Here is a 72089-nt window from a genome sequence, read left to right on the forward strand (position 1 = left end):
TTCTTGTTATTATTTTCATATTTTATTTGTCAATTTCCATAGGATTTGCCCAAAGAAAAAACTAACATACAAGTCAGCTGAGCTGCACTTCATCGTATGCCTTTGTATTGGGAGTACATTTCTTGCATGCTTTTTAGTCAACTGGAAACAAGATTCAAATTTTCATGAGCCAGAATTGTAAAATTTATGAGCTAATCAAAGATTTTGCTTGCATCTCTCTAATTCTTCTATCCAAGTACCGTTGCCCCTGGCCATCCAGTTTTTATTTGTCGGCCCAAGCTGCATCAAAATCTCAGAGGCAAATGCCATAATCTATTGTGCGGTAAGTAAAATTAGCAAGTTGCTTGAGATGCTAATAAGTTGAGTGTTTGTAGATAATGATTACTGGGATTACCTCTAATGGGGTAGAAAACAGTCTTAACTATGATTATTACTAGAGAGACCTTTGGATTAGCATGAGCATATATTATTATCCCCATGCTTGTGTCTTACTGTTTGGTTTAAGTGTGTAACCATTAACTTCATATCTTATGTGTGAGTGTTTAATTCATATGAACCAACTTTTTTTCATGTGTTTCGTGATATAAGAAGAGAATAAATAAAATCATAGGACATCCTAAGATTACAATAGTTAAAATTTTGAATTTTTTGAAACCAATCCAAGAATGTTAAGTAGATTTGTTTCGGCCAACATGGTATATATGTTGTCCAGATACTTTTATGTATGGATAAGATGGTGGAGATAATTGAGTGCAAGTAACTTGAAATGTACTGGTATATTTATTAGAAGTGGTAACCCAAATCAGTAATTGTGTAACGGTACCAATTGTCATTGGTTGGTTGTAGGTTGGTATCCGGCTAATACGTTTCATGTTGACCTAACTATGGCTATTTCTAGTTGGGATGTCATTTTTTTTTACTTTGTTTTTTTTTTATCTCTGGTAGTATAAACACTTTGTAAATTCATCTTTATGTATGAAATTCTGTTTTTGCTCGATCTGATCAAATGCAAGATTTATCCAGTAGGACGATCTGGTTGATTCTTTGCGCCTAGTTCTGATGTAAAAGCTATATATGGATTTGTTCTTGTTCTTTTAAGATTTTATAGAAATGCAAGAAAATGGAAGAAAAAAAACAAACAAACAAAAAATGTAAAGAATTTTTTTTCATAGAAATGCAAAAAAATCAAATAAAAAGAGAGGTAAAGGAAAAAGAAATGGAGAAGTGGGGCATCGATCCCCATACCTCTCCCATGCTAAGCGAGCGCTCTACCATCTGAGCTACATCCCCATCATTGGATTATTTCTACATTTGCACAATTTTAACGCTTTTTCTGTCTGTCATATTTCTTCACTGAATTTATTTTATGGATTAAACAACAATTAAGTCACATATATGGCCAATCAAAAAATAAAATAATTAAATCACATATTAAAACATTGTGAGGGAAATAAACCCTAATTAACTAGAAATATATATATATATATATATATATATGGGGGAGTGACCGGTGAAATTAACACACTACAATGAACAAAAGTTTCATTCTACTACTGTCAAATGTCATGGGATGATGTCTCATGCTCAAGGAAACAACTTATTGGTTGTTCTCATGTTTCTCCTTAATTAGGAGAAATGTCTCCTGCACTTTCCTTTCCCTTTTAATTGATTCATCTGTTATTTAATTTAACAAGATTGTTCTGTGCGAGGAAAAAATATAATCAAAAGTCGACAGACTCAAAGACAAAGATAACAACCAAATAGCTGCCATCTTCTAGTTATTGACCTCCTAATTAAAGTAGAAAAAACCCTCCGTAACATGACAACTAAACATCTTATTTCAAACATACATAAAAATTAAGGCTAAGAGAGTTCAGATAATAACTGTCCTGATCTACTAAATGTATTCTCGATAGAGAAAACCTTGTTCATTTACCGCATTCTGAAGTCCCAAGCGTATCTGCCAGGGTACTCCATCTTCACCCAATAACCCAAGACTTCAGGAGGAATTTTGTCATGCCGATACTCTTCCTTTTTTCCGCACTTTGCGAGAAGGCCAGCAGCTCTATTAGAGGATTTATCAATTTTAGTGACTAGACTGTCAAAATAATAAGGAATACCCAAGTGTACGATATCCTTCATGATTTTCACCACCTGCACACGCTCCTCCGCAATAATATCAGGGAGACAACAAGTAATGCAAAAAGTATCGAAATTTGGGTGTTCAGAGGAACCCAAATCTTTGTAGATACAGTACCCTCGCTGACTTGATTGGATGCAATACTCGACATCAACCGCAATCGAGTCATTGTTACAAGCCATACAGATTTTGGTGATTCCATGCTTCCGAGCAAACTCCAAACCAGCTTTAATCCCCTCTAGGGTGTGATAATATTCAGAAATAGCTCCAACTTCAGAAACCTCACTTTTTGCAGCAATGGGTATACCGGTACGGTCAATGATAACAACTCCATAGCCTCCGTTTGGTGCACTTTTTCTATAATAACCATCAGTAAGGACTCCGTAGAACTGACTCTCTATAATTAAGGGTTTCCCAGGGTAGACGTTGGTGACCTGGCGAGTAGATACCTGAGGTGGCTGCGGATCTGAGTTGTCATGAGAATTATCTTCATCACCTATATCAGGGACGGTAGAATAATAAATCCCATCTAAACTGGGATCTGGAGAGGCCAGGAACGGATTTTCGTTACTTACAGGTGCTGGATTACCGCTTGAGGATCCTTTGGCCATGACTTGTCAAAAACCCTAACAGCTTCGATCCTGATCTTTTCTTTGCAAGCAGCGAACCCTATTGACGTCCAAAGAAGAAGAAAAACGTGCGCGAGAGAACTTGTGGTAATTGAAAAGAAATATGACTGGAGAGTATTTTATTTGGGCCTCTTATACTGGGGCAGGGTATGGTCCTTATTGTCTTCACAAAAAAATAAATGGCCTCATACTGCTAGCAACAGCATTACTTATGTTACTTGTGTAAGGCAGTTGAAGAAACTTTCATGTTTTATGTATGAATGTGTTACTGTTAATTTGTATGAGGATGCTTTTTTCATGTTCTGATAATATGAAAAGTTTGAAACAAAATCCAAAATTTCAATCCTACAACTGTTATGGGAAGAATTTAGAGCATCTAACTTCATAAAGCAACTTTCTAAAAGATACAAGCTTTCTGAAATCCTTATTAACTATTTTGTCGAATTCCATGAACCTTGAGATGGTGGAGACGACTGAATGTGAGTACATTGAAGATGTTCGCTGGTGGTAAGTTAGGTCCATCATTATGCTACCACATGACACACTATTTCAAAATTGGAAGTTAAGTAAAAGGAAGCAGATACTTTAGGAAATAGTCTAATTAATCTGGTTTTGTTTAAACTATAAACTTCTTTCTTTAGAATAATTTTTTTTATAGAATATGTTTTTTGGTTTTTCGAAGATTGACTTTAAGAAAAAACCAGAGCCTTATTAATTAATTCTATTTCGTTTGTTGTTGTTATGAATTTTTTTTAGAAAAAGTATATATCCTTAGTCGATATCAATGTAATCGATTTTAAATAAAAAGAAAATAATGTTTACTTTGTTTTTGGGGAAAGCAAAAATTAAGGTTATAACCATTGTGAGAATTTGTGAAGACAACTTACCATCGGTCCGCGGGTTATAACTCCAAAGGGGTTATAACCCATCTAACAAAAAACCCATCCAAACAAAAGTGATACAAAACCCCAAATATCATAAACTGTCTAAACTACCCTCCCCTAATTCAACCCAAAAGAAATTGAGAAAGAAAACGATCCACTAATTTATTACTTTACAACCTGCGTAACGGACAAAATTTCTTAAAACCTCCGCTCCTGTATTCGTTCAAAATCAATCTGTATTCGTTCAAAAATCAATCCGCTCCTGTATTCGTTCAAAATCAATCTGCTCATTCCTAAGCCAAAATCGTTCAAAATCAATCTGTATTCGTCATCATCTTCTCGATTTTACCTTCTTCTCTTATTCTATGGTTGCGTACTTCAACCACTGCTACAAAATCTGACCTAATTTTTCAACCACAAATGGCGAAGAAACAAAATCAACAGGCGGAAAAGAAAGATGAAAAGCTAAAGAAAATAGTGAAACCATCTCCTAAAGGTAAGAAATCGAATTTGCTTTCAAGTTGATTTCGAGTTTGAATTCAAAAGATTATTAGGTTTGATTTGATTTCTGGGTTGGTTTTCTATTTGCTTTTAGGTTTCATTTCTTAGGTTAGGTTCTATTTTCATTTGGTTACATCGTTTCTTTGGTTTAGGTTTAGGTTTCAGTTTGTTTGATGTAACCAAATGAAAACAGATTTCAATTGTTTGTATATTTGATGCAACCAGATATTTTTTTTTTCTATTTGATGAAACCATATTTCATTTGTTGTTTATTTGATGAAACCAAAGTATAATCTGTTTTTTTTTTATGAAACCATTCTGGGTTGAATCATTTTACAACCAATTGGTAAATTGGTTCCACCAATTGTTAATCTGTTACATCATAATAATATCGTCTTTTTGATGAAACCATTTTTGGTTTCATCACTTTTCATTTGTTAGGTTTAGGTCTGCAAGAATGATGTAACAGATTTGCGATGAAACCAGATATCATTTTATGTTTCTTAATGAAACCCAAAATTGGTTTCATGATTTTTAGTTATTGGTTTACTTCTAGAGTTGTTATTGGTTGTTGATTTGAATTCAAACTGTGGAGATTGGCGCTATGTTACGTAATCTTATGGTTTCATACAAGTTTTAATTATGCTTATGGTTTAATCACTTTGTTCGTGCTTATGGTTTCATCATTACAAGTGTATGTCTTTTGGTTTCATCATTATTATTTATTATTCTCTTATGGTTTAATTTTGGTTTCACAATAGGTAAAAAAAGAGATAAGGAACCATACAGGTGCTCATTGCATCATTTGTGCGAGCTAGCAGTGAAAATTAAGGCGTTCATAAAAAACAAGCAACTGCATTTGAAAGCTCTTAAATCATGTCCTTTCTGGCGTTTCTTTGAGCCGTTCTATGATGTCGTAATGAACAAAGATGAGCTCATCAAAAAGACAAAAACAGTAATAATGTTTTTAAATACAATTGAAAACAGACTTGATGGTAAGCTCCCGTATTGTTTCAAATTAGCAAGATCAAGGAAAATGACTTTGCGGACAATTCCAGAACATTTTGCTGTGACTTTTGGTTTCCAAATGGTGAATTATGTAGAAGCAGACGACATTGATGAAGATCTGGTTAAAAAGGTTAACGTCTTTGTGGCTAATTATTTTGCTGGAAATAAAAAGACGAAAAAAACCGATATTGAAAAGCGATGCTGGAAGCCGCAAATGATGAAACCAGAGCGGATGACTTTGTCAAGTTTTTCGTAATGTTTCTGTTGGTTTCATTATTTGTCCCTAACAAATGTGGGCAGACTCTCGCAGCAAAGTACTTGTATATGGTGTTTGATATGAACAAGGTGTGCTGGCCGGAAGTCTTCCATGACTATGTACTTGATTCGATAATGACAAACAGAACAGACGTAGAAAATGTTGTTGGTTGTGTAATATACACTCTGGTAAGTTAAGATTTGTTCTTTTTTTTCATAAGTTAAGTATTTTTTTTCAATATTGGTTGTTGAATAATAAGCGACTTGTTTTTGATGATTAATTTGAATATTGGTTGTTTTTTTTTTTTGCAGTATTGGTTGGCAGAGATGACAAAGATCGCACAAAGAAAGCATGGGCTAGACAAGTATCCGAGGTTTGCTAGATGGAACCTTAGCAACATCTGTCAACAAGTATTGTCTAACTTCGAGAATCTTGGAGAAAAAACAGAATTTTGGTCTAAGGTAAATATTTACTTAGAAGATTTACTTTTCTGATGGAACCAATTTTGGTTTCATCAAAAATTCTAGCTAAATTTTTGTTTCTTAGATAACTTCGAGGGTTTTATTTGATATTTTTGTTAGACAATATTCGAAATCTTCGAGGGTTTTATTAGATTATTGCTATGAGTTCTTACCATTACTTGTTACCATTAAAAATGCTTTGCTTGGTATGTCGTCTGTTTTATTTTAAACGAATTTTGGTAAATATTTTCTTGTTCAGATTTACTTTTTTGATGAAACCAGTTTTGGATTTATCAAATTTTTTAGCTGAAACCAATTTTTCTTGTGTACTGCAGGAGAATATTGATTATAAATTTTTCGTGGTTGTAGTAATGAGGTTCAAACTCTCGGACTTGTGAAGGTGAAGGATTTTTAGATTTATAAAAATTATATACACAAAAATATTAACAATGGTGCAAGAGGTACTGGGACTAGGATTCCGCCAATTTCATTTCTTAAGGTTCAAATAATAATTCTTTTATCAATAATAGCTCAAAAAATATATTAAATATATCGACTCTAATTTATTGCCAAGATTGATTCTCAAAACATTGATTGTAAGTCCTAAGCATGATGTATCAAAACACTTAAGCCAAGCATACATCATCAAATTAAATAACAACCAATTAATTCAAATCATATTTCAATTTTAAATTAATGCAAAAGTCATAAAAAGAATTAAATGAAATTACCCCAAGTATGAAGTTTGGCCTCCTCCGTCGTCCCAGTGTTGGGTTTTAGCTCATCATAGTAAAAATGCTCTCAAAATAATTATTTATTGCTCAAAAAGTTGTTTACAAATGATAAAAATGAGTAAAACAATTGAACAGAAAAATCGCAACAGAAATAACTGTTGCAAAGGCGCTGTTCAGCTGTTACAAAAAGAACGATAAATGGTAACTGCTGTTGTACGAAGAACTACGACCCACGCGTGTGCGTCTTATACACTGTTGATAAACGACTGCTTCTGCGAGTCCGTTCTTCGTGTTCTTCATCTTCATCAATGGCAGCAGCAGCAGCAGAGAGAAATCATGGTTCTCGATCTGCAGCGTTCCTTCTCTCCTCCCAACTCTCGACAGCCTCTCTAGTACTCCCAGGAAATATTATACCCTATAGCTCGTTGAATCTCCCTCAATTACTCCATATAATTCTCTTTAACTCGGCAGTAAAGAAAAATATTCTTGGGAATATTTTCTTTCCATTCTTGCTCTGGTACGCATAGATTTCCATCCTGGTCACTCTAGAAGTGCTTAAACACGACCCAAAACGTTTCTAGAGCCCTCATGCATGAGAAGAACACGCTCAAATCTTCTCCAATCCCGTGTCCAACCCGTGTTTCCCTGTTTTGCTTCCGTGAATTGTCCAGATAATTATGGCCAAATTTAATCGAACCAAAAGCCCAAAACGTGTTCCTTAACCTATATCACATCTTCCTACCAAGTTTGAGCCATTGAATCGCACCACAACACCTTCATTTTGTCGATTGAAATTCTGCCAGTTGATGAATCAATTTTCCCGCCAAAAAGTTTATTTGAATTTGAGAAGAAGGTGCCCCTTATCCAGAGTGCTGGGGTGCGAATAGTAATTTGGGTGGAAATAGTAATTTTTGGGGTGGAAATGATAATTTTTCTGGGATCCTCCGGTACATTTCTGGGACGTTTCCGGTGCATTTCTGGGGTGCCTTTCAGTGCATTTCTCCGGGGTGTAAAACATTACTTATTGAGTAACTCTTTCTACACAAGGGGTATTTCTCCAAAAACACCTAAACAAACATAAAAACACCACAATAAGCAAAAATGGGTACTAACAAAATACAAAAGAGATGAAAATAGACACATAAATGCGTCTATCAAATACCCCCAAACTTATTATTTGCTAGTCCTCGAGCAAAATTTATTCTTGAAAAGTGCCGAGTTAATCTCGGGTGGGTTTATCAGAGGTGTACCCACAAAAACCAATACTCCAGACCCTAGCTATCTACGCAGAACCTTGGAAAGCACTAAAGAACCTCCTTGGTTGGCATACAATTATTGACTTTAAGAGGAAGAACCCTGATGCGAAATTCCAATTGCTGTACACGAGTTTGCACTCAAGCATACTAAAATTCATATAAGTGACAGAGCTCTACTAAGATAGTTTCACGATGGACATCATACTCGGAGTCAGACTAATCACATGAAAAGATTAAGAAGATGGAAAAAGAAAAATGTAGATGGTTGAAAAGTGAACGGTGTTTCCCATATCTGTCTGAAGGCCTCTGCCAAGATGAACCTAACCTAAATGACTGAGATACCGGTCTGACTAATATTAACACACTGGCATATACAAGGGAACCAGCGGTCAATAACTTAAATCTAGATCAACAAACTGGCAAATACAAGGGTACCAGCAGTTGACTACACATAACAATAACCATTTTTTTTTTTTTAACTTAACGGCATGAATAAATCTTTTTGATCCAAGCGCATGCTTCTTGTCAGCAGATTACACGATAGTTCCCACGGGTCCTGCATTCCACGCTTGCTTAGGCGACGGAAACAGGGAGAACACACACATATTGCTATCCAAGTGTTAATACTTATTCCGATTGGTCTAACTGGTCCGGTCTTTTTTTTTTTTTTTTTTTTTTTTTTTTTGGAAAAGGTAACTCAGTCACTCTATTTCACCCTAGCAAAGGTAACAACTTGAATCGTGTGCCCCACCAAATCACTTGAAACAAAAGAAAACTAAAAATAGAAAGTGAAAAGGACTCGACAAGATATGGCGAAACTATCATGTTATTTCTAACACCTGAGCTCTGTGCTTTTATGAATAGACTCTATAGATGTTTCCATCTAGTCAGATTAGTTCCTCAACTCCTAAAACAAAAATGTTTCCATCCACTTAGATTGGTTAGTGCTATCCTAATACGCATAAATTCTAGGCTCTGGAGTTTATTTATTGCAACTAAAAAGTTTCTCCCATACCCCCAAACTTAAATCTAACATTGTCCTCAATGTTCTAAAGATGAAATTAAAAGCATGAACAAGGAGAGACTACTATTTGAAGCAAAAGAGTGAAGGAAGGATATTACCGGGTTGCATGAGATTGGGTTACCTCCCAAGGTGCTAAGTTTAAAGTCTTCAGCCAGACTTAGGAAAGGTTTAGTCAACTCGAACCATAAAGTAACAGTCGAAATAACTGTGGGTCTTCAAAACCAAATAGAGCTGACCAAAGGAAACTGCAGTGAACCAAGAAAATGGACAAGAATAGCATGCCCTTACCTAGTTTCCTGAAAACTATCGCTAATTGCGGTTCAGGTTCAGGTTCTATGAAAGGGTCTAAATAGAATATTTTCATTGGCTGTGTTTCTTCATAGATGGGATCCGAATCACTAGGTCTTAGAGTCTGTGAAAACTCAAATACGAACTTAGAATCACGAAGTAATAACCTAAATAATTGCGGATCATCTAAGTCAATCAGATATGACTTACATAGTTGACCACAGTGAGAGTAGTGGTCATTCTTAGGAAAATGTGTCGATTCCATTAACCTAAAGTACTTAGGCTTAGTCTCAGAACTTAATATTCGACTCATTTGAAACGTTCCCACAGTTGGAAGAAAACTATTTGGTGGGAAAACAAAGTCAATCTGGGTATCATAGCCTGGGAAAACCACAAACCAGAGGATGGGTTTCTAACGACTGAACTCCTTTTTGGACATCATTAGGTTCGGGAAAACGTGTATGAAGATAATCTTGTAAAATGGTCGAGGCAGAGATATCAAGTCCTAAGTGTGGGGACTTTCTGAGAGTTAAAGGTAAGGCACTAGGGAAGTGATAATCACCCCCAAACTTAGAGTTTTCAGTGTCTCTAGATAGACCTCTAATTATGTCTTGAATTTCCGTATCTTCAGAGTTCTTAAAATATTCAAGAGATTCTTCTAAGTTATTATCAGGTAGTGCATCTTTACTCATATCTACGGATCTATCTTCTTCTTCCAAGACTATTGTTTCTAAGTCGCTAGACTCTAAAACAGTATTTTCGAAATGAACCCGTTCCTCTAAACCACTATCGGCTTCGTAAACAGGAAATACTACGTCGTCTAAAACGGTGGTATCCCTAATCAAATCCTCGTCCTTTTGAATAGGTGAATAATCATAAAAATTATTTGGATTTGAACTAGAAATAATAATCATTATACAACTCAATTGGATTACTAGACTCCTGATCACTATGCCTACATATTCAGATTCTTCATCACTGCTATCCTCATCATCATAGTACGAAAATGATTGAACCTTATCTAAATAAGTAGTGTCTTTTATTCTAACCTCGTCCTCTAAATTAGGCAAATATTCACTATTTATATCAAGGGTAGATTGGAAACACTATTTTGGAAAATTAGATTATTTCGAGCAGCATTAGATAACTGTTCATTTTCTGCCTCTAAACGTGCTTGAATTTCACTGAGTGTAACACTTATACTTTCACAAGTCTCATTGAATATCTTAGACCGCTGTGTACTCTCTTCTCTTGAACTAACTGCACGTTCATACTCCCTTCGAATTTGTTGGTAGGTTTCTTCTAAAGATTGAACAGGTTTAGAAATGTCATAATCAGGACTAGTTTTTAAGTAATTTTCCAAAAACGCATGACTAGTACTATAATATTCCTGATTTTCTTGCTCGTAAGACCAATTCGTGTGTGGATAATAATTGGGCTCACTATGGTACGAACCATAACCTTGAAAAGGTTGGCGTTCCCAACTACTATTCCCACCATGGTCATAAAACTGATGATGTCCATATTCAAATTCAGGTCGATACTCATTGTATTGGCTTCTATCATACCAGTTCGACATTCTTAGTTGCAAGGGAATTCTACACAATCACAAACAAGGCCGACTCGACTCCACCAAAACAAACCTAAAGATTTCTAGCAAACAAAAAGCATGATGGCTCCACTTAGATTGTTTCTAGACCAGCTTCTATCTTTCGAAAGGGAATTCGTTGCAATTTGAGCAAACCCCTCTGGAATCAATCTGAGTCAAAGTAAGTTGAATAGAGGCGAGGGAAGAGTAGAGCTTTGATACCCAAGGCCTCACCGCTATCACAAGGCGGCGCAGTCACGCATTCAACTCACAGAAACCATCATGAACTTTGGAGTGTGCTTAAAGAGCAACCAATATTTTTCGAACGAGTTTCCTATTAAGCTCGTTACCCTATCGGTCTCGTTCTATTCCAAATTTTAAAGCTTAGGTTCGCGTTCGGTTTCGTTTTCCTAAGGCGGGCAAGAAGAGAACGGTGATGAAATCCGAACCCTTATCTTGTTTAGGCCAGGCCTTGCCCTTTACTAGGAAAATAAAAACAGTCTGGTTCGTCCTCAAACAATTATCACCTTAAGGCAGACAGTAACCCGCTTGCAGGAGATTCGCGGGTGTTTCGATTGGACTTACCTCCCGTACCAGACGGGCGATGAACCGTTGTCGTCGACTCGGGCCACGACTCCTATGCCGTGTGCGAACCCGAGGGGCCGAGACGATATAGTAATCGTCGTCCTTCCCTGCAAACAGTTTGTATTTAATTTTTTTTTTTTTTTTTTTTTATAACCCTTCCGTAGGGTTTTAAAAATAATGTCCAAAGTCCAGAATAAAGTCCAAATAAAAAAGAAAGTCCAAAATAAAAAAAATTACAGTTTTCCTCACACACTCTAAAAAAAAAAAATTAAAAATTAAATCCTAAATTTTTCGTGGTTGTAGTAATGAGGTTCAAACTCTCGGACTTGTGAAGGTGAAGGATTTTTAGATTTATAAAAATTATATACACAAAAATATTAACAATGGTGCAAGAGGTACTGGGACTAGGATTCCGCCAATTTCATTTCTTAAGGTTCAAATAATAATTCTTTTATCAATAATAGCTCAAAAAATATATTAAATATATCGACTCTAATTTATTGCCAAGATTGATTCTCAAAACATTGATTGTAAGTCCTAAGCATGATGTATCAAAACACTTAAGCCAAGCATACATCATCAAATTAAATAACAACCAATTAATTCAAATCATATTTCAATTTTAAATTAATGCAAAAGTCATAAAAAAGAATTAAATGAAATTACCCCAAGTATGAAGTTTGGCCTCCTCCGTCGTCCCAGTGTTGGGTTTTAGCTCATCATAGTAAAAATGCTCTCAAAATAATTATTTATTGCTCAAAAAGTTGTTTACAAATGATAAAAATGAGTAAAACAATTGAACAGAAAAATCGCAACAGAAATAACTGTTGCAAAGGCGCTGTTCAGCTGTTACAAAAAGAACGATAAATGGTAACTGCTGTTGTACGAAGAACTACGACCCACGCGTGTGCGTCTTATACACTGTTGATAAACGACTGCTTCTGCGAGTCCGTTCTTCGTGTTCTTCATCTTCATCAATGGCAGCAGCAGCAGCAGAGAGAAATCATGGTTCTCGATCTGCAGCGTTCCTTCTCTCCTCCCAACTCTCGACAGCCTCTCTAGTACTCCCAGGGAACATATTTATACACCTATAGCTCGTTGAATCTCCCTCAATTACTCCATATAATTCTCTTTAACTCGGCAGTAAAGAAAAATATTCTTGGGAATATTTTCTTTCCATTCTTGCTCTGGTACGCATAGATTTCCATCCTGGTCACTCTAGAAGTGCTTAAACACGACCCAAAACGTTTCTAGAGCCCTCATGCATGAGAAGAACACGCTCAAATCTTCTCCAATCCCGTGTCCAACCCGTGTTTCCCTGTTTTGCTTCCGTGAATTGTCCAGATAATTATGGCCAAATTTAATCGAACCAAAAGCCCAAAACGTGTTCCTTAACCTATATCACATCTTCCTACCAAGTTTGAGCCATTGAATCGCACCACAACACCTTCATTTTGTCGATTGAAATTCTGCCAGTTGATGAATCAATTTTCCCGCCAAAAAGTTTATTTGAATTTGAGAAGAAGGTGCCCCTTATCCAGAGTGCTGGGGTGCGAATAGTAATTTGGGTGGAAATAGTAATTTTTGGGGTGGAAATGATAATTTTTCTGGGATCCTCCGGTACATTTCTGGGACGTTTCCGGTGCATTTCTGGGGTGCCTTTCAGTGCATTTCTCCGGGGTGTAAAACATTACTTATTGAGCAACTCTTTCTACACAAGGGGTATTTCTCCAAAAACACCTAAACAAACATAAAAACACCACAATAAGCAAAAATGGGTACTAACAAAATACACAAAAGAGATGAAAATAGACACATAAATGCGTCTATCAAATATTGGTCACCGAAAGGGATCATTCTTGCTTCAGTATGACGAATCAGAAATGCGCTTGGTTGATCCCGTAGATGAAGTGGAAATTGTTGTGCCAGATGAAGAAAATGAAGTGCCGGTTAAAGTGCAAGATGAAGAAAATGTTGGTGCTAGAAGTGAAGCTAACTCCTTCAAAGCCAAATACCAATTTGCGCGAGCATTGATTGAAAAGCTTAGGACCAATACTACATATGTTCTTTCTAAAGAAGAAGAATCACTGCTGGCAAAATATGATGCCGAGGACAGGGAACAACAACTGGTACAAAGATAGATTTGATTTTTCTTTGTAACAATTGAATTACTCGCATATATTACAATTTTCTTATACATTTCATCATTTTTTTGATGAAACCAGATTTGGTTCCATCATAAGATTTACTTGATGAATTGGCCAGTTCTTTTTATTCTTTCAGAAGTTTTTGATTTTTACAGCATTAGGTTTTGACACAGGAAGATGAAAAACAAAATAACTTAGGTATCTTAATATTGCAGGTGATAACAAGGGATGTTAACATGATAAATCAACAAGAATCTGAACAAGAGCAGGTCATATCTTCTTCGTCGAAGACAGTCACCGAAGATGAAAAAGAAGGAGATGGTACTGAGTTGACTCCAAATAATATCGAGGATATCAAGGTGGCAGAGCGGTGATGAGTGCTAAAAAGTACATATTTCTATATATTTTTCTTGGCATTTAACTCATCTTTTGTGCATTAATTCTACATTTTATCCCATATTCTGTGTTTTCGTTGTTTTCAAGAATATATACTTTTCTTAATTAATTTTGCATTTTTAGGTACTAAATAAAGCCTGGTTAACTCACGGAGCGAAAATAGCAAAGGAACGGCTAAGACTCGCTAGGAGGAAGCGAAGAATGATATTTGCAAGAGCCGGATCAACGAGAAATGGGCTTGAAGAGGAATAATTGTTCTTAAAGAAGATATGGGCTTGGCATACCCAAGGCCCAAAACCCTTACCCAAATCCATTTCCATTATCCATACCCATTTCCATGAGAGCCGTCAGATTGGATCCATCTCATCATCCAACGGTCGCCTCATCATTGTGCATCAAACTCCGAAGCTCCCGTCAAACACTTTAGTACCTAACTCCATCTGGAGCCGTCAGCTTCGTTGTATCACTTAATCCAACGGTCGCTCAGAGCCTTCTTCTATCTTGCCGTTAGATTCAATCTGAAGTTGATGATCCAACGCCTTCCACTCGTTGTTCATAAAACTCCGCTGCACCTGACCAACACCTAAACATCAAACCCATCGACCCAAAACAAACACCCACTCTCTTCTTCCCCAAATACACTTCCCCCAAATTTCTCCTCTTCCCCCGACCATGGCAGACACTGTCATGTCTGCTCCACCGTCTCCATCTCCACCAGGACACCACCACCATCACCTACCTCTTCCCTAGTCGTGTCTGTCTTGTTCTTAGCATCGATTTTTGATGCTACCAAGAAGACAAACATAACCAGGGTTTCACCACAGTGAAGAGAAGACAAAATTTGGGAGAAATTCGAGTAGAGGATTAGCAGAGGAGGAGAAGTACAAGCATGGGTCGAGTCTATTTGCATCATAGGGTGAGTTAATTTTATTTATTCTCGAAACCCTAATCCTTCTGATTCGGGGATTTTCAAATTAGGGTTTGTAGAAATTTAGGGTTTTGTAAAAGCTATAAATAGGAAACGATGTAGAATGTTAAAAGGGGTTCTTGGGTCATCCGAGATACCCCCTAATTGGGTTAATGTTGTTGTTTCAATTTCAATTTCATAATTCAGTTAATTTCAATTTCAAATATTTATTATGTTAAACATGTTCTGAATCCACACTAGGGTGAGAAGACCCTTAAGCCTTGATGGTTATCCATTAGGTTAGTTTTTGTTGAACTCAAAATAGCTTAGGCTAGTTAGATTCCTAAAAGCTCAACTGACTTGTGATTAGTGGTGTTGTAAGAAGACCACTAATGCTAGGGGTCAGTGGTAGTTCTAAGGGATTAACCAGCCATATTAGTTAGAGACGTAGAAACCTAAATGACCTGTGATTGTTTATGCTTTAATCAGATAGGCAATGCTAGGGGTTAATCCAAGGACTTTAGGTAGTTAACTAGCCACATGACAAGGATTTATCCTAGGCTAACTAGCTAGGTGAAAGAGAATTCTCATCCATCTCCATACACTTCATTCCCATCCACATTCACATCTTCCATGTCCTGTTCTTGTTAATTTTCTTTCACGTCCTGTTTTCAAATTTTAATTTTCATATTTTCACTTTTGCTATAACTGTTAGTTCTGATTTTGTTCACTTCTCACAGCTCTCATTTCAGTCCATTCATGCTCTGTTAGCAGTTAGAGATAGCTAGGAAAACTTCATAACACCCCAAGTCTCTGTAGATCGACCCGTATTTGCACATTAGCTTCAATCGACACCGTGCACTTGCGGTATTAGTTTGTAGGTCTTTTTAGAAGCCTACCAAGTTTTTGGCGCCGCTGCCGGGGACTTGGCGCTGTGTGTTGATTTGTTCTTTGCTGTTTTGTTGCATTCACTTCCATCTTCAACTGCCATTGTTGTTTTCTTTTTCTTTACTTTACCCTGTACATATTTTGTTTAGTTTTTTTCTTTTCAGTCATTGCTACTGCAACTGTGTAGTTCTGCATCATTTGCATACTATTTGTATATATGTGTTAGCTGTACTGTTAGTTTTAGTTTTAGCTTTTCAGTCAATTGCATCATTGTTTTATCTCACATTTAGTTTAAGTCACCTGCATCATAAGTCCTGTAACATATCCTTGTTGTTTTTCTTTCCTTGCTCATTTGCTTGCTGTTGCTCTTAGCTTGCAGCTGCACTTGCATCATTTGCTGTTTACATTGCATTCTTGTTGTTTGCATCTTCATCTAGTTGTTTGCTTGCTGTTCTTGCACAGCATCTTCTTGCATGTTGCTTTAGTGCACTGCTGTGAACTGCTTATCCCATTTGCACCTTTGTTGCTGGTTCTGCCTTGAACCTGGTGCTGCTGCTGCTTGCACTGCCTCTGCTGTTGCTGGTGAACTGGTGGAACTGAGGCTGTTACTTTCCCTGTCTGCCTGCTGCTGCCTTCTGCACCTGTTGCTGTGTGACCTGACCCAAAACCTGCTGCTGTGGAGCTGGTGCTGCACTATTGTTGCTAGAACTTGTGCTGCTGTGGTGCTCCTGCTGGTGCCAGGCCAAGTCTGCTGCAACCCCTGCTGCCTGGTGCTAAACTGAGCCATTAAAGCCCAACTGGGCTGTAAGCTGCAGAAGGTGAACCAAAGCCCAACTGGGCTTTTGCAACCAAACTGAGCAGCTGGGCTGTGCTTAAGCAAGTAAGCCTAAACCCATTAAGAGAACCCAACCTGTGGGCTTCCATTTTTAATTTGTGGGCTTGTAATAATTTTTTCCATTTTTCTGTTGGGCTTGTAATCTTAATTACTTGTGGGCTTGTTTGTTTAATTGCTTGTGGGCTTGTGGTGTTAGATTGATTTGGGCATGTAGTTTTAAATTAGAAAAACTGAACTTTTGAAAGCCCAACTGGGCCTCAGACCAAACAAGCAACAGTTAGGCTATTTCAAAAGCTACATTGGGCTTCAGTTTGCATACACATTGTGGGCTTAGTTCACCTTCCCTTGGCAAAGCAATTTCTCCAACCAATGTGGGCTTGCTCCCAACACTAAAACCAAAATTTTTGCTCCCAATTAAAAACCAAACTTTCTACCTCTTTAAAACCAAATTTGCTCCCATCAAAACCAAAAGCTCCCAAATGGGCTTTGTCTTCAAAGTCTAAAACCAAAGTTTTCAAAACCCAATAAACCAAAGTGTTTTCTTTTCCCATTAGGTCCAAATTTTTTAAAACCCATTAAAAACCAAATTTTGGGCTTTGTAACATAGTTACTTAGCTTTTGAGCCAAATCATGTCTGGATCTTGGTCTACAGTTGGGGAATACAACAAATCCCTTAGAGAACTTGCGTATGGACATACTCCACGTTATGAACCTCCCATAGACCATGATGTCAATAGTTATAGAAATTATTATGGACATTTTCAAAGTCCCGAGCCTCAATACATGAACCCTAATAACTATTCGCACATGCATCATTCACCACAACGTGAAAATGAACATTTTTCTAGTGCCTCACTCACACAATCATCATTGATCGATCAATTAGAAGCTCGAATCACAGCTTTAGAAATGCAATCACATGAGGAATCTGTCACGTCTAATTTTCTTAGGCAACCTGAAATCTATGCATGTCCCGCATGTGGTAGTTTAGACCACCCTGTTGAGAATTGTCATATTTTTCATAATTTTAGGCAATCTAGAGAAAATCCAAGGTATGAAATGCCCATAAATTGTGAGAATGGTAGTCATTGGGACCATAATCAATCCTTTGAGGGTTGCGATCAATATTTTGTAAACCCTAATGACCATGCACACATGTACCATTCACCACAATTTGAACATGAAGCATATTGTACTCCCATGAATTTAGACTCCATCACAGAAGCTTTAAGACTCAGTAAGCAAAACTTTGATAGATCTACATCACGAATTCATGCATATTTAGATCAGATTTTGCTTCACCTTCAAAAGGAGGAAATTCATGAGGAAATGTATGTTGTCCCTAATGAAGTGTCTAGTCTCATTCATGTAAATGATGTTGAATATGAACCTAATTTAGAGGAACATGAATCGACTAATGACACCACCACTGTTAATGAGGACCAATATGCATGCTACCATGATGATGATTATGATGATATGTTAGAAGAACATGAAAATATTGTGGAACCTGTTGGTTCAATAACATATGGCTTCTCGCCCTCGACCTTCATGAATGTTGTTTTTTCTAATACTCATTGTAATTCATATGATTTTGATATTGACATGGGATTCGTACAATTATTCTGCGAAGATGAGCATGACATAGGAATAGTTGAATCTTCTGTAGACACTAATGCTAATATGCATGAAAATATATTTGATGTGTCTGATTCTCTACCTAGGTCACATTGTGATATTTCTCCTCATTTGCCGATGCATAAGAATAAATTTGTTGATGATGTTGATGACTCTGATTGTGATCTTGCCAATTTGTTTGATGATTGTGAGCATGTTGTGACACGTGTAGAAGACTTAGGAGATGTTGATGTGATTAGTAATGATGTGCCTATCTTCCTACTTAAGTCACAATCTGATGGCCTTCCACCCAACCTAGATTTGGTTTGTACCCATATTGTCAAACCGACTTTTCTGAGAGTCCCTAATCTAGGTTTGGAACTGTGTGCTTCCCAAGTCCTTTTGGACTATTTTGCATCTAAGTATAATATCTTTGAGGAACCACGGTTGGAATTAGCATGTTTGCCCGTCCCTAGCAAAGTTCACTTTGAGTTAGACCTTGTACATGATGAACCCCCAAAACTGCGAGATTTTGTTTCCAAAATTTTATCCGTTGAAAAATCCAGGTTTGGGGGTAGCTCATTTTGTTTCACAGTTTCACTTGCGTTTATTTCCTGTTATATTTGTGTGAAGCTGTTGAAACCTCTACACTTTGTCTTTTGGGTTGATCCTCAACTCTTTAGATTGTTAGTGTATGGTGAATTTTTTGTATATAATCCGGTAGATAAAATTTCTTAAAACCCTTTTGTTCCTTTTGTATATATTTTGCTAATCCAATATGATCTCGGCTGACATATGTTGGATTCTTGCCTTGAATAACGGAGTTCTAATATTGCTTTCGCCGAAATCGGGTATTCTCTTTCCTTTTTCTCTACTCAACATGATCCTCTTCATATGTTGTATTATAATTTTGTTCATATTTTGAAACATTGAGGACAATGTTTAGTTTAGGTTTGGGGGTGAAAAGTAGATACTTTGATAATATGCCATAATTGAAAACAAGAACTCCTTCTTTTTGAAAAAACTGAAAAAAAACAAAAAATCAAAATAAAAAATTAAAAATTGAAAAAACATAAAAATGGAGCTCATTTACCTTGAAATGTTGACTCTTGTGCAAATATGTAATTTTTAGGAGTCTTAGTCTAGATATTTAGGCACCCTGATTCTAGCACAATTCACATAGTGATAAGAAACTTGCACGCGCACGATCTACCAATACATGTATAGCCTCATCCTTGAGGTGTTCTATCGGAAGTTTTAGTTGCCAATCACTTTAGAATACTGAACGAAACTTGACTAGCTTGTTCTTTGGTTGGTTGGGATAGAAGGTGGAGGTTACATTAAGAAAAACAACCATCGAATTTAACTGGGTGCATCAAAAAGGGCTACCTCTTGCAAAGTGTCATGTAATCTTTTGTTTCCTTTTGTATATGTATCAAAAATGTTTCCTTCTCAAAAAAAAAAAATCAAAAAAAAAAAAAAAGAATGAAAAAATCAATCAAGTATTTTTCAATTCCATCCTCTCTTGTTCCAAAAATAAAAGAGAGTAGTCAATGTAAATAAGAGTCATGTAAAGAGTCATCTTTTGTTGTATTGTAATAAGCAAGGAAGGGTGTATGCCATTGATGTACAACGCGAGTAATTGTGAAATACCTCCAACTCATTCACGATCCTCGTAAAGTCCGGACAGCTAGCTAGATTTCGACCTTGGTTCTTAGCCTGAGAAACTATCTCTTGGTGATTAGTAGTCATAACATCCGATCTTTCTTTACACATGTGTAGATACACTTTACACTCTTATCACATGTATTTATTTGTTATCAGTGCTAGGATTGTGCCTTCGATAGCTAGATTGACATCTCCATTTTGCTGTGAGCTTCTACTGACTTGCGCATGTCAAATTTGATGGAATCTGAGCTTATATTTTGTCTTAGAACTTTGTAGGTACGTTCTAAGAAAACCTTCACGAGACTTCACTCGTCCACTAGGGACACTTAGTGGTTTAAAAAGCTTAGTGCATACGCTAAATGCATTCGAGAGACCAGCGACAGTGGTATAGGTATGATTTCCTTAGTTTTGTTTTACTTGAGGACAAGTAAAATTCAGGTTTGAGGGTATTTGATGAGTGATAAAAAGTACATATTTCTATATATTTTTCTTGGCATTTAACTCATCTTTTGTGCTTTAATTCTACATTTTATCCCATATTCTGTGTTTTCGTTGTTTTCATGAATAAATACTTTTCTTAATTAATTTTGCATTTTTAGGTACTAAATAAAGCCTGGTTAACTCACGGAGCGAAAAGAGCAAAGGAACGACAAAGACTCTCGCTAGGAGGAAGCGAAGAATGATGTTTGCAAGAGCCGGATCAACGAGAAGTGGGCTTGAAGAGGAATAATTGTTCTTAAAGAAGATATGGGCTTGGCATACCCAAGGCCCAAAACCCTTACCCAAATCCATTTCCATTATCCATACCCATTTCCATGAGAGCCGTCAGATTGGATCCATCTCATCATCCAACGGTCGCCTCATCATTGTGCATCAAACTCCGAAGCTCCCGTCAAACACTTTAGTACCTAACTCCATCTGGAGCCGTCAGCTTCGTTGTATCACTTAATCCAACGGTCGCTCAGAGCCTTCTTCTATCTTGCCGTTAGATTCAATCTGAAGTTGATGATCCAACGCCTTCCACTCATTGTTCATCAAACTCCGCTGCACCTGACCAACACCTAAACATCAAACCCATCGACCCAAAACAAACACCCACTCTCTTCTTCCCCAAATACACTTCCCCCAAATTTCTCCTCTTCCCCCGACCATGGCAGACACTTTCATGTCTGCTCCACCGTCTCCATCTCCACCAGGACACCACCACCATCACCTACCTCTTCCCTAGTCGTGTCTGTCTTGTTCTTAGCATCGATTTTTGATGCTACCAAGAAGACAAACATAACCAGGGTTTCACCACAGTGAAGAGAAGACAAAATTTGGGAGAAATTCGAGTAGAGGATTAGCAGAAGAGGAGAAGTACAAGCATGGGTCGAGTCTATTTGCATCAGAGGGTGAGTTAATTTTATTTATTCTCGAAACCCTAATCCTTCTGATTTGGGGATTTTCAAATTAGGGTTTGTAGAAATTTAGGGTTTTGTAAAAGCTATAAATAGGAAACGATGTAGAATGTTAAAAGGGGTTTTTGGATCATCCGAGATACCCACTAATTGGGTTAATGTTGTTGTTTCAATTTCAATTTCATAATTCAGTTAATTTCAATTTCAAATATTTATTATGTTAAACATGTTCTGAATCCACACTAGGGTGAGAAGACCCTTAAGCCTTGATGGTTAGCCATTAGGTTAGTTTTTGTTGAACTCAAAATAGCTTAGGCTAGTTAGATTCCTAAAAGCTCAACTGACTTGTGATTAGTGGTGCTGTAAGAAGACCACTAATGCTAGGGGTCAGTGGTAGTTCTAAGGGATTAACTAGCCATATTAGTTAGAGACCTAGAAACCTAAATGACCTGTGATTGTTTATGCTTTAATCAGATAGGCAATGCTAGAGGTTAATCCAAGGACTTTAGGTAGTTAACTAGCCACATGACAAGGATTTATCCTAGGCTAACTAGCTAGGTGAAAGAGAATTCTCATCCATCTCCATACACTTCATTCCCATCCACATTCACATCTTCCATGTCCTGTTCTTGTTAATTTTCTTTCATGTCCTGTTTTCAAATTTTAATTTTCATATTTTCACTTTTGCTATAACTGTTAGTTCTGATTTTGTTCACTTCTTATAGCTCTCATTTCAGTCCATTCATGCTCTGTTAGCAGTTAGAGATAGCTAGGAAAACTTCATAACACCCCAAGTCTCCGTGGATCGACCCGTATTTGCACATTAGCTTCAATCGACATCGTGCACTTGCGGTATTAGTTTGTAGGTCTTTTTAGAAGCCTACCAAGCGGTTTGAATATGAAATGGAGAAAGCTACTTCATCGATGCCAGTCACCAATGATGAACAAGAAGGAGAGGGTACTGAGTTGACTCCAAATACCGTTGAGGATATCAAGGTGGCAGAGCGGGTTGAATCTGAGATGAGCAAAAATTCTTCATCGATGCCAATCACCAATGATGAACAATAAGGAGAGGGTATTGAGTTGACTCCAAATACCGTTGAGGATATCAAGGTGGCAGAGCGGGTGGAATCTGAAATGAGCAAAGTTTCTTCGTCGATGCCAGTCACCAATGATGAACAAGAAGGAGAGGGTACTGAGTTGACTCCAAATACCGTTGAGGATATCAAGGTGGCAGAGCGGGTGGAATCTGAAATGAGAAAAGCTTCTTCGTCGAAGCAAATTATTGAACAAGAGGAAAACGAAACTCAATTTGTAATTGATGAAGATGTTATCAGGAAAATGGAATACAAATACAATAAGAAAGGTTGTTCGTCGTCAAAGCCAAATGTTGGAAGCGTATACTACTACCCAGCTGTAAAAATGGCGAATGATTTACTTGAGTTAGAGAATGAACAACCTGTATTTGATTTAGGACTGTCGCAGTGTGACAGTCAAGAGAAAGGACAGGGAGAACTCAGTGCTGCGCAAAGGATGAGTAACATGGTTACAAGAATGAGGGAAGACAGAAGGAATTTGGTTCCACCTATCAGAATGCAGGATTACAACACCAGTGTGAAAAAAAGAAGAAAGGTTACAGCTCGTAAGTGCAAGGAGAACAAGAAGGTGCAGGAAGTACAGGGGGTGAAGTTGAAACCAGTTGATAACTTGAAGATCTTGAAAGTACTCACAGAAATGAGAAACCCCTCGTGACCACTTTTTTCAGAAAGAACAATGAAAGGTAAGTGGGAAATAACTGATGTAACCAAGACTGGTTTCATCAAAATTTTGTTCCAAGTTATGCATTGTTTCTCCTTTTTTTATCCATCATTGACTAGCTTTTTAAAAAATAAAATTAACAGGTCAACGGCGTGGGAGCATTTAAATCTTCAATTACATATATCGGGGAAGATGATGGATAATTTGATGAGAGAGGGTGACGTCGCAGGAGACATTATAGAGTTCTACATTTTGAAGCTGCAAAACAACATCAAAAAAATGAGTTGAAACAAGATGGTTCTCCAAAGTACCAGAGAGCTGTGTTTCTAAGCACATTTGCCTATGTAAGTTTACTCCGAAATTCTTTAATGTAAATTTTTTGGCATAAAAAATAGTTGTGGAAAACAAAAAATGATGTTGTTTATATGGTTAATTTTGATGGAACAAAGTTTGGTTTCATCAAACTTGCATGTCTGTAACTAATTAAGGAGCTTTTATCTGGTATTTTGTTTCAGACATGTCACTCATTAGGAAAGAAATGTGGTGCTGTAATAGAAGGCTTCATCGACAAAATGGATTATAGCGTGCGGTTTTTGTTCGTTCCGTTGCTGACATCACTTGGAGATGTAAACCATTGGACATTGCTTTCTTTTGATTTTGAAACCGGGGAATTTTATCACTACAACTCCTTGGCTTCCACGGGAGAGGAATGCAGAAAAAGTGCTGAAAGCATGAAACAACGTATAGTATCAGCATTTGCACAGCACGACGCAAAGCTCCCCTGTGATCAGCAGGCAAGTCAGCCAACAACATACTCTTTGCACAACCCTACATGTTGTGAACAAATAGGGTAAGTTATGTTTGGAAGTTTATAGTTCACATATGCATATGCTTGAAATCATTACATCACTTGTAACCGAATGCTTTACATATAGATACTAATATCAGAACACTCTCAGCTAGTCACTTTGTAACAATTGAGACATTGTTTTGGTTTTTCAGGAACGATTGTGGCCTGCATGTTTGCTATTACATGAAGAGCCTCTTGAAAGGAAACATGTCTACAGATGATATACGAGAAAAGGTGCATAATATGAGACCAAAGTTGGCGTTGAAGATACTCCTTGACAATATAGAATAATACTCGCATGTCGTGCCCGTCCTATTGAACATTCAGTTTTAGTTGAATTTTAAATTACTTTTGAAATGGTTATTGTAATGATGATACTCCTTGACATACAGTTCTCCTTGCAGATTCAAGTTTTAGTTGAAGTTTAAAGTACTTGTGAAATGGTTACAGTTTATATAAAAAACGATTTCGTGCTATTTCAGTTGTATTTCCTTAAAAGCTTATGTCTACAGAAATATGATGTCTCATTTTTATAAAAACTATCCATAAATGATGTGTCATATATTTGCGGCACCAATAACAGTAGACAAAACATCATCTACTGTGTTGTCAAAAAATATAGAAGAAAAAGTGACAGTAAAACAATGGTTCCACCAAAATAAGATGAAACCCTTTCTGGTTTCATCAAAAAATGATGAAACCTGATTCGGTTACACCAAACTATAAAGGCCTGTAAAAATTCTGAAAAACTTAAACTTAATCAAACTTATTATTCTTAGACAAAATATAAATGAAAACACCTGCAGCATATTAACTTCTAAAAAAAAATTGAAATAGTAAATGAAACACATATTGTAGTCTAGCAAACGAAACTAAGAGTAAAATTCGATGACTTGCAGGAACCACATATTGTAGTCTAGTCGAAATGACTACAAGTTCTCATGAAATCTGACGAGAAGGGCATGTCCGTTTATTATGGGTGGTCAAAACCTTGCAGGAACCACAGGTTCTCATCTTCTTATTGGCAACTGAACCTGTATTAGGAATCCTCCTTCTTCGATGGACGTCCTGGTTGTGGTCCATTATTCGGACCAAAAACCATCGATTTCGGCGACACTGTCACGGGCTTTTCGACTGTGGGAACAGATTGATTGCATGTTTATACGATTCTCGGTAGAACTTTACTGTAAAGTAGTGCTCAACATAATTGTAAGGATCTTCTCCATTCACCATGATGCAACGGACAGCATGGGCACACGGGAAACCGTCAATACGCCAACGGTTGCAAGAACATGTTCTTCTTTTCAAATCGACAGTCTGTGTTAATGAAGCATGAACTTCAAACACATATTCCGACGACTTGGTGACTGGTAGTTACATCCATGCATCTTGTTGTCGTGGAGCAGAGCTTCATATTCTGGACATAGAGTTTGACGCCATTTCATTAAGTTAGCAGAGTCCTCGCGACGTTTACACATTTGGTCCATTAGCTTCACCCTGATCTCATCAACCATGATGGCTATAGGCTTCTCTCTCTCTCTCAACGACCGAACCATTGAAACTCTCAGCAATATTTGAACACAACCTACCATATCGTCGACCCTTGAAGAAAAAACTTGCCCATTTATCAAGAGGAGCTCTACTTAGATAGTCTTGTAACTTCTGATTTTGAACCTTCCTCAACTTATCCCAATTCTCTGAAAATTCTTTATGAGTAGAAGCATACGCACATTTCTTAAACAGTCCCAATACATATTTGTTATAAACTTTGCAACTCTTTGGTAAGCATGTATTGATATTGCATTCCATATGCCAGTAGCACCAACCATGAAAAGCCTCAGGAAAAAATATAGGAATTTGTGTTACCAATCCAATACCTCGATCACTCACAAAAGTAAGCTTTGGTCGCAAAGGAGAAAGGACTTTCTTCAAATTATCCAAAAACCATTTCCAGTTCGCTTCATTCTCCGATGAAACCACACCATAAGCAAGAGGGAAGATTTCTGTAACATGAACAGAAAGCATAACACAAGCATAAGATGCGATGAAAACCAAACATAAAAAATGATGAAACCAACATAAAAAAATGATGAAAAACTAATGATAAAAACCTTACATCTTTCTGTTCTGCCATCATATGACCAAGGTACTTGCTTTTCAAGTGAGCCGCATCAACGAATAATACAGGACGACAGAAATTGAATCCACGACTACAAGCTTCAAAACAGATAAACATCCTCTGAAATTTATGGGTCCCTTCTTCAACTTCCAAAACCACGTGAGAACCAGGATTGGTTTCAATCAACTTGTTTTTATACCAGTTCAAGAACATAAAAGATTTCTCGTTCTCTCCCCATGAAGTATTCAGTGCATGCTTCTTACCTGCGTATGCATAATAACGACTAATGTCAAAGCCGAAGTCTCTCGTAAAAGATTCCATAATATGCTTAGTTTTCTTATTAGGATCCTGTTTAATTTCATCAATAATCAAGCTACTAACTAGTTTTTCGATATCCGTGGCATGTTAACAAATCCACCAACACAAGTATGCTGATTATTTAGTTCCTTGATAATAAAAGGACTTCCTACAACACCATCAACAGACACAGCATATAAATGCCAGTCACATTTCTCCTCTTTGTTCTTATTAGCACAACGTGCACCAATCCTCAACTTCTCATTCCTATATACCGTGTATTCATAACCAGCTGCTGCGTGATACTTCTGTAAATCACAACGAACTTGTTCAACACCTCCCGGAAACAACTGTTCAACTCCTTGAAAAAGATGTAACCAGTGAGCAGACTTCAACGGTTCCTTAATTTTATCTGGAACATCATAATCAATCCGTGGCTTCTCAAAAGGTATAATTCCAGAACTTTGTGGCTGGTCATCAAAAGCTATAATTCCTGAACTTATTGAACCAGAACTCTCAGCTTTGTGACTTACGAGTAACTCCATAATCCCTTCTTTATTATACATACTAAATAGAGCCAAACATTGAAGATCAAAATCAGAATGAATGACCTTTTGCTGATCATCAACCATGTGAAAAATTTCCATAGAAGGAGGAGAGAATTCACACCAACTTGAGCATATACTAGTCTTCAAATTAGCAAAAGACTCTTGGAGGCCAATACGAAGAGTTAAACAATCTTCTTTGTGACATACAAGTGCGAGAACAGAATCCATAATCTACAGAACAAAATGATGAAACCAAAAACAGTTTCACCAGATGTGAATATCAACAACAATTTTTTTTTTAAAAACAGTTCCAAAGAGATGGAATCCTTCATAAGAACATCAACACAAACATAAAAAATCATATGCTAACATCAATTCAGTTTATTCGACAAGAGTGACTAGCAAATTCACACAAACAAAATCAAAAATTTCCATAGAAGGAGGAGAGAATTCACACCAACTTGAGCATATACTAGTCTTCAAATTAGCAAAAGACTCTTGGAGGCCAATACGAAGAGTTAAACAATCTTCTTTGTGACATACAAGTGCGAGAACAGAATCCATAATCTACAGAACAAAATGATGAAACCAAAAACAGTTTCACCAGATGTGAATATCAACAACAATTTTTTTTTTGAAAAACAGTTCCAAAGAGATGGAATCCTTCATAAGAACATCAACACAAACATAAAAAATCATATGCTAACATCAATTCAGTTTATTCGACAAGAGTGACTAGCAAATTCACACAAACAAAATCAAAAATCAACACAAAAAAGAGAATTGAATACCTGAAAAGTTGATTGATTCCTTGAAGACGAAGATTAATACGAAGACGAAGATGATCAACACGAAGTTGATTGATTGTTCAGCTGGATTCTTCAATTCGAGATTCAATTTCAACTTGAAAAGCAGAAATATGATTTCAGCTAAACTGAATTGCAACCAGATCTCGAATAAGACAACTATGTTTATCTTCTCTTTTCGAATAAACAACTGAATTTGATTCTTCTACGTATCTCGAATAAACAGATCTCAAAACTTGTAGCTTCTCTTCCGGTTCTTCAATCAAACCTAAAATTGCTCTCTGAATCTTTGAATTGAAATTAGGAGAAGACGATGACGAATCTTTGAATTTAAACGAGATATGGAACTGAAAAAAACGAAGAAAACTAGGAAAGAAGAATCGTAATTAGACTAATATCTGATTTGTTTGGATTCAGAGAGAACAAATATTGTTTTTACTGTTTTCTTTCGCCAAACTTTCCTTTAAAAAATATTTTTACATACGGAAGGTCAGTTTTGGAATTTAGAAATCAAATAAAAACTAAATTTTAAAATTTTTATTTGAATTGGGGTTTTTGTCCCAGTTTTGTTTGAAACGGTTTTTATTTGTTAAAAATAATATGACCGGTTTTTTCTTATCACTAGTTTGTTCACCTAGGGGTTTTGTCACTAGTTTTATCAAGAAAAAGAATGTTATCTTTTTACCCAAACCAAAATACATATTTTTACGAGACACACAAAGAATCTAATGCTGCAATTGCTCAATCATTTTTGTTTCTTGAAAACATGTATAAATTATAAAACTGTCTTGGCCTTTATTTCTTTGAAAAACAACTAACCAATTATGAAGAACACCATCCGCAGTTGGCCAATCTTATTACAAAAAATTCATAACCCTCTTACACAGCATCCCTTTCAAAACTAACATATGTAATCTATGTTTACTCGAGTTTAAGTAAAACTCAAAACATACATGAGCAGAGAGATAAATGTTTGAAGATTGTGCTCGAAAGATTACTGTTGTTGTAGGATAAAAGTTCTTAGGATATAGAGAATGATTAGTACGATTGATATTTTCAGTATTTATAGGTAAATTTAGTTAGTTATATTGAAATGGAATAAGGATATAGATCAAGTAAAAATTAGAATTTTACAAAAACAAGAAAAAAAATCTTAATCTAAGTGGAGGAGGTAAGATGAGGGATGTACAGTTTCACCACGTCATGTGGGAGTAAGGTCTTAGTCTAGTGATGAGGGAGGAAATTAGGAAATGGGCGGGGAATTCTTCCTCGTCCAAGAATATTTTATTTATATGAAACACTAAAGGTGAGCCCAAAATCTGATGTTGATATATTTTATTAGTTTTTTTTATTATTATAAAAGAGTAAGCGATTAAAGGGGCTGAACCATGATAATAATGTCTAGTTAGTTGGTTAGGGGGTGACCTTTCATCAATTAAACCTAAGAAAGAAAAAAAAAACTTTACTTCTAATCATCAACCACAACCAAAAATCAATCATCATCATCAACAATTCAACAATCAGTCATCATCAAAAATAATTCAACAATAACCCAAAATCAATCATCATCAATAACAATTCAAAATCATCATCAATAACCCTTCCATCAATCAAACCTAAAAAACAAAAAAACAAACCTTATTCCCTAATTCTAATCAACGACCCAATATCAATCTATTGCAAATGAGATTGAAGTATGTTATTTATTCTCAATCAAACTCGAAAAAACAGATTTCAGAACCGGTTACGGTTGGCTTTTTCGTTTTCAGAAGCCAACCGTAACTCGTTACAATTGGCTTTTGTTTTTCAGAAGCCAACCGTAACTAGTTACAGTTGGATTTAGTGAGTTACGGTTGGTTCCGAAAAACCAAATATACCAGTTACAGTTGGATTTAATGAGTTACGGTTGTTTTCGAAAAACCAAAAATATGAGTTACGGTTGGATGTAATGAGTTATGGTTGAATTCGGAAAAAAAAAAACATTAAATTTTTACGGTTTTAATAAGGAGCTTTTAGAATTATTTACTAGTGACCCTATTTTTCCTTGTTATAGCAGCCCCTTTAATAGATTCATCAGCCCCTAAAACAGATTACTCCTCATATTACCTGCTTTCGAGCAGAGAGAAAGGGGATTTAAAGTTTTTAAACTTTAGGCCATAGTTTTCTATCAGTGTCATTACCCATAATTTATCCACTAGAGTCGGCCTAACTGAAATTCACTTCTCGCCGCGCTTATATTGGGGACGCAACAGTAATACCCAAGTAAAATGGCAGGGGCAGTGCCAAAGGCGGAGCCAGGATTCGAAAAATGGATGGGCAAGTTGCCAATCAACACATATCGTAAGGGGTGCAAAAAGGTTAAAATGACTAAAAATGAAAGAATCAGTTGGTGCAACTGCACACCCTCCTCTCCATGTGGCTCGGCCCCTGGGCAGTGCTAGCTCAAAGGGGTGCATTTGCATTCCCATCTCAGCTAGCTTCAAAGACCAACTTGGACCAGGAACCTGTTTAAGTTGGGGTTGAGGACCGAATGGATTTAAGGGAGGTAGTTGGAGGAGGTATTTCAAATTTCCATTGTGGGACTTAAAACTTTTCAGACTTTTATCATTTAAAATTTAGTTTCAAGGAAACCTCCTGAGCTGTTATCATTAAAGTCAAGTCCGAATTGACCACACTGAAGCATTTATCACTTCTCCTCTATAAACAGTGGAATGCTTTTCCAGTATCTTCCAATTGAGTTTTCCCAAACTTTAGAACTTGTCAATTGTGATATACAAACATTAATCTCTGATATACTCACTACAGTAGATGATTTTATCAGAAGATTCAGTATTTCCATTTCTTGTTCTATCTCCATATATCTCTATGTGTTGAAGTGCGTGTCTATACATCTATCTCCATTGAACCCTAGACCAGCCTGTGAAGTGATCAGCTTCTGAAAAGCCCTCAACTTCAACAACTTCTACTAATTGGGTATAAAATTCTCCCTTTTCTTCTGTAAATTTTTGTTATATTTGCATTTCTTGTTGAAATTATGTTTCCGACACTCTCCCTTTCTCAGGTTGTTGTTGTTATTTCATTTGGTTGTCTTCTTTTTTTCCCCAGTGATTGATGCTTGATGTTAAAGAGTGGCTATAGATAAGCAAATAGAACCCAAATCTGTATATATTGAGCATGATGGATTACAATAGAATACTTTGGTAGGTGATAGAATTTCGATGTTCTGAATTTTGTTCTCTAATTGGTAAAATTAGGGTGTAGTAGACGAGTTGTTTCGATCTTGGGTCATGGGTATTTTCAACATCATGTATAAATTATTTGCTTTGGTTAACTCTTTGAAAATGTGAAATGTCACTGTTAATACTTTTAAGTAGTTTGTTTGCAAAATAGTTCAGGTGTTTTCTTGTGGTTAGATCTCTATGGTGTGACGTAGTGAAACACGCCACTTTTCAGGAACTTGTAGAAGATATGGAGAAGAGGGTTCTTTTGGTATGTATTGGAGTATGTTTTTTGGGGGTCACAGCTGCTGCGCTAGGTTTCGGTGCAGAATCTAAGAGGATCAAGGTATTGCTATTTCTCTATAAGATTCATTACCCATTTATTTTATTGTTTTTCTGTGCGGCTCTTATTTGATTGGTAGTAGAGTATTATTGCCATATTGTATTTTGTGATTGGGATGTGGTTTAAGTGATTGAATAATGTTTAACTTTGCAGGAATCTGAGATTAATTTTTTCGAACCTGGCAAATGTGCATACCCAAGGACCCCAGCCTACACCCTCGGATTGACTGCATTTGTGGTTCTTATAGTTGCTCAGGGAATTATTAATGCTTCAGCTGGCTGTATGTGTTGTAACAGACTATCTAGTGCTTGGGTTACATTCTGCGCTGTCTTTTCCTGGTATTTGATTCTTAATCGTTCTTCATTTGTCAGTGATGCATGTATTCTTCATCCTCTATAATTCTATAGATTCACATGAACGACTACAGAAGCTACTTAACCTAGTCTGCATTTGGCACACGACTATATTACTTCCTTGGAATGTGATCCTGCTTTGGATTTCAATCCTTTTGACGTCCTATGCTTGTTGTTACTTCTTTCTGCTTTCAGTTTCAATATGAGTTGTCATACATGTTGGTATCAACTTATAATGGACGAATTGTGGAAATTATTGCAGGTTGATGTCTACTCTAGCTTCTATTCAGTTACTTGCAGGATCAATTTTGAATGACCGACACACTGTGGATGAGATGTACTCTGTTGACTTTTGTTATGAAGTTCTTAGGCCTTGGATATTTGCAAAAGGCGCAATATTGGGTCTTATAAGTGTTACCTTTGGGGTTCTATATTACCTCAACATATCTTCAATCAAAGACAGGAACCAAATGGGGACCCCTGCCAATACTGATAATCATGGAAATATCGCGATGACCCAACCTCAAGTCCCAGCTCAAATGAGTCTACAACCGGTATTCGTCCCTGAAGATACGTACAATCGGCGGCAACTCGTGTAACAATACCTTTTTCGCGGCATTCAGTAGTAACTTAGTCATTTTATTATGTCTATATATATAAGATCCACAACATAATAGTTATATGCATGGGCATCTGCATCTCCAGTGGAGAAAAATAACCACAATACAAATAGTACCCAAAAAAAGTGGGCACTGTATTCTTCTTTTCTATGATATCCTACAAACACGTGTCTGCCAAATTTAACCGCATCTGTTGCTATCCCATCTACGAAGATTTGTGGTTACATGTTCTTGTATGCAATTTTTCTGTCGAGACTGCAGCGTCCGCAGCTACTCAGAATATTTGACTGCAACCATTACGCGGTGTTTCTTCACATACCCAAGACAAGGTTTACAGACCTGGGCACGATCATATTTTGTCTGCCATTTTTGATCTGTAACTATTGTTTTAAACAATTATTCAGTATATGTTGTTTCAAGGACAAAAGATTCACTTTAGCAGAAGAATCAGTGCATAATGTTACTATGTTGTGAAGAAAAATCAGTTTAAAATGTTGTACGACTGTCTCATGTATTTTCAAGCTGCTTGTTGTTCATTTAGTTCTGGTCACTACTTCTGATAAAGAATTTTAACTTCTGATTCTCGGATTTTAGAAGAAGGGTTGTGCATTGTGTCAGCTGCCAAGATCCCCAGCCTGATTGGCGTGATATCCGTCACAGGGAACGTAAGTTGTTGGCTTAGCTGCCCTGCAAAATATACTTTTGCCAGCGGAAAGCCTAAAAAATAAAATAAAAATCTAAACTATCATGAAATATCTACAGAGTATACTGCAGTATCGCTGTTCGGATACCAACTTCAATTAGGAAACTTGGTTATTTTAGGAATTATTAACTAGGGTTTACTGTATTCCCCGGGCCAGAGGAAAATACGAAGATCTTTAGCGATCGCCCTGTATTAAGATCCTGCAATACAAAGGAGATGCTGCAGAAGCATATGGAAGCGACAGGCGGTAGAGTCTTCACCCGCTTCGCTCCTGAACCAAATGGGTACCACCATATTGGTCATGCGAAGGCTATGTTTGTTAATTTTGGCCTAGCAAAAGAAAGGGGTGGATGTTGCTACCTCAGGTATGATAATACGAACCCTGCTGCTGAAAGAATGAATATATAGATCATATTAGGGAAATTGTGGAATGGATGGGATGGGAACCTTTCAAGATAACGTACACCAGTGACTATTTTCAAGTTCTGTATGATTATGCAGTAGAGCTGATCAAGAAGGGTCATGCTTACGTTGATCACCAGAGTGCAGAAGAAATAAAAGTGTCCAGGGAAAACAAAAGGAACAGTCCGTGGCGGGATAGGCCAATTGAAGAATCACTGAAGCTGTTCAATGACATGAGAATGGGTTTGATTGAAGAAAACAAAGCGACACTTAGAATGAAGCAGGACATGCAGAGTGATAACTTTAATATGTATGATCTGATTGCTTATCGTATAAAGGTCACTCCTCACCCACGTACCGGAGACAAGTGGTGCATATATCCTAGTTATGACTATGCTCACTGCATTGTGGATTCTATTGAAAATATCACTCATTCGCTGTGCACACTTGAATTTGAGACTCGCCGTGCGTCATACTACCGGCTGTTTGATGCATTAAGCCTGTACCAGCCCTATGTTTGGGAATGTTCATGGTAGAACATCACTAACACGGTGATGTCTAAGCGCAAGTTGAACAAGCTTGTGACTGAAAAGTCGGTTGACGGATGGGATGATCTTCGTCTAATGACACTAGCTGGTTTACAGCGACGAGGAGTGTCTGCAACTGCATTCAACACTTTTATCAGAGGAGTCGGAATCACTAGAAGTGATAATGGCACAATATGCTTGGACCGCCTTGAATACCACATTAGAGAAGACATGAACAAAACAGCTGCGAGGCAGATGGTTGTGCTGCATCCTCTGAAGGTTGTTATTACCAATTTAGATGACAAAACGGTATCGTATCTTGGTGCAAAGAAGTGGCCTGACGGGCAAACAGATGATGCATCTGCATTCTACAAGGTTCCTTTTACAAACGTTGTGTACATTGAACGATCTGATTTCCGAACAAAGGATTCGAAAGACTATTACGCACTCACTCCTGGAAAATCAGTCCTTCTAAGATATGCTTTCCCTATAAAATGCACTGAAGTAATCTACAGTGATGATGGCGAGACTATTATGGAGATCCGAGCAGAATACGATGTTTCCAAGAACACAAAACCAAAGGGTGTTGTTCATTGGGTTGCACAGCCTTCTCCAGGAGTTGATCCTCCAGGGGTGGAGGTCAGGTTGTTCGATAAATTTTTCCTTTCTGAGAATCCGGCTGAACTTGAAGAATTTCTGAGGGATCTTAACCCAGAATCCAAAGAGGTGATACCAGAAGCATTTGCTGTGTCCTCTCTAAGGGATGCAGTAGTCGGGGATCAGTTTCAGTTTGAAAGGCTTGGGTATTTTGCGGTGGATCCAGATTCTTCTACTCAAGAGAAACTTGTCTTTAACAGAACTGTGACGCTTCGTGATTCCTATTCCAAGGGTGGGAACAAGTAGTAGCTGCTGGTGTGGTTTAGCTGTAACAGAGAAAACTTTCCAGGCTATCTTAAGGTTTCTTGTTTGAAATTTTCCACTAGTGATTTTGCGGAATTCCATTATTCCAAATCTGTGAATTTGTTCTAGATAAATTATTTCTTATATCCTTCATCTATGTCTTTCTTCCCCACCAAAATAAACCAACAGTAACAAGAACAAAAAGAAAAAAAAAAAAAAAAAAGGAAGAAAAAGAATGGAGAAGTGGGGTATCGATCCCACTACCTCTCGCATGCTAAGCGAGCGCTCTACCATCTGAGCTACATCCCCTGGTTGTGCTATCTTCTAAGCTAGTCCCAATAAAAGAAGTTTCTTTCAGGTTCCTTTTGAATCTAATTAATTTGGTTTTGTTTGTTTTTTTCTTCCTTCGGAAGTTAGCACCGATTTGGGCTTATTATTTATTAACTATGGAAACATATAACATATATGATGTTGATGATCAACAATCTGAAGATTAAGGTTCTGAAAATTAAAATCAAAATGGTTTAAAATCATAAACAATAGAAAGATATCAATTTCATCCATGGATTGCAGAATAGTATAGTACGAGGTTTTATTATTAAGTTTTGAAATCTATAACGTTTGTACTAGGTGTTTCTTTTCATTTGTTGCTGATGTAATTGATCATGTAACCAAAATCTCATATCGATGAAATTATCAGGCGCTGGCTTTTCCTTTTTAAAAAATAAATAAATAATGCTCGTCACTCGTTTAATTGGTCTTTTGCTGCAAGCAATTATGTACATTTTTGGAGTACAAAACTCATGACCTAATAGTAGTTGTTCGGCAACTAGAACTAGAAGTGAAGGCGCTGAGTAGTTTTCAGAAGTTATAAACAATTATTTTAAGAGTAGTTCTTAATGAACCGTGATCAAAAACTAAGAAGAAACCGCCTCGTCACATTATTGTTGGGTCCGAATTTTTGGGATTAGCAGGGGACACTTTTAGGCCCGACCAATTCAATCAATGTGATGAGGCGGGTTTTTTTTTGTGGTTTTTTCCATGGTTTTTTTAGAATTTTTGTTACAGTAAAGCTTCGATAAATCAATAATGTTGGGACCAAGTAGAATTATTATTTTAACGAAATTATCAATTTATCGATTTAAAACTTAGCTTATATAAACCTAGTTGGGGCCAGAAAATGTTATTATTTTAGCGAAGTAATTAATTTATAGAGGATTAATTTATCGAAGTTCTATTGTATTTTAATTTTGAATGTTATTCCAAAGTTTAGTTCTAAAGTTAATAATGTTTGTTTGTAGAATATAAAGCAGCCAACATATACATAAATCAATATGGTATGTTGTTTTTCCTCTTAAAAAAAGAATATGGTATGTTGTTGAGATTTTTATGTGGAGACTCGGAATTCCTGGAAATAGCTGAATGTGAAGTAGATAAAGTTGTTCAATGTGGCAAAGAGTGGGAAATAGGAAACTATTTCCATTTTCAAGTACGAGAAAGAGTAAGTAAAACGAAAGGCATATTCCAAAATCAAGCATGAAACTATATTGATTTTCGAGTTTATGGCGGACATAAGGGATAAGATGTTAGGTTTAACAACTAACATCTGACTCGTATTTTTATCGGCCGCTTTGAGTTGATATAAGATGATTGGTATAGGTTATTTTTATTACTTTCACAATACTCTTGGCCTTTTTTTTGGGTGATTCATTCCAAACACGGTCTTTTTTTCTTTTTTTCTTCCGTTGTATTTATCAGGTTGAGGTATTCCTTAAGTACCTCTTTTTATTGAATTTATTCCTTTCAAACGGTAAAATATATATATATATATATATATATATATATATATGGAGCTTAGCCAACGTTTATTTAGAGCAACTACAAATATTTGGGGGAAACTTAATAGGGCGTTAAATTACTGCTAATGACGTGTTTCATTGAGATTCTTTTTCTGTTTAGCAATTTAAATGATAATTTTTGGAAACATAATTGCCGTAAAAAATAATGAGCAAATTGCTCACCTGGAGTATTTTTTTTGGGCCTCTCTTATAGGGCCAAAATGTGGTCCTCATTTCACAATCTTTAGGATATATTGATCCATATGCATGTGGAAAGGTTAATATTTTATTGAAAAAACAGAGAAAATATAAGAAAGAAAACACTAATCAAGTACATCAACGGGAATAAGACTGAATGAGTGATGAGTGCCAAATATTGTATATATTTATCCCTTTTTGTTGGCATTTAACTCATCTTTTATGCATTAATTCTACATTTTATCCCATATTCTGTATTTTCATTGTTTTCAAGAATAAATATTTTTATTAATTAATTTTGCATTTTTAGGTAATAAATAAAGTCTGGATGACTTGCGGAGCAAAAAGAGCAGAAAAGTAGTGAAAAGCCGGGAGAAATCACGCAAGGAAGCCGCGAAGAATGGTGCGCACGACCTCATTTTCTACACACAAAAACGCCTCCGTTCTCAGCCATCAGATCAATGAGTCTTAATTAAAAACAACTAACACATACAACACTCCCTACCAATATCACTTGTATTACTTGATTTATGTAACCTCCTAGGAAGTAGACATCAAATTAAAACTCATATGAAGATGAAGAAGCTTTCATGTCTTGTGTATGAATATGTAACTTCGTATAAGGATGTTTTTTTTCATACCTTATTGATATAAAAAGTTTTAAACTACAACTTGGTATAACTAAGAATATCTGACATAAATAAATTGATTTCTCTCGAAGATCTAGGCTTTTTAGAAATCCCTATTAAGGAATTGGATGTTTTACCAGTATGGTATGTTGTCGAAACTCGAGATCTTTATATCAAAACCTCGTAATTCATGGGATGGTGGAGACAACTGAATCTGAAGTAAATTGAAGCTGTTTATTCAAAGGTGCTTGTAGTTTTAAGGCTAGTTATTGAGTTCCCGGAATCATGGATTCTTGTTCAGTTAAAGAATATTATGCTTTTTTGAATCTAAAAATACATGCCTTGATAGTTGAAATATAAGAACTACAATACCTTTTATGTAGCTTTTTAATTTCTATTTCGTGCACTTTTATCAATTTAAATCCTGTATTCTTATGCAAAAATAACTAGCTGAATTTCTTTTCCAAGAAATCGTTTCAATTTCATCATGGCTCCTTCTTTCTTTTTTAAGAATAAAATAAAATAAACAATTTCTTTAAGGAAAAGATTATAATCGAAGAATTACATACCGCAAAATGGCAAATTCAAACAAACACAAACCAAATTTCAACCAACTAAAAAGGTTAATATTTAGATTCTTGATTTTGAATGACCCTCAAAAATATTGATCTGGTAGTGAAAGACTCAGATCCATAATAATTTATTGAAAGGAAAGGGTACCAGTTGTACTACCAATTTTTCCGTTTGATAGGAACATGAATCTGTATATACTTTAAAACAATCAAATTATGCGGAAAAGTAAAAGCACACATACACACAAAATTTTTGTTAACGAGAAAAACTCCACCTGCAGAAAACCTGGGACCTCATCTAGCTTTGAGCATTAAATTATACTAAGTCAATACATACACTAGCCTACTATCAGATTACAGACTGGAATGTAGTTGAGACCGAATTAATCCTCTAACCAATTCAGCTGCAGTCGTCCTCGTTACGTCTCTTGAATCTCGCAAGGCTCTATGCAATTGATTCCCTTAGCTGACATCCTTTACATTCTAAGAGTTGCTTCAACCTACGAGAAGAATTTTGATACCAATATGCCTCTAACATACAAGCCTATTTGATTTACCTTTTGATCTTTCGATCTGGGTTTCGAAATCTGTTTGCAATAGATAAAGTCTAGCAAACCTCATGAATCCGGAACCCTTACACCCAATTAGCTGAGAAGCCTGGATTAAACGAATCAATAAAGAATATTTTTAGATATTTATCTTTAGGAATCACAAAGTCCGGGACAAAGATAACTTTGTCATTTCTATCTATCTCGTTCCTTATCGGGGAATAACGAAAGCCTCAACGATCAATAAGAACAAGATCATGATATTGTTATTAGGTAAAATATCGACGTTCTCGGCTTCACGAATCCCTAAGTGAAGTCTTCAAGTCGTAAATCTTGGTTAACAGAGGAAGACTCTAGCAAAAAATAACTAGGACAGAAAAGTTTCAAGGATTGAGAAGTCATGTTTCATGAGTCTATTTATTTATAGATTTCCAAGACTCTTTTAGCTTTGAATTCAATCTAAGATAACTTGAGATTCAAGCAATCACTTTCTCAGTTTAGATTAAATTCTAATTAGGAATTCATGTAAGCATATGTGAAGAGTCGTTTTGAAATTACACATAAAAATATACTCTTTGGTCCAAGGTACTGAAATCGTGTACAATGATAGTTCCTGACAATTATGCCTTATGAATTTAGAAACATAAATCGTGTTCATTGACACTCGATACATAAATGTGATTCAAAAATATATAGTTATTTAGTGAACAAAGTTGTTTTAGAATGTTTGTGAGAGTTGTAGCAATGTAAATCTAAAATAGTTTACGAACATCTGCTAAAACTTACTCTTATAACAAATATCCAGCTCTACTTAATCTTGAGTATCCCCCTATTTGCGAGGTATCTCGCAGATGTGATTCCTCTTAATAAGGGGTATCATTTTGCTTAGGGTGTACCAAACTACACATATGACAAAGTTTACACCACAAGTAAAATGTACATGCGGTTAACAATGCTGAATATTTGCGCTTCCATGTTATTTCACTCAATTTGGTTTTTCTGTGAGGATCAGTGCGCCTTATTGGAACAAAGTTGTTGCTTTAGTCCAACAGGATTTAAAATCTTTATTTCTCTTTTACAATTAATCTTTACATTTGTCGATATATTGACTCCAAAATGAATGACACTATGCAAATCTTAGCTAGCCATGTGGATCTTGTATTTTCGCAAAAGGTTTGATTCCTGGTGTTTGAAGGTAAAAACAGTTTCTTCTCGGTAATTTCGTGTGATGTGGGTGAGAAACAAGTCTAAACCCTAAACAATGTACTGCAAGGGAGTACTTTAGGTTCGAGAGATCAATCTGTACAAGTCCGTCCTAAACCAAGAAATGGCCGTTCCAGATGGGAAAGCTAACAGGTTTTGGGGAGGGAAGCGAAAAGAGTGTTGAGACCAGAATAGTTGATTCTGGAAGAGTAATTATTTTGACTTGTATCAGAAAGCATAAGCTAACAGATGGGAAAGCTAACAGGTGATTTCTGAGTGTTGTATGCTCCTGACCAAAAACTTGTTTTCGGTGGAAATAGGTAATGCCTATTTATACAAGTCGAACTGAAACGTACTCTGGTCTCATTAATAAATGGAAAATGGGTGAGTAAATGGGAGGAGGTGGTAACCGGTAACGCCTGGAATTGATGTTCCATAAAAGAAAGCGTTTCACCATTACTCCCTGTATTTACTAACCTCCTCATCCTTATGACACTTTCTTATAACGGGCATAGTGTACGCCGCATGCTGTAAACCGCCAAACCAATACCCAATGAAAATCCCCCAGTTTGTGACATGTGTTGATGTCTCGAGTGTTTTCATGGAAAATATGTAGCACATTATTGTTGTCTGGCAAGTTGAGCTTGGGAGACTTGCCGGCTCGGTGGTGACCTTCGACGGTCGAGATTTTGCATCTTAAGAGGAAAGGTAGCCGTTGATTATTGCAACTCTTTGTTTGGTAGCCAGTGGCATGAAAGCATGATCAATATGGCTTTAATATGGCCTAGTTTAGGCTCGGCCAAAAGTTAGGGTTTTGGCTTTATTTATGAGCGACCAAACTAGGGCCAATGGTTGCCATGCGTTAGCTGGTAACCTTGGACGGATAAGATCTGCACCTTAGATGAAAAAGTGGTTGTTGATTGTTGCAGGCCTTCGTTTTGGTAGCCGCATAGGGAAGGCCGGTATGGCATGGCAAAAACTAGGGTTTTGGGCCAAAGGTTACCATGCGTTGTTTGGCAACCTTGGACGGCTAGGATTCGTATCTAGGATGGAAGGGTGGCCGTTGATCATCGCACACCTTCATTTTGGTAGCCGCATAGGGAAGGACGACATGGTGTGGTGCAGCAAGGTGGTTGGCATGCCATTGGCACATGTGGCATGGTATGCCTTGACGCGGTTTGGCGTGGCCAAAACTAGAATTTTGGGCCAAAGGTTACCATGCGTGGTTTGGCAACCTTGGACGGCTAGGATTTGCATCTAGGATGGAAGGGTGACCGTTGATCGTCGCACGCCTTCGTTTTGGTAGCCGCGTAGGGAAGGCCGACATGGTATGGGGCGGCAAGGTGGTTAGCATGTCATTGTCACATGTGGCATGGCATGCCTTGGTGCGGTTTGGCGTGGCCTAAACTAGGGTTTTGGGCCAAAGGTTACCATGTGTGGTTTGGCGACCTTGGACGGCTAGGATTTGCATCTAGGATGGAAGGGTGGACGTTGATCGTCGCACGCCTTCGTTTTGGTAGCCGCGTAAGGAAGGCCGGCATGGTGTGGCACGGCAAGGTGGTTAGCATGCCATTGGCACATGTGGCATGGCATGCCTTGGCGCGGTTTTCCGTGGCCAAAAATAGGGTTTTGGGCCAAAGGTTACGATGCGTTGTTTGGCGATCTTGGACGTTTAGGATTTGCATCTAGGACAGAAGGGTGGTCGTTGATCGTCGCACGCCTTGGTTTTGATAGCCGCATATGGAAGGCCAGCATGGTGGGGCCAAGGCAAATGGCGCGGATGGCTTGGCATAGTGGGGCCAAGGGTTTGGCACGGACGGCTTGGAATGGTGGGGCCAAGGAAAGGTGCGGTTGGCTTGGCATGGTGGGGTCAAGGGTTTGGCATGCCATTTGCGCATGGTGCGGCTAGCATGGTTGGGGCCAAGTTAAGGTGCGGTTGGCTTGGCATGGTGGGGCCAAGGGTTTGGCATGCCATTGGCGCATGGTGCGGCTAGCATGGTTTGCCATTGGCACAGTGGTGCGGCTGGCATGGTTGGCATGCCTTGGCGCGGAGATGTGGCTGGCATGATTTGCTATTGGCACAGTGGTGCGGCTGGCATGGTTGGCATACCTTGGCGCAGAGATGTGGTTGGCATGGTTTGTTATTGGCATAGTGGTGTTGCTGTCATGGTTGGCATGCCTTGGCGCAGAGATGTGGCTGGCATGGTTTGCCATTGGCACCGTGGTTCGGCTGGCATGGTTGGCATGCCTTGGCGCGGAGATGTGACTGGCATGGTTTTCCATTGGAAAAGTGGTGCGGCTGGCATGGTTGGCATGCCTTGGCACGGTAGCATGAGAATTAGGGTTTGGCATAGATGATGTCGGTCAATGTTAAGGGTTCTGCCGTGGAACATGATACATAAAAGAAAAGATACCCCGGTAATTCTTACATAAGCATGATGATCGATTCAGTAAATGTGCTAATGGTCATAGTGACATCATGTCAGATGTGCGGTTTTACGATTTTAACCCTAAGCTAAAAACCACCATCAACATTAAGTCCCCTGCTTAGCTCGGAACGGGAGCATCGTTGCAAGGTAAGCATAAGATGGTGACAGGCTAGGACAAAAATAGAAACAACAAGTCGTGAAAAGATGGTCAGGAAGGTCCGACTAACCTTTTTAGAGAGGTAAAGAGAGTTTGTGCTTCCAGTGTTGCCGGCCTTGCATAAATTGTACTGGTGGTGCAGACCGTGGAGTGGTGAGATGAAAATCGTCGGCTTAGTCTGGCCATGCATCACTTTGGATGGGTTAGGGAACATCGTGACGCTGGCTTGGCGAGTTTGTTGGTATTGGAGCGGCAAGCCATGGCGCGGCACAATGGTGCAAGGCAAGACGCGATTTGGCGAGGCAAGCATGGCGCGGACGGTGGTGCAAGGCATGACACAGTTTGGTGAGGCAAAGCATGCGCGGACGGCCTGGCCCAGTAGTGGCTTGTCTTTGGGAGCATGCTTGTCTCTTTTCCTTACGTGACTCACATAGGAAGTTATTTCCTGATTCTAAACCACGCAAGTGTTATTCCCGTAGAAAGGGGGCGTTCTTCCTTCTCTTCATGTCACCTTGTCGTTTGTTTTCAAGTCTCGGTGCTGGCGGCAGAGAAGTAACAATGCGGGAAAGCGTGTCTTAAACATATACTTCCACATTTTCTCACCAAACCCTAATTTACCTCACGTGGCTAGGCATTCCCTTATGTTTTCTAGTGGAAAACGGTTTCATTAAAATCTGATATCACGCCTCAATCCGCGGCTGGTAGGAGGATTTCCTTTTCGGAACCTCATCGCTCTACTGGTTATAAGAGATGATCTTGAATCCTTCATTTGCAAAGGTCGTGCTGAAATCGTGTCTATCTTCTATTCTTTCTCTGGTTTTGTAGCGCATAATGGGATCTTCCAATGACAGACATGTCTCCAATTTTTCGGGGAGAAACTTTGGAATCAACGAAAACCAGTCTTCTTATCATGGGGAGGCATTGAATAGAATTGAATCTATATTTCGTGAAGCTGGTGAAATCATTCGGGACATACCTTTGGAGAAAGAATGGGAAGGCGGCGAAGCATCCCAATGCGTTGGGAGGATTTGGTGCAACAAAACCTCTTCACGGCCCACTGTTAGGGCGGGACAGTTTGCTTCTCAGTTGAAACGGCGGAAGACCGAGCTTGTGAAACTTTTAGGGGAAAATCAACGTAGCTCCCCTGTCCAGGACGGTGTCATAACGCTTGATTCTGATAAATCGGGAAATTCTCCTCGAAAGGTCGCTGAGAAGACTTCCGAGGAAGATGATGATGTTGCGGTTGATGAAACTGAAACAACTTTCGGAGAAGACGGCGAAACTGTTGTCGGTGGCATTGGAGAAGTCGTGATGGCATATGCTGGGTTGGTTGCGAGGCGAATGTCGGTAAAAAGACGGATGATGTTGCTGATGAGATGACTTGCGGGTGGGATGTTGAGGATGCTATTGCTGATGTGGCTTCCGAATGGAACCTTTGCTGCCCGAAAGATTGTTGGGTAAAGTGTTTGAAAAAAAAAAAAGCTCTGACCGAGGCATTGGCAATTCACACATTAGCTTTCTATGACTAGCTTCTTCTTCTTCATTGTTTCTATTCGTCGCTTAGTTGTCCTGATGTTTTGCAGACTTATTGTTTCTTTACCTTCCTTGTATTCACGGCGAAGTTAAGGTTTCTTCAATTAGAATTCCGCTTGCGGTTTCTGTCTTCGAATAAAACTTCTCATTTTTTTTTGAAAGACCCAAGCCTTCCCTTAGAATGGGTTGGTGTTTATGGTTGTGATTGGATGGTTAATGGCTTCTCAAAGATTTGGGATTTGTTTGCTATATTTTTCTGAGATTTGGAAAACTCATTCAGAAAGAAATGTATGCCTTTTGAATAAAAACGAAACCCTAAAGAAGAATACAAAAGGTGCATTCATATTGGGGAAATACAGATATCAAGCGGGAGGAGAAATTGCTGAAGAAATACTAATGGGAGAGTGTTGGAAGAGGGTAGTTCAACGTTTTAGGGATTGAAAAGCTTGAGCCATCGCGAGTGAACTATCGCACCTCCCATCTTTTCTGTGTTGATGATCTTGCAGTAACCTCCCAAAAGGACGTCTACCACCAGATATGGCTCGTCTTATTTTTCCCTGGGTGAATCGGTCCGAACAACTATCTTTACCGTCATTTTACGAATTCGGGTGTTGTGTAACCGTTTGAATCTTGGTTTCGTCAGTTTCGATGGCAGCTTCCAAATTCTTCGCAAAGCGTTTGAATGGCCCAGCGCTCCACTCACTTCTCTTGACAGCGTCCGCGCCAGTAATCGCGCTGAGTCCCCATGATGGAATAGGGGAAGAAATAACTGGTTGTAGAGAAGATCGTTCGGCCAAACTTACTTCCTTTTGGAATCTATGAGTTATCTCCAACAGGTCATCTCCAGATGTCTCGGTTCTATCGGTAACTCGTTGATGCGGTAGCAAGTGGAACGGTTTGTTGGAGATTCTTTCGGGCGTTGACATCAGTAGAGGGGATGTTCCCAATTTCGCCTTGTTGTCGAGTACCCACAAGTGCCCCAATATCATGTCGTAACCCATTTCTTTGACAATATGGAATTTGCTATGTGTTATAGCGTCTCCCATATTGATATCGAGGTTAATGTAGCCGTACGCGTTCAAGGATTCCCCTCCCGGGTTCTTAATCACGGATGGGGAATGGGTAGCCTCTTGTTTTGTAAATCCCGCAGCTTTCAGAGTCTTGAAAGTAACAATGTTGAAGTCAGAAGCCGTGTCGATTAGCATGTTGTCGAATTCAATACCTCTTAAATAGGACGTGGTCAGCAGTCCCCAGTTGTCTTTTTCGATTCAGTTCGCTGAGAGAGCTTGGGCTCTTGGCGTGGCTTCCATGGAGGGAAAAATCCGTTTGCCAGACACGACACGATTGAGAGTCGTGGAGATATCTTGGCGCTGCACCTTGGAAAGGTAGATAATTTCGCATACGTGATGCATCATGGATCGCACAGTCTCGTGCACGTAGTCCCCAGAGACTCCACAATTCCTCACCGGAAGTGGGTCTCGATGTACTCCCTCGTTTCCTAGTTGAAGTTCCCCTGCTTCTATCTTTTCTTTGAAGATATGCTTCAGTCTGTTGCAATCACTGGTTGGGTGGTGAACAAATCTATGGTAGTGACAGTATTTGGGGTTTGCCATCTCAGCCTCAGTCGGTGGGCGTCTGGGAGATGGTAGTCTGATAACATCATCTTGAATCCATGCTTCTAAGAGATCGATCACCTCCTCAATGGGAAACGGAAAATCCAGGGTATTTCCTTCAGCTTCGTGATGACGCATGGGAGCTTTAGCGGCGGCCTTCCGAGGCGGAATTGCTCATCGTGCTAGTACTTCGCGTTTAGGCTGCTGGTCTGCAGCCGGGGCATTCCTTTTTCCTCCTTCGTTTACTATGCTCATTGAGGAGGGACCAGCGTTGTAGTGTTTGTTGATGAGGCGTATATTCCCGCGAGTTTCACGTACGTCTTCGGCTCTGGTTGGTCCAGCTCTTTCTAATAATGCTGGTGCTATCGTTGCTGATCGCCTGGCAGCCTCATGGAGCTCAGAGAATGTCTGGAAACGCAGGTTCTCTAGCAAGGCGCGGTAAATGGGAGCCATACCGTTGATGCATGAATTCACCATTTGTTGCTCGGTCACGTTTGGGTCATGACAGTCTAGTGCTTGAACCATGAATCTCTTAACAAAATCAGTAGGATGTTCGTTTTCCCATTGGTACATCCTTCCTAGGTCCGAGAAGGTAACTTGTTCATACACAAAGACGTACTTCTTGTAAAATGCGGTAACCATGCCACCCCAGTTGGGGATGCAGTTTGGCGCGATGTTGTTGTACCATGTGTACGCTCTTCTGGTAAGCGATTTCGGAAACTCCCTCAGACGAAGAACGTGATTGTATTCATGTTCGCCTAGGGACTCCAAGAAGCGAGAGACATGCTCGCGTGCATTTATGGTGTCATCGTACAGGGTGAATTGAGGAGAGGAGTATCCTCCTGGAAAAGGAATTCTTTGTATTTCATGTGGGTAAGGAGGTTGATGCTGATGCATGTCTATTTCATCATTCTTGATTCGATTCCGGAGAAGTTGTTCCAGATCTTCTCGTGTGACAAAATTGGACGGCTGACTAATTTCCAATGGGGTTCTGGCACGAATCTCCTCGTCCGCGGAGACGCGTTCCACCGAGGTGCTAGCGTCGGGGGTATTGGAGGCATTTCTAATCGGCTCTGGAGGGCGTGACTCACGCGACAGCCGCTCTGTTAGGGCTTTTAGAAAAACGAGTACTTCTTTCTGTGTCGAAACCATATCCGGCTGGGCTCTAGCGAGAACCTCCTGTTGTTCCATCAAATCAGCGATGGTGATATAGGGTCGGCTTCCTCTGGTTCCTCCGGTTTCTCTTCCTGTTGGTGGGGTAGTTGGAGTCTTAGTGGAGGTTGGAGGTGCCATGTTTGACAAAGCGTTAGGAGATGTAGAGACATCTCCGGTCCTGGTGACTGGTGGCGTAACGCCTGAAGGAGCGCTTTTAGTAATGCCAGGATTAGCAAGTTGCGCAGGGACATTAGAGGCGGCAGCGGCTCTGGCCCTGGTGATCAGCGGTGTTACACCTGAAGGAGTGCTTTGGGTGTTACTGGGGCCAGTAGGTGGCGTAGTGATGTTGTTGGAAGTAGCATTAACACATGGACAGATTCTGCGTTGGCGTTCTCGACAGCTGATCCGGATCTGAGTTCCACCATGTTGGAGTTGGAAGTGAAAGGTGATACCGGAAATTTGGAAATCGATATTGCAACCGAGAGATTGATCTTCCACTGTGGTCGCCAATTTTTTTAGGGTGAAAACAGTTTCTGCTGGTTTCGGTAATTTCGTGTGATGTGGGTGAGAAACAAGTCTAAACCCTAAATAATGTACTGCAAGGGAGTACTTTATGTTCGAAAGATCAATCTGTACAAGTCCGGCCTAAACCAAGAAATGGCCGTTCCAGACTTGCTTCGGTCACAAAGTGGAGGAGAAGGGTTGGTTTTGGGGAGGGAAGCGAAGAGAGTGTTGAGACCAGAATAGTTGATTCTGGAAGAGTAGTTATTTTGACTTGTATCAAAAAGCGTAATCTAACAGATGGGAAAGCTAACAGGTGATTTCTGAGTGTTGTATGCTCCTGACCAAAAACTTGTTTTCGGTGGAAATAGGTAATGCCTATTTATACAAGTCGAAGTGAAACGTACTCTGGTCTCATTAAGAAATGGAAAACGGGCGAGTAAATGGGAGGAGGTGGTAACCGGTAACGCCTGGAATTGATGTTCCATAAAAGAAAGCTTTTTACCATTACTCCTTGTATTTACTAACCGCCTCATCCTTATGACACTTTTTTATAACGGGCGTAGTGTACGCCGTATGTTGTAAACCGCCAAACCAATCCCCAATGTGCATCCCCAAGTTTGTGACATGCGTTGATGTCTCGAGTGTTTTCGTGGAAAACATGTAGCACATTTTTGTTGTATGGCAAGTTGAGCTTGGGAGACTTGCCGGCTCGGTGGTAACCTTCGACGGTCGAGATTTTGTATCTTAAGAGGAAAGGTAGCCGTTGATTGTTGCAACCATTCGTTTGGTAACCAGTGGCATGAAAGCATGATCAGTATTGCTTTAATATGGCCTAGTTTAGGCGCGGAAAAAAGTTAGGGTTATGGATTTGTTTAGGCGCGACCAAACTAGGGCCAAAGGTTGCCATGCGTTAGCTAGTAACCTTGGACGGCTAAGATCTGCAGCTTAGATGAAAAAGTGGCCGTTAATTGTTGCAGGCCTTCGTTTTGGTAGCCGCATACGGAAGGCCGGTATGGCATGGCCAAAACTAGGGTTATGGTTTCGTTCTCTATAGGATAAACCTAGCCGTAATTCTTCCTGTATCTTTTAAGAAAACTGTTTCTTTGATTACGGCTAGGAAAATAGAATGTATTTTCCAACCGTAACCTCCAACAGTTGGGTTCGATTTTTGATCCCAACCGTAATTTATTCTGAAAATTAAAATAATTATAGATTGGCTTGTGTTAACTAATCCATCAATACTGATTCTACGAGTTCTATTTCTTGTAACTTGCAGGAATCCTGATAGAGTAAGGCCTAAGAAGAATAGAGGAAATGATTTAACGCCAAAAGAAACTCCTACACCTCGCCATGAAATCCATTGTGGAGTAGATTATAGAGGTCTCCACAAGGATACTAAGAAGAAGAAGGATATGATTCAAGGAAGTAGCTCAACATGTCCTGAAGCACCTCAAGAGGAAGATAATATTTTTCAAGATCCAGAAATTGAAGGGGATCAATTTGAACTACCGGTGATATCGGGAGGTACACTTGTGATTAGGGATACACCAAATCAACAAGAAGAAGAATAATTTTTTGTTGAAGGCAAAGGGAAACAAGTTGTTGTTGCTTCACCTGAAGCTACACCTAAACCTCAAGTGAAGGAAAAGAAGCCGAGGAAGAAACCTTCACCAAAAGGTAAGCATATTCCTAAAGGAAGTAATTTGTTTCCTAAGAAGAATAATGGTGTAGTTTGGGGTGAGGCGCCCGATAAATCTGCGATCTTATTTGGTTATCCACATTCATGGGATGCTAAGGTTTGCGAAAGAAGGGTAATAATCTCAAACTTTCTCTTATTTTGCATGATTTTGTTCAACTTGATATATTGTTTATTTAGTATAATTTATAAATTTAACAAATTTGTTGTTTATACATTCTTTGTAGGATCATGAAATTGCGGTAAAGAAAATGAAACATCAAAAAGCTGCTCATTGGCCATTAGGTGAAGAATGTGAAGCGGTTCGTGATATTGTATTGGATTCAGGGATATGTCGTGGAATTCTATACCATCAGCATGAGTTTGATTCTATTATTGCAAGTGCCTTTAGAGAGCGATATTGGCTAGAAACTGATACTTTTCATCTCCCATTCGGCGAGATGACAATAACGCCAGATGATGTGAAGCAAATCTTAGACTTAAACATTGAAATAAAAATTTTTCCGAAGGTTTTTACAACAACATGAGTTGGACATATCTTTATGCTCTTGTCAAAGACACACTTGGATGGGAGCCAGCTGAGACGGAGAAACAGTTTAAGGGGGCTGGTGGAGATAAACCAACTGAACCAATATAAGGTCCAGCTATACCTGTCAAAAAGATATTGTTGAAGAATTTGAAAGATATGTTTGGAGGAATACATGACGTCGTAGTAAAACGTATGGAGGTGATAGATGAAACAAGAGATCGTCATACAACCAACACGTACCTATTGAATGCCCTTGGTACCATATTCTTTCCTGATAACTCGGGGAATCGAGTTAATGCTAACTATGTACAATGGTTAGAAGATATCAATGAGACCCGAAAGTATGCTTGGGGAACCGCCACCCTTGCTTATTTACTTGATATTTTTCTAAGAGCTTCGAGGGTTGGAGCCACTGAACTTGCTGGGAATGTTGGTCTTTTTCAGGTAATTTGTCTTTTTTTTTATACATATCTTTTCTTTTTTTGTTTTATGTATATATTTATTATATTTATATATAATTTGTTAGGCATGGGTATATGACCACTTTCCGAGCATGAGACCTTCTACACTTGGTCAGATGATGAAACTGGTCCTACAAGAAAAAAATTTGTATTCACTGGTACCCAAGTAAAGAACAAAGAAGAGAAGATAGCTGCTTTAAGGTTAAAAATTGATTCTCTCACTGTTGAAGATGTGATATTTGATCCTTATATAGATCTAAAGATAGATAAGTTTGGATAAGAGATTGATCATCGTGTTTTTTCAAGTTTGGAATCCTACAACGGGCCTTGGTTTCATCCTAATGGGTACGTAATGGAAAATCCACGTCGATTTATCCGCCAATATGGTTATGTGCAAGTGTTGATGGTGGTTTTTAGCTTAGGGTTAAAATCGTAAAACCTTAGTATGACGTGGCGTCACTCTGTAAGAAAACGAAACCGTGAGTACCAATATCTCCACTAGCACATTTATTGATCCTTCCAATACGTCTAGGATAAAATTACCAGGGTACCTTTTTTATGTAATTGCTATGTTTCACGGCAGAGCCCTCAGTACTGACTGACATCATCTCCGCACATGCTAGCCGCTCATGCTAGCCAAGCGTGCCAATCACACATACCCTATATTTTAATTAGGGTTTCGACGCGTTAAACCCTAATTTCTACATCTCCGCGCCAAAGGCATGCCAACCATGCCAGCCGCACCACCGTGCCAATGGCATGCCATGCCATCCACATCTCCGCGCCAAAGGCATGCCAACCATGCCATCCGCGCCATCGTGCCAATGGCATGCCATGCCAGCCACATTCCACGCCAAAGGCATGAAAACCATGCTAGCCGCACCACCATGCCAATAACATGCCATGCCAGCCACATCTCCGCGCCAAAGGCATGTCAACCATGCCAGCCTCACCATCGTTCCAATGGCATGCCATTCCAGACACATCTCCGCGCCAAAGGAATGCCAACCATGCCAGCCATACCATCGTGCCAATGGCATGCCGTGCCAGCCATATATCCGCGCCAAAGGCATGCCAACCATGCCAGGCGCACCACCCTGCCAATGGAATGCCATGCCAGCCACATCTCTGCGCCAAAGGGTGATAATGGCATGTCATGCCAGCCACATCTCCGCGCCAAAGGTATTCCAACCATGCCAGACGCACCATCGTGCCAATGGCATGCCATGCCAGACACATCTCCACACCAAAGGCATGCCAACCATGCCAGTCGCACCATCGTGATAATGGCATGCCATGCCATCCACATATCCGCTCCAAAGGCATGTCAACCATGCCAGCCGCACCATCGTTCCAATGACATGCCATGCCAGCCACATCTCTGCGCCAAAGGCATGCCAACTATGCCAGCCGCACCATCGTGCCAATGGCATGCCATGCCAGCCACATCTCTGCGCCAAAGGCATGCCAACCCTTCCAGCCACGCTAATGGCATACCACCCATGCCGGCCAAACCCTAATTTGGTCGTGCCTAAAACATTGCGAAAGCCATTCCGGCCATGCCTCCATGTCGTTGGCTGCCAAACGAAGGGTTGCAGCAATCAACGACCACCCTTCCTTCTGAGATGCAAATCTTAGCCGCACAAGTTCTCCACCAAACGTGTGGCAACTTCTGGCCCAATGCCAAAAAACCCTAATTTTGGCCGTGCCTAAACTATGCCAAAACCCTAATTTTGGCCGCGCCTAAAACATGCCAAAGCCATGCCTCCATGCCGCTGGCTGCCAAACGAGGGGTTGAAACAATCCACGACTACCCTTCCTTTTGAGATGCAAATCTCAGTCGTACAAGATCGCCGCCAAACCAAACGACTGGTGGAAACCTCTTGGATACAATGCCAATTCTTGGTCACGGTGCCAAACCATAATTTGGTAATGCCAAAGCCATGCCGGCCATGCCACCATGCCGCTGGCTGCCAACATGCCTCCAGAATTCTTCCTGAGTTTTACTTTCGGGTTGTTTTCACTTCCAGAACGAGCTCAAAACCTAAATATTCCCGCATGGGAGATAGGAAATTCTTTTCTGTGCAGAATGGAGAGGCGAACCATCAAAATCCGAGTCCCTACGAGAATTCTACAGCGATTCTAGTAAAGGGCGCTAATTAGGTTTTCAGCATACCAAACCCTAATTTAGACAAAGCCTCACGCTGCGAGCGGCTCCCTTACAATCCGCAAGTGCTTCCCTTCCAAGCCTCAAACACTTCCCTTCCAAGCATCAAGCGCTTCCCTTCCAAGCCACACGCTGCCAGCGGCTCTCTTCCAAGCCGCAATCGATTCCCTTCCAAGCCGCAAACGCTTCCCTTCCAAGACGCAAGCGACTCTCTTCCAAGCCGCACACTTCCAGCGGCTCCACTTCACGACAAATCCATGTCGGGCATGCAACCATGATGCTGGATGCCAAACGGAAGGTATCCACGATCAACGGCTACCCTTCCTCCTGAGATGCAGATCTCAGCCGTACAAACTTGCCACCAAACGACTTGCGGAAATCTCTTGGTTACGGTGCCAACTCTTGGCCACGGTGCCAAAAACCTAATTTGGCCACACCAAAGCCATGTCAGCCATGCCTCCATGCCGCTGGATGCCAAACGGAAGGTTGCAACAATCAACGACTATCTTTCCTCCTGAGATGCACATCTCAGCCATACAAGTTCGCCACCAAACGCATGGCAACTTCTGTCCCAATGCCAAATTCCGTGGTTTATGCCAAAACCCTAATTTGGCCACGCACAAAACATGTCATGCCTTCATGCCGCTGGCTGCCAAACGGAGAGTTGCAACAATCAACGACTACCCTTCCTTCTGAGATGCAAATCTCAACCATACAAGTTCGTTACCGAACCGACAAGCCTCTCAATTTTTCCAAACAATAGCAACATGCTACACATTTTCCACGAAAACACTCAATACATCAAAACATGTCACAAACTGGGGGATGCTCATCAAGGTATTGGTATCGCGGTTTACAGTGTACGGCGTGCAATACACCCATTACAGGAAAGTGTCATAAGAGTGAGGCGGTTAGTAAATACAAGAAGTAATGGTGAAACGTTTCCTTCATTATGGAAACATCAATTCCAGGTGTTACCCGTTACCGCTTTCTTCCATTACTCAACCGTTTCCACTTCTTACGAGTACGTTTCTTTGTGACTTGTATAAATATGTCTCACCTATTTCCACCAAAGAAAAGTTTTGGTCAGGAGAATACAACACTCAGAAATCACTTGTTAGATTCCCAATATGCTAGTGTTTCACTTTCTGATACAAGTCGTCAAATAACTACTCTTCCAGAATCAACTATTCTGGTGTCAACACTCTCTTCGCTTCTCTCCCTAAGACCAACCCTTCTCCTTCACTTTGTGACCGAAGCAAGTCTGGAACGGTCATTTCTTGGTTTAGGCCGTATTTGTACAGATTGATCTGTCGAATCAAAGTACTCCCTTGCAGTACATTGTTTAGGGTTTAGACTCGTTTCTCACCCACACACATGAAATTACTGAAATCAGCAGAAACCGTTTTCACCCTTAAATAATTGGCGACCATAGTGGGAGGTCAATCTCTCGGTTGTAATATCGATTTCCAATTTCCAGTTTCATCTTTCAATTCCGATCTCAAGATGGTAGAAGCAAACAATCCGCTCGGGAATAAATGTCTCAGTTATTAGTTATCACACGACGAGGAGTGACTTGTAACTTATCGCGGTCAGGACGGCGTCACCCATAAAACTACGGCGGACATGCCTATGGCTAGGGTTTGCACCAAGATGGAAGAACAAGCTAAAGGAGGAACGCTGGAATACATACCTGGAGTATGCTCGTCGTGTTGCTACTAGCTCCAAAACTAGGGAATAAAACTGATGATACGGGATAAAGAAAATGGGTAGCTCCTTTTATAGGCATGATTTTTTTGGAGCTCGAATGGAGGAAGGTTTCCTATTTTTGGTTACAGATGGGAAGAGGCAATTGGGCCCGCTAGCAACGCTCCATGGCGCCAACAGGCCGTGGCCATGCTAGCGCCAAGAGACTGCCAACGTCATCTCCGCATCCTAGCCGGCATCATCTCCGCGTTCCCTTCACTCCTAGCCAGCGCCAACAGCTTAGTCCTTCCAGCGCTAACTGCTTGCATCTTTCTAGCGCCAGTAGCTTGCATCCTTTCCAGCTCTAACAACTTGCATCCTTTCAGCGCTAACATCTTGCATCTTTCCAGCGCCAGCAGCTTGCATCTCCAGCGCTAGCAGCTTGCATCTCCAGCGCTAGCAGCTTTCATCTTTCCAGCGTCAGCAGCTTGCATCCTTTCCAGCGTCAGCAGCTTGCATCCTTTCCAGCGCTAACAGCTTGCACCCTTCCAGCTCCATCTTTTGGCTACACATCCATCCAAAATCCAGCGCCATCTTCTCTGCTCCACAACCAGCCAAAGCAGCGCCATCCTCACCCTTCGAAACAGGGCCATGGCTCCAGCACTCCGTGATCAAAATCGCGCCATCTCTGCACGATACACCTACGATCACCAGAACCAGAGCCGCTTCCTCCACCCCAACGTTTCTTCAAGAATGACGGCTCCAACCGTCAGCAGAGCCGCTGCTACTCCACCATCAGGGCAAGAGACTAGAGGAGCTGGAATAAGCCGACCTCCTTTTACCACTGTTGATTTGATGGAAAGACAAAAGTTTCTCGTAAGGCTCAAACAGACGTGTCTATAACTCAGAAAGAGATACCTATTTCCTCAATACACCGACGGAGCGGCCACCATAAGAGTCACGTCAACCCAAAAGGGAGCTGACAAGGAATACTTTTAACATCCGGCGCAGGCACTTCAGCGGGACGTGCATTTATAGATGAAGAGGCTCGCGTTGATCTTGAACGCCCAGTGGAAGGGAATCAACAATCCAATTACATCATACGTAAAGATCAGGAACGACTTATCCAAATTCGAGGCAAAGGAAATCAGCAACCCTCCTGAGTTCAGAGACCCTCTTCCCATCAAGAGCTCCATGATTTCTGGGGACTTCTCCCACAAAATCGTGCAGTCTATTATGAAACATTTATGTGAGATTCTATGTTTCTCCAAGGTGTAGCGTCAAGACATATTTGCATCCATCAACCGCACTGCATCAGGAAAGCAGCTGTTTCCATCCAGGGAAGTCGTTCCAAAACCCCAACCTCTCCTGGAAAGCACGATGTATAGATGGAACTGGGAACTCCTAACCAGTGTTCGCTTGAAGGATGTCGAATTTGACAGCACGTTGATTGACGCGGCCTCCGAATTCAACATTGTAAACCTCGAGGCTCTGAGAGTTGAAAGGGAAAATCAAACATAAGAAGCGTATTCTTTCCCATGAGAGAAAAACACGACTTGCCGACCATCACTATTCGTGACGTATTCCCATATGCCATATCGTATCAAGTTGTTTTTCGAAGTCAAGGGTTAATAGCGCCCTCACTAGAGTTTTCTCCAAGAGCCGCTTCAACGCTCTCTCCAGAAGTCTCTCCGCTTCAACGTTCTCCAACAGAGGCTCCGCTTCAACGTTTGCTCCAGAAGCCGCTCCGCTTCAACATTCTCCAACAGCGGCTCCACTTCAACATTCCCTCCAGCAGCCGCTCCGCTTCAAAGTTCACTCCAGCAGTCGCTCCGCTTCAACGTTCGCTCCAGCAGTCGCTCCGCTTCAACGTTCGCTCCAGCAGTCGCTCCGCTTCAAAATTCACTCCAGCAGTCGCTCCGCTTCAACGTTCTCTCCAGCACCCGCTCCGCTTCAATGTTCGCTCCATAAGATGCTCTATGATCCAAAATTGAAGCTTCAGCGTTTTGCTCCATAAGTTTCAAAGTCGTCTCCAAGATCCGAAGACGCTTCAACGCCTTCTTCCTGCCAAGGTTCGTGCCCGTGGCCGCCGCTTCCTCCTGCCGATGATCATGTAGTAGCCGCCACTCCTTCTTTACAAAGATCGTGTCATAGCCGTCACTCATCCTTTAAAGGATCGTGTCGAAGCCGTCGCTCTTCCTTGACGAGGATCGTGCCGTAGCCGCCACTCTTTCTTTCCAAGGGTCGTGCCACCATACTCCCCATGTCAAGGATCATGATTGCATCCAGCCAATTTTCGTAGTCGTGGCCACCTTTTGATCCATCCCGCTGAAGCTCGTGGTCATGGACAGTTTGCTCGCTGGCGCATACAACTAATCTCTTTAATTCCATGGACGCCCATACAATTCCATCCAACCTACTTTGTTCCCACGACAATGTAGTCTTTTTTGATCACATCTGCTTCCAGTAAATGTTGCCGCTCGTTTGTTAATACCAGCCAGGCCTTCACCATAGCAACAATCACTACAAAGATGGAAACCTGTAAACCGCACTTGGGGACTGAGGATCTACACGGAATCCCTTCACTGTCAAATCTCAGAAGACACGGTCAACTAAAAGGTCATAGCCACGACAAGGTCATCTACTCTTCAAGGGTGTAGCATAAGAATATCATCACCTCTCTATCTAGAAGACGCCTGCAACACTTTACGAGGCTATGGTGGATCCCGAGCCTGCTCAAAGGAAACAACTTCAGAAACTAAAGAAAAGCGTAACTGGGAATTTCTCATCACAGTCCATCCGACGACCATCAAATATTCATGAGATAACTCCAAAGATGCGGCTGAAACATTTTCTTGAAGAAACAGAGGGAGCCACGATGAACAACATAACTCACTCATTTCTACCTCTTCGCTATCCAAAATATTTCGTCCATTGTGATATTCTGAGCATCCCAGCGTGACATCCAGAAGATTACAATAAGCTCGTATCAAATCCCATGGACGTGGATTCAAGGCGATGCAATGAAAGTAGGCTACACATGGGAACTACCAGCATGGACGCTTTCACTCCCCTCAACCAGGTTATTTATGATTTCAACATCATCACTGTCGAAGTTTAACGAGCCGCAAAAATTTCTCAACATGAAGCCGTACATGTGCATCGAAGACCATAAAAGCACGCCACAGAGATACATTCACATGTTCGGCCATGACATCGGATCTAACAGAAATATAAATGGAGACTGCTCACCGCATCCCATTCCATACGATAGTCCAAGATTCAAACGATGGTTCGAAGGATGTCTCTTAAAACAAAGTCCTTGAAAACTTGATAGCGACACATCGGCAACAGAACGTCTCCCAACCCATCTATTTCATCCAGTGGCTACGGAAGATTTGGACCGACAACGCAACCACAATCTCCAAGGTTACCCATGATATGATAGTTGTCGAGCATATATTTCATCCATCCATCCCAAGAATGCGATGGAGTTTGGTAAATTTTGAAATCCACTAGAGAGACACTACAGATGAAAGCACAGATCCGGACGAGAAACAGAAAACAGAAGAGGGTCGATACCTCTTTTCATGCGGATGGAGTTTCTAGAGTTTGAACAGAATAAAGATTCCTTCTTGCTCCATGAACGGGAACAGATGACTGGACGGGACTACGCCACCTCGGGCCCGCGACATCCCTTTTGAATTATTCCTGAGTTTTACTGTCGGGTTGTTTTCAACTCCTAAATGAACTCAAAACCTAAATATTCCCACGTACGGAGATAGGTAATTCTTTTCCGATCAGAATGGAGGGGCGGACCTTCAAAATCCGAGTTCGTACAAGAATTCTACAACGATTTTATTAAGGGGCGCTAATTAGGGTTTCGGCATGCCAAACCCTAATTTAGACAAAGTTGTCATCATCCTTCCACGGAACTGAAGCTAGTCGTCATCCTTCCACAGAATTGAATCCAGTCGTCATCCTTCCACGGAAATGAAGCAATTCGTCAACCTTCCACGGAACTGAAGCCAGTTTCCACCATTCCGCGGACTGAAGCCAAAGCAGCACCAACGGCTCACGCCCAATCCATGCCAAGCCAAAGCCAGCGCCCGCGCCAAGTTTATGATAGCGGCTTCATTCCGAGCCCACTAATGCTGACGGCTCCATTCCAAGCCGACCAATGCTGACGGCTCCATTCGAAGACGGCCAATGCTGACGGCTCCATTCTAAGCCGACCAACGCCAACGCTCCATTTCACGTCAAGTCTATGCTAGCGGCTCCCTTCCAAGCTGATGCCAACAGTCTGCACCTCAGCCATCAACCATCTCTACCACCCGTCGCGGCCTAGTCAGCGGCACAAAATTTACGCAAAGCCACCAACGCAAGAGTCATGGATTCTCTTTACCTCCCGAAAAAAGGGTTAGTCGGATCTTCCTGACCATCTTTTCATGATTTACCGTTTCGATCTTTCCCTTGTATGTCACCATCTCATGCTTACCTCGCAACAAGGCCCATGTTCCGAGCTAAGCAGGGGACTTAATGTTGATGGTAGTTCTTAGCTTAGGGTTAAAATCGTAAAACCTTAGTCTGACGTGGCGTCACTCTGTAAGGAAACGGAGCCGTGAGTACCAATATCTCCACTAGCACATTTATTGAGCCTTCCAATACGTCTAGGAGAAAATTACAAGGGTACCTTTTTTTATGTATATGCTATGTTCCACGGAAGAGCCCTCAGTACTGACTGGCATCATCTCCGCACATGTCAGCTGCGCATGCTAGCCAAGCGTGCCAATCACACATACATCATATTTTAATTAGGGTTTCGACGCGCTAAACCCTAATTTCTACATCTTCGCGCAAAAGGCATGCCAACCATGCCAGCCGCACCACCATGCCAATGGCATGCCATGCCATCCACATCTCCGCGCCAAAGACATGCCAACCATGACAGCCGCACCATCGTGCCAATGTCATGCCGTGCCAGCCACATCTCCGTGCCAAAGGCATGCCAACCATGCCAACCGCACCACCGTGCCAATGGCATGCCATGCCAGCCACATATCCGCGCCAAAGGCATGCCAACCATGCCAGCCGCGCCATCGTGCCAATGGCATGCCATGCTATCCACATCTCCGCGCCAAAGGAATGTCAACCATGCTAGCCGCACCACCGTGCGATTGACATGCCATGCCAGCCACATCTCCGCGCCAAAGGCATGCCAACCATGCTAGCCGCACCATCGTACCAATGGCATGCCATGCCAGCCACATCTCCGCGTCAAAGGCATGCCAACCATGACAGCCGCACCATCGTTCCAATGGTATGCCGTGCTAGCCACATCTCCGCGCCAAAGGCATGCTAACCATGCCAGCCGCACCACCGTGCCAATGACATGCCATGCCAGCCACATATCTGCGCCAAAGGCATGTCAACCATGCCGGCCGCACCATCGTGCCAATGGCATGCCATGCCAGCCACATCTCCACGCCAAAGACATGCCAGACGCACCATCGTGCCAATGGCATGTTATTCCAGCCATATCTCCGTGCCAAAGGCATGCCAACCCTGCCAGCCACGCCAATGACATACCATCCCTGCCATCCATGCCAGTCCTGCCGGCCAAATCCCAATTTGGTCGTTCCTAAAACATTTCCAAAGCCATGCCGGCCATGCCTCCATGCTGCTGGCTGCCAAACGAAGGGTTGCAAGAATCAACGACCACCCTTCCTTCTGAGATGCAAATCTTAGTCGTACAAGTTCACCGCCAAGCGCGTGGCAACTTCTAGCCCAATGCCAAAAAAACCCTAATTTTGGTCGCGCCTAAACTATGCCAAAACCCTAATTTTGGCAGCGTCTAAAACATGCCAAAGACATGCCGGCCATGCCTCCATGCCGCTGGCTGAAAAACGAAAGGTTGCAACAATAAACGGCTACCCTTCCTTTTGAGATGCAAATCTCAGCCGTACAAGCTCTCCGCCAAACCAAACGACTTGTGGCAACCTCTTGGCTACAATGCCAATTCTTTGGTCACGGTGCCAAACCCTAATTTGGCCATGCTAAAGCCATGTCGTCCATGCCACCATGCCGCTGGCTGCCAACATCCCTCATGAGTTTTACTTTCGGGCTGTTTTCACCTCCCAAACGAGCTCAAAACCTAAATATTCCCGCGAGGGGAGATATGAAATTCTTTTCCGTGCAGAATAGAGGGATGGACTATCAAAACCCGAGTCTATACGAGAATTATACAGCGATTCTAGTAAAGGGCGCTAATTAGGGTTTCAGCATACCAAACCCTAATTTAGACAAAGCCGCACGCTGCCAGTGGATCCCTTCCAAGCCGCAAGCGCTTCCCTTCCAAGCCACAAGCGCTTCCCTTCCAATCCGCAAACGCTTCCCTTCCAAGCCGTACTCTGCCAGTGCCTCCCTTCCAAGACGCAAGCGCTTCCCTTCCAAGCCGCACGCTTCCAGCGGCTCTCTTCCAAGCCGCAAGCACTTCCCTTCCAAGCCGCAAGAGACTCTCTTCCAAGCCGCAAGAGACTCTCTTCCAAGCCGCAAGCGACTCTCTTCCAAGCCGCACACTTCCGGCGGCTCCACTTCACGATAAATCCATGCAGGGAATGCGACCATGACGCTGGCTGCCAAACGGAAGGTAGACACGATCAACGGCTACCCTTCCTCCTGAGATACATATATCATCCGTACAAACTTTCCACCAAACGACTTGTGGCAATCTCTTGGCTACGGTGCCAACTCTTGGCCACGGTGCCAAGACCCTAATTTTGCCACGCCAAAGCCATGTCGGCCATGCCTCCATGCCGCTGGTTGCCAAACGGAAAGTTGCAATAATCATCGGCTATCATTCCTCCTGAGATGCAGATCTCAGCCGTACAAGTTCGCCACCAAACGCATGGCAACTTCTGGCCCAATGCCAAATTCCGTGGTTTATGAAAAACACCTAATTTGGCCACGCCTAAAACATTCCATGCCGGCCATGCCTCTTTGCCACTGGTTTCCAAACGGAGGGCTGCAACAATCAACGGATACCCTTCCTTCTGAGATGCAAATCTCAGCCGTACAAGTTCGTCACCGAACTGACAAGCCTCTTAATTTTAACTTGCCAAACAATAGCAACATGCTACATGTTTTCCAACACTCGAGACATCAAAACATGTCACAAACTGGGGGATGCTCATAAGGGTATTGGCCTGGTAGTTTACAGCGTGCGGCGTGCAATACGCCTGTTACAGGAAAGTGTCATAAGAGTGAGGCGGTTAGTAAATACAAGAAGTAATGGTGAAACATTTCCTTCATTATGGAAACATCAATTCCAGGCATTACTCGTTACCGCTTTCTTCCATTACTCAACCGTTTCCACTTCTTAGGAGGCCAGGGTACGTTTCGTTGCGACTTGTATAAATAGGTCTCACCTATTTCCACTAAAGACAAGTTTTGGTCAAGAGAATACAACACTCAGAAATCACTTGTTAGCTTCCCAATCTGCTAGCCTTTACTTTCTGATACAAGTCGTCAAACAACTCATCTGGTCTCAACACTCTCTTCGCTTCCCTCCCTAAGACCAACCATTCTCCTTCACTTTGTGACCGAAGCAAGTATGGAACAACCATTTATTGGTTTGGGCCGGATTTGTACAGATTGATCTCTCGAATCAAAGTACTCCCTTGCAGTACATTTTTTAGGGTTTAGACTCGTTTCTCACCCCACACACGAAATTACTGAAATCAGCAGAAACCGTTTTCACCCTCAAACAACAAGAAAAAGTCACTCAAGAATCGTTCAAATTTTTGTCTAATGCTTCTTCCATAAAAAGTGCCAATGTCGTGCTCAACTACAGCCCATATCCAAGTATTGAGGTTTGGAACGACCGCAATAATGCACAATACTTATGAATGAGCTCATTCCTTCTCTAGGCACAAAGGAAGCCGAAGAAGGTTATTTGGAATGGTATTACCATTTTGGTCATCCTCATGTGATCAATAATGATCCGGAAGCGGCGTTATATATCCAAAAGGATCAAGAAAAGATGATGCGTGAAGCCGAGAAGAAAAGTGTATTTGATATGGATTGAAAGGCTCTATATTTCAAGACAGTAAGTAAAGTTGTTATTTTTTATGATCCTTTTTTACATTTCTACTAATATGTTTCATGACGCTATATTTGTTTGTACTAATATGTTTGTTTCATTTTGATATGTAAAATAGAAAAAGAAATGCCTTCAATTGGCACAAACATTGACTCCATGCGTCAAAAAAGGTGAGGCCCTCACAAGTGCACAAGTAAAAGGTTTTACAATAACAAATAAAAGACTTGCCTAATCGAAACAAGGATTATGAGAACTTAGAGAGGGACACGAAGAGGAGTAGAGATGTGGGTACTAGTCAACGTCAGTCATCACCTAGTAGTTCTGAAACCAATGAAGAGGATATGCATGATCATGGTCGGGGTCGAGGTCGGGGTCGTGGTCATGGTGGTCGTGACGGTCCTCGTACTCGAGGTGGTAACAAAAGCAACAAAAGAGGTCGTGGTCATACTCGTAATGAATAGACGTTGTCCTTTAAACTCTATCAATATCATAATTGTAAAAGACTATTTAGTTTCCTTTGGTTGTTTGTATGGTTTGTTATGAACAAGTTTCCTTTGGTGTAGAAGACTATTTAGTTTCCTTTGGTTTGTTATGAACAAGTTTCCTTCGGTGTAGAAGACTATTTAGTTTCCTTTGGTTGTTTCTTTGGTTTGTTATGAACAAGTTTCCTTTGGTGTATAAGACTATCAATATTAGAATGAATTTTCCTTTGGTTTGTATGGTTTGTTATGAACAAGTTTTAAGTTTGGATTCTATTTCATTATATTAGAATGAATTTTCAAGTTAGGATAAACCAAAAGAAGAAAAATGCATGTGAATGTTCACTTACGGTTGGGTTCGCCTGATCAAAAAACAAACCGTAACAAACCAATTCTATTTACGGCTGGGTTTTTGGAAGTCTTGACCCAACCGTAAATTTTTGTTTGTACTATTTTTTCCAATATCTAATGCATAAGTATCTTTATGTTTGAGTGAATGCACAAATTTGGCTTAGTATTAGCTAGAATGAATGAATAAGTTTAAAAATTGGATTTGTGTTGCTAGTTTTAAAGTGAAACACAAAATCATGGTTTGGTACTCATGAAGAATTACGGATAGGTTTGGGGTAGGAAAACCTAGTCGTAACTCTGACAAACAAGTGGTTGTGTGATTCTAGCAGAGTTACGGCTAGGTTGGTGCCAACCGTAACACTGACTCCATCAATTTCCCAGAGTTACGGCCAAGTATCTTTTCTCTCCAACCTAGACGTAACTCTGACAATCACCTATTTTTCTTAGTTTCTAGGATTACGTTTGGGTTCGTGTTCTCTCCAACCCAGCCGTGACTCATATTTAGGGTGAGTTTTGTTGTTTTTTTGTCCCTATTTAGTTTGAAAATAGATCCGTTGGGAACTTGTATGACCTGAGTTTTGAAAATAGATCCGTTACACATCTTGGTTTTATATATAAGTTGAACATACATGCCCAACCATCTTATTTTTTCTTATTTAGACATTACATCTTCAATATCAACCATCTCCACCTAAACTCTTACTCTAATGTAGAAAGAAATATATTAGATTATGGCTGAACCTGGTTTTACTTTGGATGAAGATTTGTGTATTTGCCGCAACTATGTACTATGCTATCCAAAAAGAGGAGAAGAACGACGTCAAGGTGCTTTTGTGAGTACAAGTTATTGGAGAACCATTTATGAAAATTTTTGCTCTGAAACCGGTAACCCTTATAACCGTGATGGAATTATGTTGTGTTGTTGGTACGGAAAGATAAGGGATCAAGTTAAAGAATTTATGGAATTAGTTCGTATTATTGGTCAAATACGACTTAGAGGTGAAACTAATTCTGAAGTTTTAGAGTGTGCTATTCAGGAATGGTGAAGCTGGAAAAGGTCAAATTTCCAATACTTACCTCATTTCAACATCCTGAAGGACTTCTATCGCACTCGTAGACCCGAATATTAGTCCTTTTGTATGAAATTTCTATGTCATGTCATGTGATTTGATGGGTTGTAATTTCTATGTAATGTCATGTGGTTTGATGTGCTCTTAAGATCAGTATTGAGATCACAACTTCAATTACGGTTGGTTTCGTATAGGAAAAAACCCAACCGTAATACTGCTTATCCCAAAATATATAGTTACGGCTAGATTATTTAGGACACGAACCTAGACGTAATTATTATTGTTATCCAAAATTTTATCAAGAAGAAATACAAAATCAATTCAACAAAATACTTCATTCGTATTCCTAGTAAGTCATTCAAAATACATATAATATTGTCAACAAAATACTTCATTCAAAAATACCAAAATACATATGACTCAATTATCACTTCTAGACAAAATCTTTTATTCCTAGTGATTCATTCAAAATGTTTTCACCACCCTTCACGAACATTTAATCATCCTCATCATCGCTCATCAATGCAAATGAGACATTACTCCTCGACATTTGTAGTGCCTTCCAAAATTCAAAACTTTCCTCGAATCTATTACACCAAGACTTGGACGTTTCGTTACAATCGAATAATGGAGGTAATGGGCATCCTCTTCTTTGGAGGCCGACTAAATGGTTTTCGTGCACATAACCCGTCACACTCTTCTTTTTTTATCCGATTCTTCGTCAAATTGTACTCTTGTAGGTGCAAATGTGAAACTCAATTAATTCGAGGTATAATGAACAACGCAATTGAATGCATTGGCGAGTAGTTGGCCGTTTATTGGCATGGACATCCAATACTTACTTGTCAAACATTTATTTTCGTGTAACCGCTTTTCCCATGCCAAAAACCTTTCGTTTAACACCGTCTAAGACTCGTCTTTTTCAAATCTCATCATGGGTATGTAATAATCCCAGTGCCCACGTAGTTCCAATAAACATTTTTGCCTTACCTAGTCAACTTCTTCACAACCCCAATTTTTCGCGTCTTCAATGGGTCCAAGTTGATCCACAAAGACGTGGTAACCACAATTCCCGTCTTCATCTACGTCATCCGTGGCATTAATATATTCACGAACAAAGTCGGGGAAAAAAAGAAGGTAATTTTCATAGATGATATAATAATTTCGGGAATATCGACCTTCTTCATCTCTAGGGGGTGGTTTGTAAGTTGTGTTTGGAATACGAACCGTTCCTTTCCTTTCACTTGACGGAAATATTCCAACCATCGTACTTTTTCCTATATTTCTTGTTAATTATTTAACACCGTCTCTAGGGCCAAGTCTTTTTCTTGTGCTTCCTTGGGAGGGAACTTCTTAACCTTTTTCTTTAGCTTCCCCATCTTTTGTTCCGCATGCTTTGAAACCTTTTCCTTTAACTTTCCCATCTTTTGTTCCGCATTGTTTTGAACCTTTTCCTATAACAACTTTGCTTTTTGCTAGTTGTTTGGAAAGAAAGACCAGACCTTTTCCTTTAAAATCAACTTTGCTTGTTGAACTTTCTTGAGAGGGAGGTTCAAGATGTTTTTCTTATACATTTAAATGACTTGGTTCTCCTTTTTCTTGTACATTTCGATGACTAGGTTCTATTTTTTCCATTTGACCTCATATTCATTTGTTTCTACCTTGAACATCCTCCTCCATATCATCCTCCGCTTCATAGGCTTTTCGCAACAACTCATAATCGGAAGGATCTCTTTTCTTTGATTATTCCATAAATTCCCTTGCCGTTTTCCTTACTACACTCCTCTTTTGTTTCGTAGAAGGCCTCCCTTTTCTCTTCCTCTTAGGTGGGTCCTTCATATTGTTCCTAGTTTGTGGATATACGAAGTTACTCAAGTTACTCAACCATATTTGCCTTTTCCTCCGTGTTAATGTATCATATTCGTGGCTAGCGCTTTTCCGTTGTCGGTATCGCCAAATGTTCCACCAAAATCTTGATCAACTATTTTTCATGGAATGATAATTGTTGCCAAAAGAGATCAACATCTTGTATCGTAATAACTTTGTCATTGTAATTGGCTATGACATGCCGACATGGGAGGCCCAAACTTGTCATGTTAGGACAAACACACTCTCTTCCGTCATAGTTAACCAACTCAAAGTGTATCACTTCTTTCATGATCAAATCAATTACACGATGCGACACTTTATGAGTAATTCCATGAAGCCAAGCATTGTCTTTCCATTTAATGTGTCTACTAGATCGGTTTTTTTCAAAATGCTCCCTAACTCTATCGAGATCACGGAGGAAATAGGTGTGCATGGCTTGGAATACCGTAAATCCACCATCACCACTATGAAGCTTCTTCTTCAACCAGTTGTGAGACGATTCCACCGTACTTGTAGCTTGGTTGCTGAAGTGTCTATATTGGTTCGTGAATGCGGCTACGAACTTCTCTTTGTGCGGATCCAACCAATTGTCCACCAAATATTTCACCATAATTTGATAACTTCTCAAACTAGCTAATAACATATGAGATAGTTCTTCATAATCTTCCACGGTGAAAGAATATTCCATGGATTCCCAATCCTTTTGGAAACTAGCCCATCTTAGTCCGCCAACTCGTCATCCTTCTTAAATTTCTCTTTGGATTCTTTTTGTTGATCAACCGGTAGTTTCTTTATTCTCTCCATTTGACTTTTCTTTGTTGGACAAATGATGGTCTTACATTTAGTCCCAATGTTATTCCATAGGTGGAACGTGCAAAGAAGGTGATGAGCATCCGGAAAAACCCTCTCTATCACATTCAACAATGCTTGTTCCTTGTCGGTGACAATCACCTTTAGAGTATATTCCTCCACGTAGAATAACTTCACTTGTTGTAGTGCCCACACATAACTCTCTTCAAACTCATTTTCCAAGAAGCAAAACGCGACACTAAATGGAGAGTTAGTGGAAGTTTTCCCCACAATGTTCAACACCGGCATCTCATACTTGTTGGTATTGTACGTGCAATCCATTAAATGTACTTGATTAGAGCACCACGCCAACTGTATAAACTCGGGATGAGCCAATATGAGATTCTTTATTTGTTCATCCTCATCTTCATTATGGAAAACCGAGTAATTATACTTCTACCCCAAATGTCTTAATTGTTTCATTTGATTTTTATTTTCCCATTGCTGATTTTTCAATTTTGTTTTGGCGTTGTAGATGGTTGGAAAAGTAGAAAAATTTGATGGGTTGAGGAGATTTATATGACCAAGTATATCAATGGGTTTCATACGGTTTTCGGTCATGGAACTTACAATGAGTTTTTCTTCATCATTAAGCCGCGCCGCATAAGGATGAGATAGCAAAGTATCCGGTATGGGATGGTTATGACGACCGCATACAAGTTTCTCCAAATACCACACCTTACTTTTCTTGTTGTGCTTGAGTTGAAGCTTGAACGAGCATTTAGTATTCTTAGTGAAAGTAGTATTCTTCCTCTTCGTCTTTAGTTTATATTCGGTACCTTTTTTCACATGATTTTTACTTTCTCCACTAAACTCGCAAACCATTTGAAAGTGGCGCTCATTTGTTGATCCATTACAAACTATAACACACATAATTAACTTGCCACGTTCTCTCGTCCATTCCTGTGCTTCTTTCTTCGTTTTCCATGTCTACATGGTCCAAAAACTCAAAGTTAGTCAAAAAAAACATAGTGATATGGTCAAAATGAATGAGCAACATATCTTTCCATTAGTTTCAAAACAAAAAAAACACCTACCAAGTCGGTCAAATAGTTATGGGAAGAATCTTCAGTTAGAATTTCGTTTGCATCAGGTTAGGAAGACAGGTGGTAGCACGATCTATAAACCAAAATGTCACAACATTAGTCCAAGATAAGAAGGAAAATTACACTTACGGTTAGGTTCTAAGAGCTACGAACCCAACCGTATGTAGCACTCCCAACCGTAAGATCTTTATTTCCAACCGTAGGAACAAAACTTAAAACATGGGAACAATTACGGTTGGAAAATAAAAAATTGATCCCATCCGTAATTTGTGTTATGGTTTGGAATTATGAAAAAACCCAATTGTAAAAGAGCAATAAATACCCATGCAAAAATTATTTACGGTTGGGTTTGGATAGACATTTTCCCAACCGTAATTAATCTTTTGTCCTATTCATAACCAGTTACGGTTTGGAGTTCATCCAAACCTCACCGTAAATAGGGATTACGGTTGGGAACGAAGCTTCAACTCAACCGTAACAGGACCAGTAAGTCGAAAAATCCAATTATTTTTATGTACTTTAGCTAAATTTGAGGAAAATTGAGCTCATGGGAGATAGTTTAGAGGCATACCTATTGATTTTCAACCATTGGTTCCTCACTTTGTCGATTTATTTCTTCAATTGGTTGAGATTCATCAACACTTTGTGTTAAAACCTCTCTATCATCTAACAAATCATCCATCTCTTGGTCGGGAGGGATGTAAAACTTGTTTTCTCTATCATACAAAGATTCACCCACCTCGAATTGGTAACTTGTTTCATTCATTTTGGTTAAGTGAATCAAAATCAAGGGTTTGAAAGAAATCTCCAAAATATTTTTTTCTTCTCTCTAGTTTTTCTTCCCACAAAAACTTTGTCCCAGAATTCACCAAGTATATAACGAAATTCATTAATTTAATTATTATCTAATTAAATTAAAATTAACTAAATAAGGGTTGTTTGATCATTACAAAATTATTTAAGATAAGGGATTTTTGAAATTACTTATGGGTGACCCGTTTTTTCCCTATTAGGTGACGCCCCTCTAATGGAATGTGACGCTCCAATAATATCCTTCTATATAAAACGGGTCTAACAGTTCCAAATGTCGGTCCCACTTCGGGTCTAAAATGAGTAAAATAAGTCGTGCTAGTATCAATGGTGGAGCCGGTATTAGGATAGGAAAGGGTAAAATGTGCATTTTGGTACATCAAACCAAAAAAATCCTATATAATTCAATTGTAGAAGGCTTCATACCTTGTGTGTGAATGTTTAATTTGTATGAGGTTTTTTTTTTATGCCTTTGATGATTCAAAAAGAGAGAAACGGAATCCAAAATTCTAATCCAAGCATTGCGATGTGAATAGGTAGAATATAGAACAACTAACACAATAAACCAATTATCCTGAGAATTTAGAAATCCGTATTAACATGTTTTATTTATACTGATATGTTGTATGTGTTCTGATCTTTATTATTGGAAACCTGAGGGATCTTAAGATGGTGGAGATAACTGAAAATGAAGTAAATTAAAGCTATCTAATTTCATGAGATAAATCAGTGTATTCCGGTTGTATCCAGCTGAACAAAGAAGAAGTAAGTTGAAAAATATCTAGTAGGACCGAATTCCCTTCAAATCTAATTTGGGGGGGAAAATTTTGATCACGCACCGCGGGAGCAAACTTGAACGAGCATCTTCCTAGTCGTTGGATAATCAAGATGTGACGTCATTAAACTAGAACTTAACCATAGTTAGAAAACAACTTTCAAACGGATTTTTGCAAATCTTACTAATTATACGTGTATATATATATTTTTTCGTTTGACTGATCATCTCCCATTTTTCGCGCCAACAAAATAGAGCATATCGTTTATTCTTTTCCAAACCTACAAAATCATTTCTATCAAAAATGTTATTACTTTTAGGTCTAAATTAAAAACTCATGTTATTGAGTTGGAGGATTCCAATTTTTTGCAAATTTGGTTTTAGAGTGAAATGATCGGTACTAGTGGCTGTAAAATAGTAAAAATCATCTTGTCACGTGCCTTGAATAAGCTTTTTCTCACTCAATTCTAATGGTTTTATAGTGATTTCTGTCTTATAGATCAATCCCTCTTTTGTTTCTGATGATTTTAATGATTGTTTTCTCTGGGTTAAACTTTTTTGAATTATTTAAATTGAGTTCTTGTTTACTTAGTTTTGGGCAACATCCAGTACAATCTTTTCATTTTGAATCTTATGTTTTAATTTTCTTTAGACTCTAGCGGTCTATTTGTTTTTTATTTTCATCCTTTTTATTTTTCTAATATGGATTTTTAAATTTTTTTTGCAGGTTCCTCTGGAGTTGCAATGGATTCCTTCCTATATTGGAGCTTTGTGTTAAGCATTTGCTTGATTCTCAAGATTATATTGTCAACAACGGTTGTTTTGCCTACTACAGTTATACCTATACTGCTATATTGCATAATCACAATACGTCACCCCTGAGTTTCTCTCATTATGAGAATCTTCATTATCCCTCAAATCAATTATTTGATGCCATGAAAAATCAGTGTCCGATCCTGATTTCGCAACCGATTCATTTCCGAAAAATTCAAAAACCAAAATTTCCCCCTATTCTCCTCCATGATTTTAGGATAAATAATTATTTTTCGGATCTCATGCAGTTGACTGCTAACAGATTTTTTCATAGTCTGTACTCAGTAAATTCCTCCCTGTTCTTTAGGAAACAAAATATTGGTTTCATCTTATCTTTGGAACAAACCTATCTACAAATAAAGGAAAAGACAGTATAAAAGTTACCGCAATATCAAACCAAAACCCTAGCAGAAACATCTTCATCAAGACAATGGAATCCGCAAGCAACAATACTGCTAGCAATAGAAATATCCAAATAATTACTGAAAAACTGAGAAACACTTCCATCAGAGGTGAAAGATGTGCTATAGGTTCTGCGACAAATATCAATAATTCCGCAACCGCTTGGTCCAGTAGTTTGATAGGTAAACTTATCACAAAAGATGATGAGATTGAAGTTTCTGATATAAAAGAAGAGTTAAATGTTCTTTGGAAAAACTACAAGAAGAGAGAAATAAATATTATGGGCAAATACCTATTTGTGTTCAAGTTTAATTCTGATAATGATATGAAGGATGTTATTAAAAAATCACCATGGAACGTTCAAAGATATTTGCTTTCCCTGCAAGAATACTCAACTGCCATAACATATGCAGATTATGTTTTTAGAAAACAGGCTTGGAGTGTTTACTTCAAAGGTTTATTGCTTGAACATCACCATGAAGCAGTAGTTAATGAAGATATAGAGGATTTGGGTAAAAAGATCTCTACAGTTCCTTCCAACTGCAGACCACGCTCAGGCAATATGATAACAACTCGTGTTGAAATAGATCTCTCTGAACCACTTAAACGTGGAGAATGGTGGAACTCGAATCATGGGGAACCAGTATGGATTAGATATCACTGGCTAAAGCAACCCCATAGCCTGTGTAACAAATGTTATATAATTGATCATGATGATAATATTTGTGAAGAAGTTGCTGAGTTACTTCGTGAAAGATCCATGACTGTAGAAGAGTATGAAGAGCACCAAGCTATGAAGGGTACAGGGAATGTCTCTAATAACCCAGAAAATGATGTTAATGATGATGTGCATGAAGAAGAATCAATGCCTGATGCAGAAGAGGAAAGAATAGCTAAGAGAGCAAGAAACCAAGAAATGCAAGACAATGGCTCAAATCCATCTATTCAAGGAGCAATCTTACCTGGTTATGGTGGGGATACAAATGATATTCCTACAAACTCAGTTAAGGGGATTAAAAATAGGGTGGAAATTGGAGAAAATGATATGCATTGCACTAGCACAAAGCAGAATCTTGAGCATCATCTGGAGGACAATGCAACAGAGGTATCTTATTCATACACAAAATATTACCTTCTCAATATTATCATTAATTATTACTGTCATTCTCATATTCTTGACTGCTTGCATAAACATACCTTTTATTTCTTACTTGGTAGTCTTTTTCACATTAAAAGCATGAGAGTCTTAGCCTGGAATTGCCAGGGTTTTGCTAGTAAAACTATTAGAGACCATCTTAAGGACCTCCTTAATAGATATAATCCTGATGTGATATTTATATCTGAAGCAAAAATAGGTGAGGATAAAATGAAAAAACTAATAAAACAGTTTAGATTTACCAATCATAAACTTATATCCTCAAGAGGGATAGCTGGTGGACTGATACTTCTATGGAAAGATGGATTCCATTTTAATGTTGTTAATGTAGACTCTTGGATAATCAACTGTCTGGTAAGAGATGATACTTCAAAGCCAGAATTTCTTATTACATGTATGGATCATCTTACCCTCAACATAAAGAGAAGCAGTGGACTTATATAAAAGAATTGAGCCAAACAATCACTCAACCATGGGTTGTAATGGGTGACTTAAATCTGGTTTTCAATAATGAAGGGAGAATACATGTGAATGGCAGTCCATCTTCTTCTTCTGGTTCTGTTCATACTTCTCAAAATAGGGTTTCTTCTACTGGTTATCATCATACTTCTCAGAATCTGGTCTCTTCTTCAAGGGATTCTCCTTTCATAAATCTTATATATGAAGCTGGTTTTGAAGATTTGGGTTATACTGGAAGATCATTTACTTGGTCAAGTAATGTTCATGGTACTGGCATTAGAAGATCAAGAATTGATAAAGCTATAGTCAACAATGAGTGGTTCATATCCTTCCCA

At 39.6% G+C, this 72089-nt stretch overlaps 1 protein-coding gene, 1 non-coding gene and 1 pseudogene across 3 annotated transcripts; 2 read left to right on the top strand and 1 right to left on the bottom strand.

Moving 5' to 3' along the window:
• The first annotated feature begins 22553 nt into the window (after positions 1-22553).
• Positions 22554-34659, top strand: LOC113305124 (annotated as a pseudogene).
• LOC113301323 lies at positions 30273-32621 on the top strand. Of its 2 annotated transcripts, XM_026550092.1 has the most exons (5): positions 30273-30563; positions 30696-30790; positions 31044-31154; positions 31305-31489; positions 31767-32621. In XM_026550092.1, exons 3-5 carry the CDS (start codon positions 31059-31061, stop codon positions 32101-32103), a joined length of 618 nt encoding a protein of 205 aa, XP_026405877.1. In that variant the 5' UTR covers positions 30273-30563; positions 30696-30790; positions 31044-31058; the 3' UTR covers positions 32104-32621. The 2 variants fall into 2 exon arrangements, with proteins under 2 accessions (XP_026405877.1, XP_026405876.1); XM_026550091.1 differs by lacking the exon at positions 30696-30790 and having other exon boundaries at positions 30274-30563.
• A 233-nt stretch (positions 34660-34892) lies between the features above and the next one.
• Positions 34893-34965, bottom strand: TRNAA-AGC. Its single transcript has one exon. It is a non-coding gene; the product is annotated as a tRNA-Ala (tRNA).
• Positions 34966-72089: the final 37124 nt, after the last annotated feature.

Source organism: Papaver somniferum, chromosome 8 (assembly GCF_003573695.1).
Source record: "Papaver somniferum cultivar HN1 chromosome 8, ASM357369v1, whole genome shotgun sequence".
Lineage (NCBI taxonomy): Eukaryota > Viridiplantae > Streptophyta > Magnoliopsida > Ranunculales > Papaveraceae > Papaver > Papaver somniferum.

Bases quoted from the DNA above. Each gene is read 5' to 3' on its own strand.
- LOC113301323 (XM_026550092.1), top strand. From the start codon at position 31,059: ATGGAGAAGAGGGTTCTTTTGGTATGTATTGGAGTATGTTTTTTGGGG. The intron at 31,155-31,304 runs GTATTGCTATTT...TTAACTTTGCAG, and splicing joins CAGAATCTAAGAGGATCAAG to GAATCTGAGATTAATTTTTT. The intron at 31,490-31,766 runs GTATTTGATTCT...AAATTATTGCAG, and splicing joins TTCTGCGCTGTCTTTTCCTG to GTTGATGTCTACTCTAGCTT.